The sequence below is a fragment of the Aricia agestis genome, chromosome 2 (genome assembly GCF_905147365.1).
Source record: "Aricia agestis chromosome 2, ilAriAges1.1, whole genome shotgun sequence".
NCBI lineage: Eukaryota > Metazoa > Arthropoda > Insecta > Lepidoptera > Lycaenidae > Aricia > Aricia agestis.
Genome location: NC_056407.1, coordinates 10,141,075 through 10,213,163, shown reverse-complemented (window position 1 = coordinate 10,213,163; position 72,089 = coordinate 10,141,075). Strand labels below are relative to the sequence as shown.

Genomic DNA, 72,089 nt, shown 5'->3' with positions numbered 1-72,089 from the left:
TGATGCAACTTGCACTATTCCCTAAGTTGAACAATATCTAGTAGAAATCGCAATGGTATTTCCAGAGATATGCGAACACAAACATAAAAACATACATACATACTTACATACATAAATACCTACACTTTTGAAATATTTTGGCACATTTGTTCAGACGCTGATATACGAAAATTAGGCAGTTCTGGAATATTACATACATACGCGTCGAATTGATAACCTCCTTTTTTTGAAGTCGGTTAAGTAAAATCAACGCCGTTTTCAATGCCGTTGGGCATTAAACGTTGACCGTTCAAGTGTAGCCACCCACTTTAACGGGTTAAAATTATCGCGATAATTGTCGCGTTGTTGGGCATTGACGTTAAACGTTAGTGTGGCCCGAACAATAGAAAGAATACATCTCTGAAGGCACTTACGCAAGATGACGAGATCAGGGTCAATATTAGCATGTGAAAACGAACCCAGAGCTTCTACCATGAGTTGTGAATTAAAACTGCCCCGATTATGTTCCCTGACCATTGCGCAACGGGGGTATCGAGGAACATTTTCGTAAATATTACAACAAGCAATAAGTTTGCAAAATTAAACTGCACTCTAATTGTGCATATTCATTTTATACCAGCTCCAATATATAATACTGGGGATTTTTTTTTCAACTAACACCACAGAATAGATAATAGTACAAGTACTAACACGAGACTTCTAAAGTGCAGACACGAGAAATTGCCATCGGCAGACGTTAAGAAAACCTATCTTAGAAAATTGGATGGCTGGGAACGACGTAGGAAGTTAATACAAAGAGCACTACCTGGATTAAGTTGATTTAGGAATTAAATTACTTAGGATATTAAATGTTTAACACCATCCGCCTTCTCTACTGCCAATGTCTATTTCTTGATAATGGGAAAGCTTGATTTTGTAGAGGTGGTACTGAAAAGTATTTTAGAATCTTAAGAGACCCTAGCTTTTGTTTAGTTTTTGTAGAATCAAGAATAAAATATGTTCATTGCCCAACATAAAAGATCCTATTTTAATTAAAAATATGAGTAACGAGCTTTTGCCCGCGGCTTCGCTCGCGTTAAGAAGTAATATTATAATATACAAACTTTCATCCCCTATTTTAACCCCTTGGAGGTAGAATTGATCAAAATCCTTTCTTAGCGGATGCCTACGTCATATCATCTACCTGCATGCCAAATTTCAGCTCGATCGGTCCAGTGGTTTGGGCTGTGCGTTGATAGATCACCATGTCAGTCAGTCACCTTTGAGTTTTATATATATAGATAACATTATAAACTATCTGTCCCAGCAAACGTTGTTTTGCCATAAAATGATTTTCCCTGTTTTCCTGCTTTTCTCTTGAAGTTTTTCTGTTTTTTTTTTTCTATAGAACTCACAGAGCCCGAGACCTTTCCAACGAATGCAAAACCGTGGAAATCAGTTCGTGCGTTCTGGAGTTATACCGTCAGGGAGGAAAACCCATGACTGAATTTAGAGCTTATAAGTATATTATGTATTTATTGCTTACATGTCTTTGAAATTGACTTCATTGCGTACCAAGCATCATTTTAAAGAGACATTTAAAGATATCTATGCAGAGTAGATAATATATTAGCGATTGTAAATTTTGCCAGTTAGTACAATTTATGCAAAGCTACAGAAATATATAGCGGGCTGTAATCATCTCTATATTTAGTGTTAAGCCCGCAGCTTTGTCGAACGCTTATCTGAAATCTACGACGCCGTTCAGACAACCTTTAATCTAAATGATTGCTTGTGCTAGCTACACTGTGACTAAAATAGTGTTCTAGCGACATTAATCTTTGGCTGGTATTTGGTGATACCATCTGAATGGTCTAACAGTTGTTCGCACGTTATATTGAAATCTATGTTCACAAATGTGTCTTAATTTTGGAATTAGGTAAATTGTAAGAAAAATTACATTAGAAGATAGAATTAAATTCTCCAGAAAATAAAATTGATTAAAGCAAAAGTAAAATTTGATTTTGAAACTTGACTCCATAGGCAATTTCTAACACACCTATTCAACATAATGCGGTCTTTCCTCGTTGACTAATGATAGAGAAACATAATGTAGTCTATGACAAACCTGAGGGCTGAGGGTACTGGGCAATGGCTATATTACTCGTATCGTATTTGTTATATTATTGCAATTGGTTGTGTACTAGAACAGAATACATATTAGTTTGACAAGTACTAGCCGGGCAATCATGGCTGCAATCAAGTTTATTTATCACAGCCCAACGTGAACGAGCCTTTACATAAAAAAAACAATGCCGAATTAAAAAAATTCCAAGTTTATAATGATGGAAAACGCCCGATGACAAACCTGAACTGAGCTAGAAACTCAAACCTACATGGAGAGACAGGTATGACGAATAAGGTACGTCTGGAATCTTAATGTAATTTTGCAAATAATGTATGTTACGTGATAAAATACGTGCTTTCGCTTGCGGTTTTTATGTTTATTGAAAAACATACGAGTAAATGTTAATGATAAATACAAAGATATTTGTGATTTCACAACGGAGGCCGTGGATTGTTGTTCCTCGATATCGCGTGACCGAAATTGAAATCAAAGGATTTTATCTCATAACACAAAATCACGATTTCAAGCTTAGATTTCGCTTTGATTTGAACAAGGATATAATTTTAGTTAATACTGGCTAAAACGCCTTAACACCTAATATAAAGCTTATCCTAAAAAAAAAAGGTTTCGTTAAACATGAATACTTACTCAGTATCCAGTAATAATTACTGACTATTGAAATATATTAATATTCAATGTTTAATGCAACCATTTCTAAACAGTAGAGCATGAAAAATCTCAAAATATTTCAGGCTCTACCAACAACTGCAAGAAATGAAAACTCTATTCATTGATTTATCTACGATAATTTTGTTCAGAAAATGTAAATAATACGGCACTGCTTACATGTATACTAAATACTAATGTAAACAAACATTCATTTTGAAATAGCAATTCAAAGTTTCAAACAAAAAATGGTGAGTGCTTGAATTCCGCTAACTATTATTACTTTAGTTAGGGACGATATTACGCAATACAAATATAGGTTTCAACATAGATGTGACCTGTTAACTCAGTTTAATATGGGGTAGGGGCTAGTAGGGGTGAGTAAGAGGCTGACGTCATCTCAGAACCCCTGCAAGATGACATCATCCCTCTAAGCGCGTATTGCTATTAGTTTTATATTAGGCGCTACAGTAAATATATTTTATTACTAGATCACCTTGGGTAAACCGTAAAACATTGCGTAATTTTTCACAGTGTTTTGTTTATTTATTTTCCCGTAAACTCCTGTTTGTTAGTTTAGAAATTACGGAACCATTTGTTCCTATATGGAAAATCAGCGGCTTTACTGATTTTTTTATGAGTAAAGTTTTATGAGATAGTTTTAATTTTACACAGTTAACGTGGATCATGCTAAGGTATACAATTATATACATTATTATAACACAATTCATTTAAAAAAGTTTTTATTATTTCATTACAGTATTAACTATTACTAGTATGACTATTGCCACAGAATAGATAATGGTACAAACTGTAAGTACTATAATAGTACTATTTTGTACTTATTTTCCTACTTTAATGTTTTTTAGGGAAAACTATCACGGATAAGAAGACTTCTTAAGTTATTGAGTAATAGTCGAACAAATGTCAAATGTGTGTTTTGTATACAAAAACACATTTGACAACTTGACGCTCCGCTACACAGACGCCTGTTCGCATAGGTTTGGCCTAGGAGCTTTTCGTTCAAATTCTGATGATGAAATGATTTTGTTAGTAGTGTAAACACGTTATAAATGAACCATCGAGGAAGTTGATTCCTATGCAATTGACACACCAACGTTATTTGGTCGAATATGTCAATTCAATGTTAATTATTGTGATCTATCAGCTGGGTTTGACGTAACGCAACCAAACTACTTAGGTCCCCGATTTGCATATGAATCAACTTCTCTGATAGTACATTCATTGACCATACAAAAATTAAAAAAAAAACTAGCGGTACTACGGAACCCTATATTGCGCGTGGCCCGACATGCACTTGGCCGGTTTTTTATTTAGCTATTAAATAACGCCCGCAACTCCGTTGCACTGAAATTAGCTTGTCGAACCGTACATTTTTTCACATCAAAAACTATTCTATCTCCTTTCTCGTGACTCAATGTATCCCCATTACAAATTTCATCAAAATCAGTTCAGCGATTTAAGCGTAAAGGCTCACACACTTTCGCATTTATAATATACGACGACCTCGGCGGCTCAGTGGTGACTGGTGAGCGCGTTGGTAGCTCAAGCCGGGGTTCGCGGGTTCGAATCCCGCCGACGGAACAAAAAGTTTTCAAAGTTCCTGGGTCATGGATGTGTATTAAATATGTGTATAATATAATAAAAGTCTTAAATATATGTATAGTACTAGCGACCCGCCCCGGCTTCGCACGGGTATAAAATATATTATAGCCTATGTCACTGAAATAATAACAGCCCTCTTTTTTGTCGGGGGTTAAAAATCAGCCAAGTGCGAGTCGGACTCGCGTACGAATTAATATTATTTTGTTTTTAGTATTTGTTATCTAAGCGGCAACAGATATACACAATAATAATATGTGAAAATTTCTGAAGTCTGGCTATAGCGGTTCTTGAGATAAAGCCTGGCGACAGACAGACAGACGGATAGATGGACAGACAACGAAGTCTTAGTAATAGGGTCCCGTTTTTACACTTTGGGTACGGAACCCTAAAAATGATTAAAATCGATTCAGTAGTACTACTACCCGTGGCCAACCCATGTTTGTTAAAATGGTATGTATCGAGGAAATAAAAGGCTTTATTATTATTATTTATTATTATTACTACCCGTGGCCCGCATTGGTCGGTACTGCTGCAAAAGCTACGTCCCGCAATTTTTAAATCTGTAATATCTTCGAAAATATTAATTTAAAATTTAAATCATAATATTATGTTGTAGAGGGCCATAATCAATAATTTATTTAAAGTAAATAAGGATTATTGCCGTATTGGTTAAAATCGCTTCGAAAATTAGCCATTATTTGAAGTTAAAATTAAATGACAAAAAATGTTATTGTGGGACATTCATAAGAGATATATTTACTTATACCATCGCGGAGTTTTCTGTAGACCTTTTCAATGTGTACAATAGGTATTAGTGATACCTCTCCCGCGAGCGCACCCCAGCATTGGTAGCGCCAGCGCCCACTTCGAAACGGGCGTAAATAGCAATATTTTAATTTCGCCATAACTTCTAAGCTAAACGTCCAATTTTAATCATTCAAAGACCAAATATAATCTACATAAACTGTACTTAGTGATGAAATGATTTATTTTGATAAGGATTATTAGTATAAGTAAAATAAATGCGTTTAAATGTAGTCTAAAAAAAAATCAAAATTTTTAAATAAAAAAATGGTTGTTGTGCCTCACTTGACATAGACAGGTATAGTGTGTCGCGGACATTTTTGTAGATATTTACGTGGATATTTATAAGATCTACATTTACTTAGAACATTGTATAGTTCTATCTTTTATAGTTTAGGCAGCGTACGCAAAATAAGTAAATTTTCTGGTTGTTTCCGAAAAACTGAAATATCTTACGGAACCCTATATTTTCCAACATAAAAAGTAGCCTATGTTACGCGTAGATAATGTAGCTTTCGAATGGTGAAAGAATTATTAAAATCGGTCCAGTAGTTTTTGAGCCTATTCATTACAATTAAACAAACAAACAAACAAAGTTTACCTCTTTATAACATTAGTATAAATAATAGTATTAAATATATTTCCGTTGTCTGGTACCCGTAACACAAGTCCTTCAGGTACTTACCACGGGGCCTGACTGACGTGGTGTGAAGCGTCCATAGATATTATTATTATATTATTATTAATATTAACTATGGATCAAAATTTGTAACAAACATGTTGCCTATTTATGCGTACATTGTTTTTTACTACCAGGTTTCAAGGAAAACTTAAGATTATTCGGCCTTCAGACTAGTTATTGGCTCCGAAGTTCGCATATATTTGTATCTAGTCAATAGTCATACCAATAACACGTCTAAAAAATCTCATATTATTGCAAAATATTATGTTGCATGCAGCATAGCTAGCACAAGCACATAGACAAACGAAAGAAACTAAATTTTGACAGTTTTACCGGAAAAACATTGGAGTAAAAGTTTCTTTCGTATCTCGATATCTTTTGCTTTTGAAAATCTATATGTCAAGCATGACGATCCGCTTTTGACATTTAGTTTCTTGGTTCTGTTTTTATTTTTATTATGGCACTTGGCTATAAAACCGTGGCCTGTGTCGAGTAAATGGCGGCAAATTCAAAAAATCGATGTATAGCAACCCTGTCTATAGCCGGAATTATAGTTTTGATCTACAAACTACGAATAATAAAGTTCCTTAGTTTTTATTATTCGTATTTCGTAGGTCAAAACTATAATTCCGGCTATAGACAAGGTTGCTACACGTCTTTTTTTTTTAATTTGCCGCCATTTACTCGACACTGGCCATCGTTTTATAGCTGAGTTGCCATAATAAAAAAAAAAGAACCAAGAAACTAAATGTCAAAAAAAAAATTGCCGTTGCTTTAATGGTTGCTATGGAAAGAGTTTCTTGTCTTTGTCCACTGAAACTCAAGTCGATGGGTGGTGCCATGCTCGGGAATAAGATATGTAGACATGGGAAAGAAACTGCCATTACTTTCTTCCGAAGAATCGACTGGGAAACCCCGTGCTAGCTACGCAGCTGTGCTAAATATTTTGTGCAGGATAACAAAATATAAGTATATTCATAATATTAACACATAGTTTCACCTTATTTAATATTTATATATTATACTAAGGGCCTGTTTCACCATTTTTTGATAAAGTGCCTAATAGGCTATTCATAACTTTTTTGACAGATTCTCCATACTTGATCTGTCAAGTTAATTGGTGGATAGCCTTAGCAGGAAGTGGTGAAACAGGCCCTAAGTAGTTTAATTTAATAAGTATATAAAAATAGGGAGGGTGGGCACTCTAACTACTAAATTATCTTATAAACAATTAAGTGGAGTAAAGGGCCTAATTTGATTCCAAAAGAATCTAATATTTTCTTACTTTCAGTAGCGTACCTATAACATACGCTAATACGCCGTATATCACTAATCATAATAATATTAAGTAAGTACGAATAGTTTACTTGACAAGTTCCAACGCTTCGACGACCCCATAACCATTATTTTGAAAACTGGGATTTATAAAACACCGCTCAGTAACAGCCAGATACAAACAATATTGTACACTTGTACTTTAAAATCACATAACAATAAAATAAACCGCTTTTATGCAAACGAGTAAACAGTGATATCGTGTTGTGATCCCCTTCTCGTATTCTAACCAGAATTAAATTATTATATTGAGATTGTAAATTGTTACGACTAGCGATTAATATTTGCCACAAAGCGTTTGATGCTGTTTGTGGCAATAACACATAACTAATATCAACTTGGATGGGATGGTGTTTCTATTGTTATTGCTAAAGAAAATTCCTTTAATCTCTTTAGTTTCGCGTGCTAGGACTAGATTTAGTTTAGGTTCAAGATTATTAGGGTATTGTATGTGTTTATATTGGGTTTTTAGCCATTTTGCCTAATTTTTAATTGCAATATTATTTTGTATAGTACCTTGTATCACAACTTACACATTTAGCAAAAAAGGCAAAACTGACAACGACTTTTGTGCTAAATTCCTTTCACATAATTGTAAAGTTCATTTCTAAAGTGACGAAGAAAAATTACTTATTAAGTATTTTAATAAAAAAAACTTTCGGATCTTCTAAAACACTCGTTTTGTTTTGAAACGAAAGCACTTACCATATAAAGGGCTGCCACTTATTTATTTATGCTACGATATATCACATAACTCTACGCTCCAGACATTTTCATACCATAATCGTAACAGCTTTTAGAATGGGTATTGTAATATAATCTATACTTAAAGTCGTAATTCTTTCCTTAGGTTTTAACGGCGATAAAAGGTAGCTCGGGAAGGGAAAAATAAACATCACCCTTTAAATGGGCAGTTCTCCCATGGATGTAGGGTATTTAAATGGATTATTGAGTACTACAGCTTACCTTAGCGACACACGGCAACGATATAAATGCACAGTAAATACACAGTAGATATTTCTACAGTATTATATCTTCGTCCTTTATGGCAGATCAAAGCTATTCGCCTTTAGCAAAGATAAAATTCGCCCTGATGTATAAGATGGACTTACCGTACAGTGTAAACTGTAAACCAACGTTTAGAAGCATTTTTTTTAGTGTAAGTTTAAGAAAAAGCTATTTTTACGGAGAAATATTTATTAAACACACATGATAATATTAGACGACGTGATATGACCTACGTCATTTGGTCGGATTATGTCAATTCAATATTAGTCGTGATCTGATAGCTGGGATTGAAGTAACACGACCAAATAAGGTAGGTCCGATTTTTTGCCATTTGTTTGCAATACAATATTTTTACAACAAAAATTTTTTTTTTTTATTCTTTATAAACACCTAGCTTATGAAAAACTGATTTGCCCCCCCCTGGCCCAGAACCTGGGTAATTTGCCCTCCCCCCCTCCCCTGGCACGAGAACCTGGATAATTAGCTCCCCCCCCCCCCCCCCCCCCTTGGCCCAGAACCTGGGTACGCCCATGTATAGTACATCACATCGTCTAATCCCATGGTAAGTTCAACGTATTGTGTTATTATGCTAATAATATGTATTCTGTGGTTGTGGTTATGGCAATCAGACAACGGATGCACACCGAACAATTATTATTCTCGAAAATAAACATTTCTTTCGCGCGTGTATTTATACTATTGTACTTTATTATTTCACTGTATCGAAGAAATACTTACAGAGTGCTTACGATCAAATTTACAGTTACTTTGAACGTAGGGTAGCTTTACACTCTTTTTATTTTTACTGCCGATAAAACGACACATTTGAATTTTCTGTTAAGGTCTTTTTAACGTCTTAAAATATAAAACGCCTTGTTATTTTCTTACGGCAATGATTCTATCGCGAAAGTGTTATTTACTTTTCCGTTTAAGAAGCTCTAACATAAAACCTGTTACTACTTTATAAGTCTCAAGTTTTTCATATTTACAGATATAATCGATGTGTAGGTATTCTAAACGTTACAGATATATTTTTTTAAATATATACGAGTGGAAGTGTTACTAAAAAGTATACATGCCTTGGGTTGGTTTTGTCAAGGTAGTCTGCAAGTCTTAAATATTTTGATATCATATAGGTATATCAAGATATTTCAGAATTGCAGAATTATAATAAAAACATAATTTAATTTTCAATAGCCGTGTACTGACCAAGCGAGCAGCCTCGGAATTCGTGAGGCTAGGGCCGCGACACGCGCGGCCGTGGCAGCGTGTACGTTGGCCTCGGGCGAGGAACGTCTTGACTGACCAAGGATTTGCCCACACGAGACAGCCTCGCGAGGCTACTCACTTGGTCAGTACACCGCTAATCGTGTATAGTCAATGTGTCCTTTTCAGATGCAGTTTTTTTGGATGCCAATATTATGTCTTTCATAATGTAAAAGGTAGGAAAAGCCGATACTAATAGAGCCCCAGCCAAACGCCATTGGTTTAGCCGTACCGAATTTCTCAAATTAATTCTCCTTTATATGCAGTAGGTCGTATATACGATTTACGTGGAGTTTACAGCGTAACTTTCTTTATGCTGCAATAAAGTGAGGAGGAGATGAGGGAAGCTTACAAAAGTAATATCCCATTTTAATTGTTGTCAACCTCACACCTGATGCTCACACGAAACTAAAATATTGCTGTGTGCTGAAGATGTGTGAGTAAACAGGCCCGGATTCTACCTAAATGTGGCCGAAAAATCGTAATACAGCCTCGTTAGTGAAGATCAAAATTGGTCTTGGTCTCAGTCTTGCAAAAAAATCAAGACCAAGACCAATTTTGCTCACCATTACTTCGCACTTGTAAAGATCATAATTATATAAAAGTCTATTATTGCAGATAATCGTCTGTTCTGTCTTTCCTAGTTATGATTATTATAGTATGCCCCAAAGTGTCGAGTGAAGTAGGACCAATAGAGCTAAGTTCAGGAGCTCTTAAAATATCACTGTCAATATATTATCATGTGTGTCTGTTTGTCAGTTACCTCTTCACGCCCAAACCGCTTAACCGATTTTGGTACAGGTAGCTTTTATCCCGGAAAAATGTACGGTTCCCGCACGATAAACGATGATGTCATCTAGTTTTTTTATATATTTTGACCTGAAAACCTTATATTTAAAAAGGTACAGTTCAAGACAAGAGTGGATGAAGTGGTAACAATTTGAAAACTGTCGTTCTTGAATAAATGGTGGTTAGGACCGGGATTTGGAAAAAAAAATGTAGATTCTATACAAACATCTAACATGTAACAAAAGTGTTCCTTGTAGAGAGTTCATTGTGAAAGTAGCAGCGCTGAAAGAGCAAATTTTTATTTCACTTTTGTATGTGCGTCACGAGTTTCCCGACGAGTTAAGAACCACTGAGCTAGACGATGAGATGGGTAAGTTATATTAAGGTTTGTTCAATTATAAGGGAAAAATGAGTAAATGCTCTTATGTTATACGTGGGAGAGCCACGCTTCGCATACGTGGGAGAGCCATGCTTCGGCACGAATGGGCCGGCTCAACCGGAGAAATACCACGTTCTCACAGAAAACCGGCGTGAAACAGTGCTTGCGCTGTGTTTCGCTGAGTGAGTGAGTTTACCGGAGACCTAATCCCCTACCCTATTCCCTTCCCTACCCACCCCTATTCCCTTCCCTTCCCATCCCTACCCTCCCCTATTACCCAATTCTCTCTTAAAAGGCCTCTTCTGATGCTGCGTGTGTCCATGGGCGACGGAACACAACCAGACGCAAGACAATCGAACTTTCCACAAAAATATTTTACGTAGAATGTAGTAGAATCTAAGTGATTTAAACAAATTCCACGGCGTTTCCATTATAAAGTTTGCAGTGCAATTTCTTTTCGATTTAAGTTCTACTGAAAGTCATATAACATAAATGATAAATAAAAATCTTTAGGGTGTGTTCACACGAGGTGGCGAAACTGTTGAGTAACGCGTTGTTATTATTTCTGAAGACGTTATCCACCACTATGTTTTCTATTAAAACAATTTCAATACGAAAAAAATCACGGTGTATTGTCCGATTCCTTAACGTGAGTTCAAAAATTTACCATTAACGTTTTGAAATGATCAATGAATTGTTATTACGCTCCTATAAAAGCTCACAAGCTGAACACAATATTCTGTCGCGTTCTTTCTACGTCGCGTAGTACGTACGGCCCTTATAAACAGCTTCTCGGCGACTCGAGTCGCGAACAGTCATCAAACTTCAATATCCTCCAAGATGCGCCTTTTGATGTCCTCTAGTCGCATGATATTAAATAAACTCCTTTATATGGTGCTTTTATCTTTATTTTGGAACCCTTGTGCGGATTGAGCCGTCATCGTGACCAAACCATCTCATTAGTAAAAGGTTTTTCGACATTACATTTGGATTTTATAAAAGGTTAATAAAAATATTGATGGAAAAATGGTGTACGTGCTTTGATTTTTCTATAATATGGTTGTGAATGAAGTTTCTATTTTACATTAGAAGGGCCTATCAGCTATTATGAATGAATGAATATGCTTTATTGTGCTCAAAATGTACAAACATATTAAAGAAGTTACAAGAACTGAGCATGAGCACAAAGGCGGCTTTATCGCTATGGAGCGATTTCTTCCAAGCAACCTCTGGCGCATGGAGACAATTAATTACAAAACAGTGCAACAAGTTGGAATATTACTAAAGTTAAAATAGGCTTATCATAAATCTATTTTAAAATGTAATACATATTCTAAAGCATATTGGGTTAAATACTACTAATACTATAAATACTATTTTAAATAATATACTAATACACAAATACTAAATATAAACAAATATTTTAATATAATACATACTCATACCTACATACACAGGAATAAATAAATACAATACTTTTAATATAAGGTTTACAAGTCCTTGGTACGAAATCTTACGAAATACTGAGGTAATGAATCTTAAGCATTTTTTTGAAGGTTACAATAGCTTTAGCTTGCCTGATTTTGGCTGGTAAGGGGTTCCATAGCAGTATTGCCCTGACTGTAAATGATTTGTTGTAGAAATTGGTGTTATGTTTAGGAATATGGAGAAGGAGATTGGACACAGAGCGCAGTTGAAGTTCGGACGTTCGAAATTCAAACCTTGATTTGAGGTAAGAGGGTGCTTTTGGGTTGAATAGCAGGGTGTAAAGCAAGGTATATATATATACGCATGTTACGTCGTAGGCGAATGGGCAACCAAGAAAGCTTGAGGCGATATTCGGATATGTGGTCGTATTTACGCAAGTTAAATATAAAACGAATTGCCATGTTCTGAAGACGCTCGAGTTTGTCCATTTGCTCTTCAGTGATGTCAGTGAAACAAGCATCCGCGTAATCCAATATGGACAAAAACAAAGAATCAGCAAGTAGAACTTTAGTCTTTACTGGAAGAACATTTTTTAGCCTTCTCAGCGACCTCCATACTGCACACACCTTGCTGCTGATTAAGGAAATATGGTCTGACCAGGAAAGACGATCGTCCAAAAGCACACCCAAGTCTTTCACTTTCGTACTTAGGGGTATTGGAGTTCCATCTACGAGCACCGGAGGTAGATTCTCCCAGTCAATCTTGGATACTAATCCTTGACTTCCCACAATAATGACCTGTGATTTTATTGGATTGATGGAGAGGCCGTTATTCTTACTCCATTCACAGATTGCCTTACTCACTATTAAAGATATTAAAGATCACTAATAGTTGGGAAATGAAAAATAAAATTTAGAGAGTATGCTAAGTATAAGGATTTTATGGAATATACCTTTTTAGGGTTCCGTATCCAAAGGGTAAAAACGGGACCCTATTACTGAGACTTCGATGTCTGTCTCTCTGTCTCTCTCCAGGCTGTAACTCGATAACCGCTATAACTAGACTTCTGAAATTTTCACAGATTATGTATTTCTGTTGCTGCTATAACAATAAATATACTAAAAACAAAATAAAATTAATATTTAAGGGGAGCTCCCATACAACAAACGTTATTTTTTGGTCTTTTTTGCTCGTAATCAAAAATGGCAACAGCTAGGCACTTGAAATTTTCATTAAGGCCTTAGTTATTCTCTACTTTAATAATTAATAATAATATTTAAATAAAATAAATATATATAAGTGGGGCTCCCATACAAAAACACAATTTTTGGCCTATTTTTCGTCTGTAGCGGTACGGAATCCATCGTGCGCGAGTCCGACTCGCACTTGGCCAATTATTATTTGATACACAATGGTTATTTAACGTCTACTTCATAATAAACGCAAGAGTACCTGTTGGCGACACGACAAACTCGGCGGGGCCGTGGTCGCCGGGTGGCAGAGCAGTGGACTGTATCTTGAAGGGTGAAGGATGCCGGATGGAAGATTCCTGGAGAAGGAGGTGCAGGAGACGAGAAGGAAACACAGGAGTGAACTTGGTACTGCTTGGAGCGGAGTGTGGTGGTGGAGCAGGGCTTACGCATGCATCTGCTTGGCTTGTCGGAAGTGAATGTGTATGCACCGAGAAAGTGCGTGTTTATATATGAAATTTGTACCGTTAGAGCCCGTGGGGTTCTATCGGTTGTTGTCGAACGAATGCAGTCCGTTTATTGAAATATAACATTTTACACATAATATGACATCAATGGGATTCTTATAAGCTAATACAATGGTAAACAAACATTCTTATAAGATAAATAAACAATAAAATGTGTAAAACAAAGCCATGTAAAAAAGAGACAACAATAGTTCGAGTGCAACTATGCAAGAAAGAGACAGCAATAACAATTGTGTGAAACACACTACATTCCCGTGCGAAAGGGACAGCAATATTATAAAAATGAGACACAAGATAAACATTTTCCAATAGGAATTACTAATATGAAATCTTAAATCTAAGTGTAAACAAAAGAGGGAATAAAACTAAGCTATTATTTACAGTCTCCCCCTCGTGCGCAAGCACCGAAACGTTTTATTCCTGGCTGCTTACGAGAATCAGACGAGAGGCTGGGCGACGAATTAGTCCGGCGGCTGTACGGACTTCTGCTACTCTAACCCGCCCGTCTGGACCTGGGAAAGTCTTTATTATTTCACCTCTAGGCCATATTCCACGGGGCATCGTTCTATCACATATTATAACGATGTCTCCGGGGTTGAGGTTGCTGTGCTGCGGGTTGCCGAGCCGAGGCATCAATTGGGGTTTGTACTCTGCTACCCATCGAGCCCAGAACGCTTCGGCCAACTTTTGCGCAGCTTTCCACGAGCGACTGTCTGCTGTGTAGTCTTTATACGAGCCGAAAGGTATCATCCCGCTTGACCTCCCAATTAGGAAGTGATTTGGGGTCAGTGATTCCTCGTTTAGATCAGGATTTACTGGTGTTAACGGTCTCGTATTTATGACATGTTCTGCTTCCAGCAACAGCGTATGCAACACTTCATCTGGGGGCGTCTTTTCTGTTAAGGTGACTCGTAATGCCGCCTTCACAGATCTCACTAATCTCTCCCAGGCGCCGCCCATGTTCGGGGCCCCAGGGGGTATTCTTTTCCAAATTATCTGTTTTCCGGAGGCGAAGACCTTCATCGCGTCGTCATTTTGTTGAAGAGCTTCCGTCACTTCTTTCTCGGCGCCCACGAAGTTGGTTCCGTTGTCGCTATATATGACCGTCGGAGTGCCACGGCGGGACATCATTCGGCGCAAGCTCATAATCATGGAGGATGCAGATAGGGAAGGCACCAGCTCCAGATGCACGGCCCGAGTGGTGAGGCACGTGTAAAGTGCGCCCCACCGCTTCTCGTGTCTTCGCCCGATCGTGACTTGCATTGGGCCAAAATAGTCAACCGCCAAGGCTGTGAACGGCGGCTGATTATGGGCCAGTCTTTCAGGAGGTAAGTCACCCAGGGGAATTTTAGAAGGAGTTCCCCTGTAGGTTCTACACCATTGACACTTGTTGCATATATAGCGAAGGATGCTGCGTAGTCCAATTATGTGGTAGCGCTGTCGGAGCTCGTTCATCACGGTTTGGTGATTGCCGTGGTTAAATACTGCGTGCGTGTGATGCACTAACAGTCGGGTAAATTCTTCCTTCGCATGTAGGACAGGCAGATTATATTCTTCCTTAACTCTGCTATCGAGGTATAATATCCCGCTGCGGTCGAGTTTCACAGCAAGTTTGTGAAAGGGGGACCTCTTCGGAGGTCGTTGCCCAGCCTCTATCGTCTTTATATCGTCCGCGAACGAGATGTTCTGACTCCTCTTGATAAGCAGCAATTCTGCTAGTCTGATGTGATCAGGAGAGATTTCCGTATTTACTTTTCTCTTGAGCAATTTGGCTTTAAATGCCTCAGCCGAGAGCAAGACGGTGGCAGCAGCGCGTACCAGGCGCTTATACTTCGAAAACCTTTCAACTTTAGGCAAGTAATCGTTATTTACATGGTCTACACAGACGTGAACCTGCTTAATTATTCTCTCCTCCCCTGAAGGGGGTAAGGGAGCCGCGGTCCGCTTTTCGCACGGCCATGTCGCGGGGTCGTCTAAAATAAAGCTAGGTCCTGTAAACCATCTGTGTGTCGAACTAAAATTCACCGGAATGCCCTTGGTAGCGTCGTCCGCGACGTTGTCGGCGCTCGGCACCCATCGCCAGTCGGCCGGGGTCGTTGTACTTTCGATCTCGGCTAGCCGGTGCGCGACAAACGACTTGAAAGTACGCGGATCGGACCTAATCCAAGCTAATACCGTTTTTGAATCCGACCAGTAATATGACTTTGTAATTTTGTAGTCAGATTCCCGTTTTACTGACTCTGCTAAGCGGGAACCAAGAACCGCGGCTTGTAACTCTAATCGCGGTATCGAAATTGGTTTCAACGGCGCTACTTTCGCCTTTCCCGTAACTAATCTAGCCGTCTTTGTGTTATTATTCATGCTAACGAAATAAACTGCGGCCGAATAAACTTTTTCGCTAGCATCGCAAAATATGTGTAACTCCCCCTCGCCAGAGGGCGGGGCAGGTACGTATCTTTCTATTTCGAAAGTCCTCAGCAAGTTTAAATTATTAATAAACGACATCCACGTAATGTGGTGTTCCTTAGTTATAGGATCGTCCCAACCTACGCCACTACGCCATATTTCCTGAATGAGGCACTTACCTACCATAGTTACCGGCGAAACTAATCCTAACGGGTCGAAAACCGACATGACGGCGCTAGTGACTTGCCTCTTGGTGGGTAAAATTTCCCCTGAAATTACACTAGATGGCGTGTTTCTGAGGTTCACGTTAAATCCTAGAGTGTCGCGAGCGTGGTTCCAAATGAGACCTAAAGTCCTCTCTGTATCGCTTTTTCCTAAAGTCGTCGCGCCGCTAATTCGCTTATCTGAAACGTCTTTTATTACTTCGGGCACATTCGACGCCCAACCGCGTAACTCGAACGAAGCGCCTAAGTTAATCCTATACATGGCATTGACCGCTTGCCTGGCTTCGTCCGCGTCGTCGAATGAGTCTAAGTAATCGTCCATATAAAAGTTCCGTTCCGCAGCTTTAGCTACCTTCGGGTACTCTGAACTAAAGTTTTGTGCGTTTTTATTTTTAACATGAATGGCCACGCACGGCGATGAGGCCGCCCCAAAAATAAGCGAGGTCATACGGTATTCTCGCGGGGGGATGTTTCTATCGTCGCCTCGCCACAGAAAACGAAGGCTGTCGCGATCCGACTCAATCACTTTTATTTGTAAGAACATCTCTTTGATGTCCGCTACTACTGCTATTTTTCCTTCGCGGAACCTAACTAAAACGCCGAAAAGCGACTGCAATAAGTCGGGCCCGGTTAGTAGCGCATCATTCAAACATTTTCCCCCACATTTAGCCGCAGCGTCAAAAACCAGTCGCACCTTACCTTTTTGGGGATGAACCACTGAAAAATGAGGTAAGTACCAGGTGCGAGGTGATGTGGCTGGGGTGCTCACTAGTTCCGCGTAACCCGAACTTAGCAAGTTATTTACTTGTTTTGAATACTCTATTTTTAAGTTTAAGTTTTTATCTAATTTGTTCTCTAGATTGTACAGACGGCTTAGGGCTTGTTTCTTATTGTCCGGCATTACTTCATTGTCGGTTTTCCACAATAAGCCTGACTCATACCGATCGCAATCGTTCATTTTATTGCAAGTTCTATTTAAAACAGTTAACGCGCGCTCGTCCGGATCCGCTTTAGGTTTACGCGGCTCTATACCTAACGACTCTATGCTAAAATAATTCCTTATCAATTCTAACGCGGGATCCTCGGACTGCGACGTTCTTACGTGACTTATGAACTGAATATTATTTAAATTACGCGAGCTTGCGTCCTGCCCGTGCAGGACCCATCCTAATTTAGTTAACGACGCCACTGGCTGGCCCTTATTTCCGATACGTAATTGTCGAGACGTAATTAAGTGCCAGTTATCTTGGCCGATAAGTATCGTAGGTTTAGCCTGCTCGTAACACAGTTCGTCTTCTAATTCCGCTAGGTGGCTGCACTGTCTAACTAGGTCCTTGCTTACGGACTGCGGCGTAAGGTTCAAATTACTAATCGTGCTCGCGTTCATTTTTTCTAGATTTCGACTACACGCGCCGCGGATTGTTAGCGATATGTTGCACGATTCGGGGTCGTCAATTTGGTTACCGCCTACCCCTTCCAACTTAAGTAGCTGGCTGCGACCCCTGGGTGCTACACTGTCCGCTACCGTACGCTCAACTAGGGTCAATGTAGAGCCCTCGTCCAGCAAGGCGTATGTAGCGGTGGTGCCCACTGGGCCACTTATCTCAACCGGCACTACTTTGAGGTAGGTGTTTGACGCACGAACGTGATTTATTGAGCTAACATTGCCGCTTGCGGGCGGCGCTGCACTGCCGCTGCCGTGTAATAGCTTATTATGAGACGCTTCGCAACCGTTTATACCGCACGGAATATATTTACATCTGAAAGTTCGCCCGTGCGAGTTATTTAGACATCTAAAGCAAAGTTTACTATTTTTAGCTGCGTCCCATCTTTCCGATACGCTAAGTTTAATAAAATCTGCACAATTAATAGTCGTATGGGAGCCTGAACATACGGGACAATTATTTCTATTGGACGAGTTTGACGGCGCTTCCGTCGCGGAGCGTGGCGCCTCTGTCGCGGGGCGCGGCGTGCGATGCTTCGGCCTGAATGGTTCGGCCTTTTTAGCTGAGGGTTTGAACGCGGCTGCTACGGTATTACGCGGCTCGTACGTGACTTCGCAATCTGATCTATCACAGGAACTATCGCTATCATAACGCGTCGATCTACGAGTCCGTGTGCGAGTCGTGTTTACCGCGCGAGGTTTCATCTTGCCTCTCCTTTCCTCCCTAGCTGTTTCGTACGCGAACATCGCGCCGCACTGATCCGCCATAATATTTAAAAATCTAGCCATTAATTCGAGCTCCGGTGCTCCGGGTCGTTCAGATTTGAACTCGTACCACTTATATTTTAAAATAATATTTAACTTGTCGACTATTCGACCCACTAACTCGGGAGAATACAAATATTGTGGCTGGTTAAGTGACTTTATGGCCGCTACCGTGTTTGATATTTTACTCGCGAAACTACTAACATTGCGCCCGTCTTCCGTCATACGGGGTAAACGTTTTATGTTTTCGATTTCGGAGAGAATAAGTAGTTCTGGCCTGCCGTATCGCCGTTCTAGCGTATCTATTATTTCGTACGGGTCCGATACTGTGTATAGCAAAGCTCTAACTGTTTCGCGGGCCGCGCCTCTTAATGCTTTTCTTAACCTAGCTACATTTTGAATGTCCGAGAACATATCCGCGGTGTCATTAAAAACAGATTTAAACGCCATCCACTCCGTAATTGTTCCGTCGAAGTGGGGCAACTCATGAATGAATTTAGGCGTCGCTTCCGACCTACTCGAATTGACCGCTTGAACTATCGCGTTGGCTAGCAATGTCATGTCGCTAAGCGACGTGTTACCGGCGCGCGGTTCGATGTTTTCGGTCGGACGCGGGTCTCGTCCCGGGTTTTGAGCGCTTGTTGACGGCCTAACACATTGCTCCGAGATCCAGCCTTCAACTCGGGTTTTATTCGATCTGGGTGGCTGGTCCGCGTCGGTGGATTCTCCTAGCTCTATCCTAGCTATTTCCAGCCGACTCATGGCAGCTGCGGACGCCGCCCTAGCCCGTGCTAGTTCGGAGTTGTGATACTCTAATTCGGCCTGCAACGCGGATAATTTGCTGCTCGCTCTGTCCCCGGGGACGTTAACTATAGTGCCCGGCGCACTTCCTACATTTTCGACTACGTTGTCGATTTGTGCGGGTACTGAATTTAGTTTGGCCCTAGCGTCGGTACGCGTGCTGCTCTCCGTCGTGTCTTCAACGCCGGTGCTTCTGCTCCATGTGTTGGTCTCGTGGGACGTGGTCTGCCCTGACGATGGCGTCTCTTCCCGCGAGGGCGTGGACTTGCCCGAGCGCAACACACGCGCGTTCTCCATTGCGCACGAGGGGCCCTAACCTTAAAACTAACACTTTTCACTTTCACTTCACTTAATGTCTTTACCGCGACCTACCAAGCCTACTACTAACAGCCCGGTCAGCTTGCTACCGCGGTGACGCCGAACCGGGAATAGGAATGCAGGGAACAGGAAGGTAGGAACCTCCCGGTAGAGGGCGCGGGCGCTCACGGGTGCATCAGAGTGCGGGAGGAATGTCCGCACCCGTCGTTGCGTGCCAACTTGTGGCCCCAGAGCGTTACCGTACCGTGCCGGCGGGGTCTGACTGTTCACCTGGGTAGGTGTGTGGAGGCGTCAGGTCGTCCACAATGCTTCCGTGCGCTCTGCAGGGGCCGTTTAACACCGCTAGGTGGCCACGCACGATAATGAGGATTGCTTCCAAGTAATCGGTGGAGGTAAGCAAAGCCAACCACCAACACTCGCGCGTACTTGTTTCTTTCTTCTTTCTTCAGAAGGTAGACGCTGGCCTTGGCTGCAGGGGCTTCGTCTCTTCTCCTGTGTTTTCTCTCTTCAATCTTCTCTCTTCTCCGGGACTGGGCTGCCGTCTTCAGGGCGAGCTTCTCTCTTCTCCAGGGCTGGCTGCAATCTTCAGGGCGAGCTTCTTTCTTCACGAGCTGACGCAGTGATCCGGCTTCTGAAGGACCAGTTGTTGGCGACACGACAAACTCGGCGGGGCCGTGGTCGCCGGGTGGCAGAGCAGTGGACTGTATCTTGAAGGGTGAAGGATGCCGGATGGAAGATTCCTGGAGAAGGAGGTGCAGGAGACGAGAAGGAAACACAGGAGTGAACTTGGTACTGCTTGGAGCGGAGTGTGGTGGTGGAGCAGGGCTTACGCATGCATCTGCTTGGCTTGTCGGAAGTGAATGTGTATGCACCGAGAAAGTGCGTGTTTATATATGAAATTTGTACCGTTAGAGCCCGTGGGGTTCTATCGGTTGTTGTCGAACGAATGCAGTCCGTTTATTGAAATATAACATTTTACACATAATATGACATCAATGGGATTCTTATAAGCTAATACAATGGTAAACAAACATTCTTATAAGATAAATAAACAATAAAATGTGTAAAACAAAGCCATGTAAAAAAGAGACAACAATAGTTCGAGTGCAACTATGCAAGAAAGAGACAGCAATAACAATTGTGTGAAACACACTACATTCCCGTGCGAAAGGGACAGCAATATTATAAAAATGAGACACAAGATAAACATTTTCCAATAGGAATTACTAATATGAAATCTTAAATCTAAGTGTAAACAAAAGAGGGAATAAAACTAAGCTATTATTTACAGTACCTATAACAATCAAAATATAGTGTAATAAGGCATAGGAATAATATAATAATATGTAGCATTAACAAAGTAAAATGACATAGTATCTATAAATCTATTTTAGAAAATTCTGCTTTTCCAGCAAGACAGAGCGAGAGAAGCACAAAAATGTGAAAAGTAAGAACTAGACAGTGATTAATGATAGAGTTAAGTAGTTAGCGGACAATAAAACAGACATTCTTCCAATTTTATTATTGGATGTGGTTGATGATAATTAATAATCATAATATACTAAGCATAATAAGATTTTTTAGTTTCAATTCATATCGTGGATTTTTTCTTCGACTGTTTTGATTCGTCAGAAAATATAGCTTCTTAAAAAGTAGTTAGAAAGCAAAAGAGCGACATTTTTTGACACATAGAAACGAACGAAGTCTCCCGTAAGGTTCCAGTCATCAGCAAATTAATGACCTCAAAAGGTCAAAAACAACTTTTGCTTTAAAAACTTTCTGTTTAGCGAAAGTTGAGATAAATAGGCGCGTTGATAAAGCGCAGTTAATTTGCTGAGGGACGCTCAACTCAATCGGCGAACATTACCGGCCCATTTGGGGTGAACTCAGTTCAACATTGACGTTAAATAATGATTTCTATTTCCCTTTCAATGTAGATGTAAATATGTTAGGCCTTTAATTATTAGAACCAAGTTTAACCTTAAGAAAATGTTTTGACGTTGCCTAAATTAGGCCTGCAAGTAACAACATGCTGTCCTTTTCATTTTAAACCGACTTCCAAAAAACGAGGAGGTTATATTATTATGTTCGGCTGTGGATATATAATATTTTTTTATTATTTTTGTATGTTCAACGACCATGACGTGATTTGTAATTTCAAAAAATATATCTTTTACGTTTTACTAATAAAGCGGCGTTTAGCAATAGATAAATCGTCAAAAGCCGTACTATTTGTCAGATTAGCTCATCTTGAAAGATCCTTAAAAGTACCGTTTTGTTTTACCACATCTTAGCACGCTTATTTATAAACTGAAAATCTTCACACAAATTGAAATTCTCCCCAGCTATTTAATTAGCAATTTAAATATCTTAATAACAAAATAGCAATCTCTATCTTTAAATCTGTTTTCTTTAATTATGAGAAACTTCAGTATCAATAAACCAATTATGATGTAGCCATGTTGCTCGACGTAGACGTTGTAAAACCAACCCTATATTCGGTCTTTAGCAGCCAGTTTCGAATAACTTGCGAACAATTTCATTAGATCGCAAAACAAGTTGATGGAGAAAATGATCAGGCATTGTTTGTTACCGGCCAACGGGCAACACGGTCGAATCTCTACGACTCGGTCGAATCTCATTCGACTCTGGGCGTGATTTATCGCCGTGTTCGATCCCGCGACTACTGCCATTTGTATCAATGAAAGGACGGACAAAAAACATAATGGACCTTTCCAAGATGCTCGTTTAATTTGTTTAATGTTTGTATATGTGTTGTTTTGGCTGTGACTTGTGAACACGAGCATTATAACGTAACGTCACGTGAAGACTGTTTTATAAAATGACGAAAGCCTGGCCCGCTGGTTTTTACACTTTGAAAAACTAGCTTAAGGCGCTGTGGTTGTTGCAACTACGTAAAATGGGTTTTTTAAACACGTTTTTAGTAAAGGAAATGACATTATTTAAGTATAAAATAAGTACCGTTTTAAAATTGAGAAAATTTTCTATACGCAAAGATCCGCAGTTCACAATTTGGAAAATTCTGCTCGATAGAAAAAAATCTCAAAGATGACTGTTATAACGCTGTTTTTCATAATTAAATCATTTTATGGCTAAATTACACACTTTCTATAAAAAATATTTGTATATGTGTCGTAACCAAACGTAAACGATTTGATATATTTGATTTGTGTAATACTAAAAACAATAGGTTTTTACTCCTATTTTCTATTATCGAGGCACGCGGCGAGCGCGTAACAGCCACTGTACAAGGCGCGCTGATATGAATTTTATTTTAATGTCGTTAACGTCGATATTCGTACTGACAGACATCGACCTGCTTATTTTAGGGACTACTGGGCCTTAAGTTGCTCTTTGCCGAATTAACAATATTTCAGGTACTAGGTTCACATTATATTTCAGTGTTGTACAAAAACGTTTCACACGTATTTACTCTCGGGATTACGGTGCGGGACATTTTGACACATTAAGTAGCAATAACTCAGGGATCTGCAGTGTAAATAGCCGGCCACTTGGCACCGCCCATAAATAATATTTAAGAGCCATCGATAACATAACTCAAAAGCTGTAGAAACTTTCAGATATTTCAGTATCAGTGCCATTGGAAATTCGTCGACCAATATGGTATGTCTGGATTAACTCTAGTTAAGTCTGTTTACTGTTATAACGACTGCAACATTGGAGCTAAAGATTACGGAGGAAATAGCCTAAAGATAGGTAAAACTTAAAAGTGTAAAGTGTTTATTATATTATAGTATCACGAGTGACCTTTGATTTTTTGTATCAATTATTTTTATTACTCAGTATTGCAAACTTTGCTCCAAAGTCTAAAGTTTTGTCGTATGATTTACCTGGTTTTTAACTGCACGCCGTTCGGATTACATAGTAAGGGTTTCTTAAACTTCTTCGATCACTAATAAACTTATAAATATCATACAAAACACGTATCAAATTATCAATTTAATTATTTCATTAACTTTATAGATTTACATTTACCCAACAAATAGAAGAGTTTTCGTAAACATTCCGTATACAAGCTACAGGTTGTGAAGGACGTAGGTTTGTTACCGATGTTGCCCTTTGAACTCGAGATTCGTTAAGTACGGACCCCTTCTTCTCGAAGGAATTATTTAAGTAACCTTTTGAGACAGAATCTTAACATTTCTAGTGCCTCAAATCGACAACTTTTCTTGAAGCCTGTGTATGAAAATAAATACTGAGGTTTAAGACTTTTTTCTGCTGTGGCTTAAAGTTTTTTGTAAAATTAATATTATTTAAAATTATTACAGTAAAATAATTAAAATACGGATAGGATTTAGAAGTTTTAGGATCTATCCATACTTTCTTCTACTAATATAAATGCGAAAGTGTGCATAGATTATGTGTGTCTGTCTGTCTGTTACCTCTTTACATCCAAACCGGTGAACCGATTATGCTGAAATTTGGTATGGAGATACTAAATTGTGTCCCGGGAAAGGACATAGAATACTTTTGGTCCCGGAAAATGTACAGTTCCCGTGCGATGAACGAATATTGGCGCAACGGAGTTGCGGGCGTCATTTAGTTAGTGTATAATGTATATTAAGGAAGTGCTGATTGAATTAAGGATTTTTAAGTAATGCGTGAGATGACAGAAATTCACACGTCGCATATAATATTTTTTTTATCTTTTTTTTTTTTATGAGATAAGGGGGCAAACGAGCATACGGGTCACCTGATGGTAAGCAAATTCCGTCGCCCATGGACACTCGCAGCATCAGAAGAGCTACAGGTGCGTTGCCGGCCTTTTAAGAGGGAATAGGGTTTATAGGGGAGGGTAGGGATGGGAAGGGAATAGGGGAGGGTAGGGAAGGGAATAGGGTAGGGGATTGGGCCTCCGGTAAACTCACTCACTCGGCGAAACACAGCGCAAGCGCTCTTTCACACCGGTTTTCTGTGAGAACGTGGTATTTCTCCGGTCGAGCCGGCCCATTCGTGCCGAAGCATGGCTGTACCACGTAATTTTTTTTAATGAAATAAGGAGCAAACGAGCAAACGTGTCACCTGATGGAAAGCAACTTCCGTCGCCCATGGACACTCGCAGCATCAGAAGAGCTGCAGGTGCGTTGCCGGCCTTTTAAGAGGGAATAGAGTAATAGGGGAGGGTAGGGACGGGAAGGGAAGGAAATAAGGGAGGGTAGGGAAGGGAATAGGGTAGGGGATTGGGCCTCCGGTAAACTCACTCACTCGGCGAAACACAGCGCAAGCACTGTTTCACGCCGGTTTTCTGTGAGGACGTGGTATTTCTCCGGTCGAGCCGGCCCATTCGTGCAGAAGCATGGCTCTCCCACGTCAGAATACGTTATCGTAGTGTTATAATTATAGCTATGTTAACATCGGCTTTTTCGTGATTAACCCAAAAGTGGGTTTAAAGCGCAAAATTAATAAATTGAAACCTAAATCCCGTGCGTAGTTATCTCATAATGAGGTTCCCATTTAATTTGTCATTAAGAGTTTTCAAATTAACGCGATATTTAACTATTTTCTCTCAAATCGAGTGTATAATCAAATGACGAGCAGGGGCGAGAGAACGCAATTAGCAGACGGGACATGAAAGTTAATGAGGTTAATCCTGCGAATTGCTGAGGAAATTGTGCCCCAGTTTTTGCCGATTTGGATGATTTGGCACTGGGGCCACTGGGGCCACTGGGGCCACTGGGTCGGTGAGGTGGTAATGTGTTTATACCCTGAACATCACCTTAAGGACGCGATAATAAGGGTATAAGGAATTCCGGAGAAAATTTAGAGATGATTTTTTTTTACATAAAACCTACTTTTCAGCTACACTCTGTTTCAATTCATTTTGATGTAAACAAACTTTTAGAGTCGACCTAATTTGCGTGTGTTTTATATTTATATTACGGTACAATTTTTTTTTTACGGTACTATCAAGCAAATTTTTTGTGAGTAGCTTCATTTTGATAAGACGAACGACAATTTTATCTGCGAAAAATCTTGAAAGTAGTAGCTAACAGAGATAGAAAGGATATAATACTTTGATTTGATGGTCCTAAAATATGGATTGTTCTATTTGTAGGACAATGTTAGTCTAATTATAGTTGACTAACATTGTCCTACCTATCCTACCTATCAATGTACAAAAAATCGGGTGATTAGGGTTCCATTTTAGGGTTCCGTAGTCAACCAAGTTTCGTTGATTACAGAACCCTAAAACGAAACCCTAAGCTTTGTTCTTCGACCATTATTAGTTATAATTTATTGTCGATTATAATTGAGCTTAGTTAATTTTTTGGATAGTAATGAATTGAGTCCCTAGTCTTATATAGAGCATCAAGATGCGTGAGAAAATAAGATTGTAACTTTCTTAGTTATGGTTTAAGCCTTAAAAATATTTATACGTGGGAGAGCCATGCTTCGGCACGAATGGGCCGGCTCGACCGGAGAAATACCACGTTCTCGCAGAAAACCGGCGTGAAACTGCACTTGCGCTGTGTTTCGCCGAGTGAGTGAGTTTACCGGAGGCCCAATCCCCTACCCTATTCCCTTCCCTACCCTCCCCTATTCCCTTCCCTTCCCATCCCTACCCTCCCCTATTACCTTTTAAAAGGCAAGCAACGCACCTGCAGCTCTTCTGATACTGCGAGTGTCCATGGGCGACGGAAGTTGCTTTCCATCAGGTGACCCGTTTGCTCGTTTGCCTCCTTATTTCATAAAAAAATGATATTTTGTCTGGCTATTATAAATTATACAGTTACAGATGACATAAAACTGTTATAGATATGGCTGTGGATGTCTGGGCAAGCCCAGAACTCACTGGGCGGGTCACTGTATTACAAATAACCCAGGAAATCAAATTCCAGAAATCGATGGTATTTCCAAGATATTGATATTGGCAATCAGAAGGTCAGCAGCTGCTACGTTTTGTAATAATTTTTTGAAAACAAAATAAAAACTAACGGTTATGCTTAAAATCGTATAATATTATGTTATTTTGCACACAAATTTAATGCTCACTTATAATATTTTAGTCTAATGATGGAACCTTTGCGTGTAGTTTGTTAGTAGTTTCAGATCAACTTTTGCACTCGTCACCAACACATTTCATCAGTCGTTATTATAACATATTTTAGTTATATGCAAATGCCGCATTTCGACTTTAATGCTCCCATTCGTGCCGAAGCATGGGAGAGCCATGCTTCGGCACGAATGGGCGGCTCGACCGGAGAAATACCACGTTCTCACAGAAAACCGGCGTGAAACAGCGCTTGCGCTGTGTTTCGCCGAGTGAGTGAGTTTACCGGAGGCCCAATCCCCTATTCCCTACCCTACCCTATTCCCTTCCCTTCCCTTCCCATCCCTACCCTTCCCTATTCCCTCTTAAAAGCCGGCAACGCACATGCAGCTCTTCTGATGCTGCGAGTGTCCATGGGCGACGGAAGTTGCTTTCCATCAGGTGACCCGTTTGCTCGTTTGCCCCCTTATCTCATAAAAAAAAAAAAAAATTAATACTCACTTTTAATTAAATGAAGAGTAATTAGATCACTCCGTTATATATTTTTTCAATCTCTTCATGAAAAAGTTAGTTTATATCATAAAACTTTTTTTTTTAAATTAAATTAGAAGGCAAACGAGCAAACGGGTCACCTGATGGTAAGCAACTACCGTCGCCCATGGACACTCGCAACATCAGAAGAGCTGCAGGTGCGTTGCCGACCTTTAAACTTGATGACATATAACTCCTTTGAGCCAAAATTCTTATATTGCGCTGGAATCGTAAAATTTTTCGGGAAAAAAGTATCCTTTATCCTTTCACAGGACTCAATGTGTCTAAAAAACAAATATCAAAATCGGGTTCAGTCGCTTAAAAGCGTGAAGAGCTAACAGACAGACATAATATACAGTTTCGCATAGACCCACATTTCCTCTAGAATAGCCAGGACTATCACCAGAAACTGTATGAGTAGATAGAGATTACAATATTGTGCCAATGGACAAGTATTTCAGGTTGGTTGAGCACGCTATAGCGTATTCTCATAGACTTAAGGCGCTGTGGTTGTTGCAACTACGTAAAATGGGTTTTTTAAAACACGTTTTTAGTAAAGGAAATGTCATTATCTAAGTATAAAATAAGTACCGTTTTAAAATTGAGAAAATTTCCTATACACAAAGGTATATATCAGTACACAATTTGAAAAATTCTGCTCGATAGAAAAAAATCTCAAAGATGACTGTTATAACGCTGTTTTTCATAATCATTTCATCATAATCATTTTCATTATAATCATTTTTTAGAAAAAAACAAAAAATGTAGTATATGTATATGTGTCGTAACCTAACGTAAACGATTTGATATAAGTATTTGATTTGTGTAATACTAAAAACAAAAGGTTTTTACTTTTTACCCCTATTTTCTATTATCAAGGCACGCGGCGAGCGCGTAACAGCCACTGTACAAGGCGCGCTGATATGAATGTTACTTTAATGTCCTTAAGAGGATACAACAGGGGCTAGAGAAATGAAAAAAAAGTACGTGTAATATCTATAGCTGTCTCCCTTACCTCAAGCCTATATACCGCAGAACGCGATAGAGACAACTGCAGAAAATCCAGAAAATCAACGATTCGTTGTCCCCTGATTCCTTCTCCAAAACTTAACCGATTTAAGTACTTTTTTCATTAAAGATTAAAAAAAGGCTTGAGCTGTGTTCCTATGTTTTGCTTTTTTTGTATAATCTAGCCAAATCTGTTTTCTGGACGTTTGAAGACAGTGGAAAATCTGGCCATTTTTTTGGGTTTTTGAACGTTCATATCTTATTTAATAATTAAATTATGAAAAAAAAGAAAACATAGGGACATTGTATTAGTGACCGTAGATATTCAGGAAAAAAATTATAACTCTACTAGGAGGAAACAGGGGACAACGTTTGTATGGAAAAAAGGGCGGTGTGGAATCCTCTTAATGTCGATATTCGTACTGACAGACATCGACCTGCTTATTTTAGGGACTACTGGGCCTTAAGGTATTCCTTTTTTTGCAGCTAAAATAGTTGTGTTGTTTGCATTATTTCAAACTTTTATAGAGAGAACACGACTATTATTGCTACTTTTTTACTTATAAATTAAATTTATTTGACGCATAAATAAAATACTAGTTATATGACATAATTTTTAGATCTTTGTAGAGGGGGCGGTACTTATTACCTTTAAGTAAAAAAATATCTCTAATTTATTATTGTAGTCAAGTTATTAATTTATATTAATTGCTTTTATTTATATTATTGCCATGTAGCACCAACATAAACATGCATAAAGTTGGGCAAATGAAGGAAAATACACATAATTATTATTTTGTCCATAACAGAAACTGGTAAATCCATTGATGACGCATTGACTCGTCGTCTTGGGTAGCGTCCGCAAAAAATTATTATAATTTCCAGCTCAACAAGTCGACGTCAGCAATTTGATTTCAATGCACTTTGAAATTATGCACGTTAATGAAATGGATAAAAAATGTTAAGCTCATATCAGGACTCGTGACCTGAACGAAAATTCGTAAGACGGAGGGAGAGGAGACCGCTGGTGCGGCGTAGAAAAGGAAATAATAACCTCTTCTCTTTCTACCATGCTGCTGAAATGTATGCTTGGTCTCTTTTTACCGGCACTGTGGTCACTTCTTCCGGCACGGCTGGTGTGCAACTTGTGGTTTTTTCTTCTGTCGGTACTTGTGTGTCTGGTATTATCTATGTTTATATATAATTGAGGTTGACCTCTAAGATCCAGTGTAGCAGAGCTGACGGACTGGTGTTCTTGTCAGTAATTTGTTACCTAAAAATAGTGATTTAAGTTATGGTATATAGTTAAGTGAAAATGAAGTGTTTTATTGTTTTATTTGGTGTGACGTTATTGTGGAGAAGTGCAGGTTGGTTGTTTAAATAGGGAAACTTGTTTTTTGTTTGTAGTCCGGTAATTTTTGTTTGTATTATCAACTTTTTCGCTCTCTCTGCTTCTTAAGTACATGGTATAACTTAAGTGGTTTCGTACTGACTTAGAGTTATGTGTTGTAAGTTAAGTTTAATTATCCAAATAATGGCGTTGGAAAACATACTAGTATGGGCATAAAGTTAAAATAATATCACTTAATTGAGTAAAAGGTACTCTACAATGGAATGACGAAATCTGTACTTAAAAATAAAATCGGCCAAGTGCGAGTCGTACTCGCGCTTGAAGGGTTCCGTACCATTATACAGCAAAATTAGGCCAAAATTGTGTTTTTTGTATGGGAGCCCCCCTTATTTATTTAAATATTATTATTAAATATTAAAGAATACATATAACTAAGGACTTTGAGAAAAAATCAAGTACCTACCTATTGCCATTATTGATAAAGAGAAAAAAAGGGCAAAAAAATCACGTTTGTTGTATGGGAGCCCCCCAATATTAATATTATTTTGTTTTTAGTATAAGTTGTTATAGCGGCAACAGATATACACAATCTGTGCAAATTTCAGATGTTTAGCTATAGCGGTTCTTGAGTTACAGCCTGGAGACAGGCGGACAGACGGACAGACATCGAAGTCTCAGGAATAGGGTCCCGTTTTTACCCTTTGGGTACGGAACCCAAAAAAAACGCGTTCTATCAGACCTATTTCACGGGTTATCAACTTGTCAAATAGGTACCTTACTTTACGTAGAGAAAATTAGAAAGAAGTGCTCTAGGTACATAATTAGCAATATGTACCTATATTAGGTTCAAAATAGATGACCTTGTGAGTATGTAGTTTGTTTTACCACATGTTGTTCTTGTAAACCAAAACTGTAGGACACAAACAAAACTGTACACAGATTAGATTGAGTTTTATTTCTTCTAAAATTTATACTCTGTTCAGCTATATTTATAAAACGAACATTCCAACTTTAAATTCGTGCATAGCATTACACCTGTCAAACCTTTTTCAACGCCACCTAAATTATTTCCATGCCTGTCTCCGATTTTTGCACAAGGACATTAATCCTCCATATTTTTGTTAATCTTCGCATAACGAGTATAATAAATAATAACAGATATAAAATATCGTGGATTCTTGTTTATTTCGACACACGTTTGTTGAGGATAAAAAGTTAATTATATCTTGCAGAAACGGGTTTTACGTGTACGTTAAAACTAGTTGTAAGTAATGATCATCAAGTTGCTCAGCTAATTGTTTATGGCCAGACGGAAAATACTGATAGTGTACCATGAATCGGTACATGTTTCTGAATCTTTGGATAGAACTATCGAAAAAATTGATTTAGAGGCAGCTGACAGACCTACGTCATTTGGTCGGGTTATGTCAATTCAATTCTAGTCGACCAAATTACTAAGGTCCGCCATCTGTCTATGAATCAACTTCTCTGATAGTACCTAGTTCATATTCTGTATTAGTGATTCGGTAAAATATGGTGTTCTTTCTTAGTGTATCTTTCTTATTACTAACAGTGCATATTGTAGTCTAGCTTAATTTTTCTTTGCCAAAAAGGGATCTTGTTCCAAAAATGAAGGAATGTGCTTCAAAACTATACTTAATTTCGTCGTATTGGATTCAGTTGTTTTAGAACATATTTCTTACTATTAGATATAATATTAATATGTGCTAGGACCTAGGTCATACAATCATTAAGCCTCAAATCAAATTTTTTCCCAACAATGGGCCTAAGGTGCCTATCACCGGTTCGGGAACCATTTTAGCTTCAAAAAATTAGCATGTTCATTCGCGTAACTAACCTTCTGACTCTCCAGTTTCACAGCAATGTCAAACCCCGCTGGGGAGGACTAGCAACTGCATATCACTGTATCAGTGCCCCAGTCTAGTCGCCGTGTTCGAGCAGAACCCACTCCCGTACGAGCTGGTTGCCTTCCTCAGGCAGTCGCAGTGTGGGTTCGCTGGCAATGTGCCCAAGGTGTGCTGCGGACCCCTCCCCAACCAGCAGACTGCTACTACCACGGTAAATATTAGCCAATAGCCACTAGATACTGCCTGCAACTCCATGGTACCAAAATTCATTTATCACGCGGGAACCGTACTATCTTCTGGGTTACTCTGGTACTGGGACCCAAAGAATCTCTATACCATATTTCAGCAAAATCAGTACAGTCAGTCAGGGCATGAAGGTAACAGACACATAGACAGACAGACAGACACACTTTCGCATTTATAATGTTAGTAAGTAAGTATGGATAACATCCATCTATCATCTATTTCATCCTTCATCTAACAAGTAGTTATAGCTCCGTTCACCAATCTTGTCGTGTCTCTTTTATCGACAAAATATGTCTCGCTCTTATAACATCACAATTTGTAGAATGGGGAATTCCCTGCAGATGATTATAATTATTATGTATGAAGAAACGGGTCATAACAGATTTTAATATTTAAGTACTTAACAGTATTGTATGATGTATCGATGGTGTGTGTCTACGTTTGATATCTACAAACGCGTATTTAAAAAAATCTCTTAGGCTGGTATAAATAGTCAGTACTCAAGATGCATCTCGGGCTCAAGACACGGTTCAGGCTCTGTGATTGGTTGGCTGTCAAAATTTGGACCAATCACAGAGCTGAACTGCGTCTTGAGACCGGGTCGCTGCTTAAGTACCTGACTATTCATACCAGCCTTAGTTCTTATGTTTTTGTGAGCCTTTAGACTAATTCTGATTCGTCTAATGGAGTTATGAACTCTCTAGAGACTCTATTTTATCCGATAGCTACCTAGTCGAACGTAAACATGTAAATTGTTGTATGTTCTCATTTATCACCGTTACAACGGCCATCAGTACTGACCTCAGAGTTCAAAGTAATAGTTGATAATATACTAATTAAACACAACTTTTCATTGTTTACAAAATTCGCTTATGCAACAACTGGGAAAAATAGGAAAAAATGCGCCAATATTATTCAACAATCGTACAGTTCATAAGGCTGGAGTTTTTTTAGTAGAAACATAATCAATAGAGGTCATAACTAACATCTTTCAGTGCTACCTTCACAGTGAACAAGGAATACATACATACCCTAAAGTATATTCAGTTCGAGCTATGCGAATACGGGGTGTAACAAAATGTTGTTACACCCCGTATTCGCATAGCTCGACAAGATTGTCATTATATTTACTACATAACTATTAAAAACAAACATAATATCTACCTATTCTATAGAATATAACCTTCTGATTCTAGCAAAGGTCACAAGTGACCCCACGTCCGCAATTCAACGGTCAGGCAGACCCGGTATCCTCCGAAGACTCCGCGCCGTACCCCCGAAAACAGTGCGGTATCGACACCAATGGTGACAGGATCTACGGTGGAGTGGACACGGAGCTGGACGAGTTCCCGTGGATGGCTCTCCTGGGATACCAGCCTCGTAAGTTAACGCATGGATTATTTTTCTTGTAAACAATTAGGTGATAAGCCTATATTGTCCTAACCAAACTGGGAAGTAATATTTTTTCTTACGCGGGAGTTTAACCCTTATAGGATTTAGATGTTACCCTCTAATTCAAGAGCCACGCTTGAAATTACTACACCACGGAGACGTCACTGTTTATTAACCTAGATGTCTCTTTAATTTGATAAAACGCGAGTCTAGGAGAATGATCACTTTTTTGTGACCCAAACTAAAAGTTCCTTCAATTCACAGGTGACTCTAGCAAGCCGCTGACTTATCAATGCGGAGGGGTGCTGATCAACCGTCGCTACGTCATGTCGGCTGCTCACTGCGTCGTCGGCGAAATCGAAAATGTCGTTGGCAAACTGTAAGTTCTTATTATAATAATTAGTTATTGGCCACAATATTACCTACAGAGTCCGCAACTCAAAAAAACTAAAGTTCTTTGAAATTGCTCTGAAACTCTTTGCGGCGTTCCAGATACAACGTTGTCCTACTATTAAATGATATTATCTTTATGCTGGCAACTTACAATATAACTTGAAAATGGAAACACAAACATTTTTTACAATCTTTTGATATTATGACGACATGATAACAGGGTTCTCTCAGAACCCCAGTCATGGGTCCAGAAACTGGTTCATTGACAAGAGTTCCTCGACAGAGTTTACAAGAAAGGGTCGTTTTCAGGACAAGTGCGCGTCTCGGCGAGTACGATATCAAGAACAACCAGGACTGCCTGAACGGCGTGTGCGCGGAGCCGGTCCAGGAGATAGCGGTGATGTCGGCGCACCCACACCCCGGCTACTCCGACAAGAACACCAATAGGCGCGACGATATCTCCCTCATCAGGCTGGCGAGACGAGCCACACTTACTTGTAAGTGGACGGATTACGTGTTGTCATTGATTTTTTTATGAAATAAGGGAGCAAATAATCAAACGGGTCATCTGATGGAAAGCAACTTCTGTCGCCCATGGACACTCGCAACATCAGAAGAGCTGCAGGTGCGTTGCCGGACTTTTAAGAAAGAATAGGGGAGGGTAAGGAAGAGAATAGGGAAGGGTAGGTAAAGGAATAGGGTAGGGGATTGGGCCTCCGGTAAACTCACTCACTCGGCGAAACACAGCTCAAGCGCTGTTTCGCGCCGGTTATCTGTGAGCCCGTGGTATTTCTCCGGTGGAGCCGGCCAATTCGTGCCAAAGCATGGCTCTACCTCGTATACAAAAACCGGTGCAGGATATATTTTAGGAGTTGTTTGTTGTGTCACCACTTCTGTGGCTCACTTTCAGAATATTCCCATTTTACACTGGTTCTGCTATTCAGCACCGTGTGATATATTTTGGAGTTCAAAATCTGTACGTTCGAAATGTTGGGCTTTTGTTTACCGATCGTCTCATCCACGGCATCCACCTTTATCTTATGCTACATATCAAGAAGGAATACGGGAACAAGAAGAAGACGGAAGAAAGAAGTGGCGCCCATGTCTATTCAAAATAAACTTTATTCACTCATAAAGAAATACACGTTACATTGTGAGAGTCCCGTTTTCGAGAACCTCCAGAAGCATCGAAAGTACCAACAGACTATTTAGCCGTTCCTTTTACGTTACCATGTATCTATGAAATTTTTGGAACGAAGTTCCTTATCGCGCATTGCAAAAGGGGGCTAGAGGAAAAAATTAAGACCAAAAAGTTGTAACGACACTTTTTGCCACAGACATAGATCAAGATAGATACCGCATGTGTATGTACGTCGCGGGACAGTTGTTTTTGCTACAGTTGTCAGCCATGCGGTAGCGAGTGTTTCTTTTTCTGTCTCTCTCTCTTTTTTGTTTTTGTTTTTGTTGAGTGTATACAGGTTTTTTGTATATAAGAAAGAACTTCGTTCCATCCGGGTGTCCCTTGATACCTCTCAAGTTTTTTTTAAATTTATAATTTCAGACTACATCCAACCTATCTGCCTAGTGGACACCAGCTTGCGAATCGAGCCGGGTACCGACGTGTTCGTGGCCGGCTGGGGAAAAACCTTAAGCGGTAATATTGATCCCTTAAGTGGTTTCTCAGTAATTCCTACACGGTTTCTCCGGCTATTAATAATTTAGAGGAAAATATGAAATGGCGTGGGACTGGTTATTTTGGGGAGAATTTAAACAAATATCATTCCTTAAAATATTCTTGTTTTATAAGCTTTATTTCATTTCAATGAAACTTATACAATAATGTAAGTATCATTAGATTGAAATTGAATATTGTCTACATACAATATTATTATTATATAATCTACATGTCTGTCTAAGCATCAAAATATTTCTCATAAATTGTGATATTACTATATTCTATTCTCTAGATTCTATTTATTTTTATTCGTACTTTTGTTCATTAAGATTTAATTGCCAAATATACTTACTCTATAACGCGTATAATATAATTTGTTTCGATAACATACACAATAGACTAAGCAAAAAAATATTTTTTTGCTCAGTCTATTACTAGAAAAAGTAGAGTTTTTTTGTCCCGCTTAATGGTTTCATAAATATTAAGTAATTGCTGTTTATTTCGCTTTTAAAGCAGAGACAAATGCTACAAAATATGGAAAAAGAGTTTTTGTTTTTTAAATCTTACGGCGTATTCAAAGACGTGTGATAACTTTACTTTAATTAAATGGCGAGTTTGACAGAAAATGTATAATAGATCTAATGTCAAAATGTTCATTATAAAGACATACATAAATCATTATTAAAGTAATCATTAAATCTCTTAAACCTTGGTCCATACTTTCTTTTCATAGACCATAATATAGACAAAAAAATTTTTTAACTGTATACAAACTAAAGCGTTTTGTTTACAGGAAAGAGCAGCCAAGTGAAGCAGAAACTCAACCTGCCGGTGTTCAGCAAGCACGAGTGCGTGGCGAAATACCGCGACCTCGGCGCAGACATCACGGACAAGCAGCTCTGTGCCGGCGGTAACTTCGCCGAAGACGCCTGCCGAGGGGACTCCGGTGGACCCCTCATGAGGAGAACCCCGTCCGGACAATGGGAGGCCGTCGCCGTGGTCTCCTTCGGCTACGGCTGCGGACGCGACGGCTGGCCGGGCATCTACACCGCCGTCCAGGGCTACATAGACTGGATACAGAACACGCTGCGCTCCACTAACGTCTAAAAGTTGCCATAATCGACTCAATAATGAGTCTTTCAGATACTCGAGGTTTTCTCATTTTCGCATAGAAACCAACTAGAACAAATAAATGTGTTTTATAAAACATGGCTGTTTCATTAAAATTCTTAGTTGGAATCGAAATCAATAACAAAGTCGCGTCTAGATTGTCCTCTACAGTCACATACGTCACTTTACACTCTCTGTTTTACTTAAGCCTCTATTCCCACCGGCCCAACTTAGTATTCACACATTTCGGCAGCGTAGTCGTCATGATAGGGCCTCATAATCATCAAGGCTCCCCATCAACGAACAAAGATATTCAATTAGTCGTAACGCACATTTGCATAGGTGTCACTGGCAATCGAGTTAAGTGTCACGCTGACAATTCTATGCGCATAATTAAATCATTTACCCTTCCAAAGTTATGTGCGACTGTTGACCTGAAATTTTATAAGGCCTTTTCTAATTTGGCCCGGGTAATGGCGTTCTTGTGTTCGTTTGAAGTTTACGGTCGAATGCATACCAATATTGTTTATGTTGCTGATTCTAATGAAATAAAATCTCATAATTGAAGTGAAAAATTTTATTGTCTTCAGTTTTATTGTCTATGTTCTATTCAGGTTCGGCTCAGCAAAATAACGCTGTAGTCAGCGTTTTGCGATGGAGTATTAAATGAGGTCCGGCAAGAATTCATTTTACGATGTAAATAATAATTGCAAAAATAATTGCTTTTCCGGGAAAAAAACATTATGCACCAATAAAAAGTTATTCAATATACCAGGAAAACGCTACAAAAACAATCACGGTAAAGAGTGATAAAATATTTAACGTGCAAAAGTTAGGAGCGGCATTAAATCATAAACGCGCATACATTCGTTCATTTCGGGGAGATAACAAATACGAGGAGGGGAAACTCCAATCGGAATCTAAAAATTACGGCAGTTTAAAAGTAGGCACCATTTACATGAAACTACTATATCGGAAGTGATATAGTCGCTGTATGCGCCCCATTTGTCTGTGTACACGAGGATATTGGGTACAATCCCAATGTATTTTTCATCTGCTCCTGTTTTTATTCCATTTGCATTATCAATACCGATAATGAATTGAGGAAAACGCCATTTTACGATTGTTCTGACGAACACTTATTATTCGTCGTAAAATTCTTTCTGTATTTATTTCGCTTTCCTCATTTCAGTCGCAGGTTAATTTAGGAATTTGATACATCGTACTTTTACGTTTTAACGACTTCCTTCCTATGCTTTTACGTCCTGTGCTTTTACTTTACAGGATAAGCTATCGAGGCATTCGTAAAATTACCAACTGTTTCATAAGACAGATTACTCTATCGATCGTAATAATCTGCCTTCAATAAAAATACAGAATAGGTTTCAGCCACAAAATATTCAAATTAGCAGACAATCTAAGGACGTATGATGTAAATGATAGTGTTAATGAAACTGATATTAAATAACACGTTAATGACCTTGATGGACCTATTAAAGTGATTCAAAACACCGTGGCATGTCGGCCAGCCGTTTCAGTATCAATAGAGTAATACAGCACACGCGATGTCGAACATGAATAATAATCCAACAAACTATTGTTACCACCACTGATCCCTATCTGGCGATGTATAAAACATTATTTTCTACGTATCTACATTTACTCTTTTTTTCTGTCTGGGTCCGCTAATAAACATGAATTATGCTATATTATTTGTTACGGTACTTTTTGCTATCGTCCAAAATACAGTGGCGGACGACGATGAAGATGTAAGTAATTCATCAAGCCCCATACAGTCACCGTTGACCGAGACTCAATAGAAATTCTATTGTGTCTCGTTTTCCCACGATCGACGGGTTAAAAAATAATAATATTGATAAAATTAAGAATTACCTACTTGTTTGACAATAAGTAAAAAATAGTAACTACGTAACCCAATTTTTTACTGGTGGTCAACAACCAATAAATAACTATTTATAATTAGCTATTTACTGGTAATGATTCCCATGTTCAGAATATTATATCTACTGTCTACTTTATAGTATGATTATGTCTATGGTTTCAAGGTAAATTATTTTAGCCTCATTTTGCAAACCAAAAGTACACTGTATTTTTGTAGGTTTGTTGTGCACCGCGGTTTGTAGATGGTGTCAAAAGCTGTCCTGACTTCGAGAATCAGGGATTAAATGAGAAGGCCCTGGTGATGGGATTTCAAGGGGAAGACTCAGATGGCCTGGTCATGGGCGGCGCCTTTGATGTTCTGATGAGCATTGACGATGAATACGAGGTGAGTTTGAGACTTATGAATTTAGATGTAGGTGAAAACAAATATAAGGTTTTTGAAGCAAATGCACCCACATTTTTTCATCTGATACTACTGCGTATAAAATAATACTAATGTTATACAGCACGTGATAGATTCAAATTCAAATTCTTTATTAAGCATACTGTACGGGTCAACGCCCGTACAGCGTGTGTTGACTTATTACCTACTATGCAACTTAGATAATAATGCAACTCTGCATCTTTGATTAATTATTACTTTTGAATAATGTAATAAAGTTTAGTTCACGTCGCGACATCTCACCGAGCGCGTGACTCGATCTCATATCCCATTTTAGTTATAGTAATAGATCTATGCAATACAGGAATATCCTTTCTTGATCTCTTGTTTATCTATCCCAACCCCGAACATTGGTCCTTCGAGCGAAAAAGCGGGACCCTACGCGAGTGTATCCAGTTGACTATCCTGTGAGTGCACTTCGTGGTTTCGCGTACGAACTCAGTATCTTAGGAGAACAGTTTATCTCGTGATCTCGTGCAATCCCGGTACCTGGAAGGGTGCCACTGAACTCTGATCCCGTGTGACTCCGGTGTTCTGACGGTGCCATCATCTCGCGGTCCGGTGCTCCCGGATCCTCAGCGCGCTACCAGCTCACCGTGTATCCTGTAACCTCTGTGCCGCGGAAGGGCAATCGACGAGCTAGCGGTTTGCTGAACTCACAAGTAAGATCTTTCCTTTTTTATTATCCTGGCGAAGATGGAAGACATCTTAGCGACACAGCAGCAAATCATCGATGCAGTGGATTCACTGTACTCCAACTTTAAAAAGGATGGAGCAGATAGGAAAACCCCCGACTATCTTCGTCGGCGGTTAGATAACTTAGAGCAATACTTTACAGAGTTTCATAATAATCATATGAATTTGCTGTCTTTCGGTGATCAATCTCATGCGTATTTTACGTCTAATCAGTACGAACAATTAAAAATTAAATATAATAAAATAAAAGCGGCTATTCAAAACTACAATCCTAAAATTGATAGGCCGCAAACCCCGGTTTTAAAACCACCTGCGTTTCATACCACGCCTTCAACTGCTCCTGCAGGCTTTTCATCCTCAAATCCACCTCAGAAGGTCAGCTCCGACGCGAGCAATGTAGAAGACTTGCTGAGGAAGCAAGCTACTAATTTTAGAGCCTTTTCACGAGAAGCGCAAGCTATCGATCTCAATCTTATCACGGAAAAATGGGAGTTTGAGGATATCCTAGTAAACCTCAAAAACCGTTGGTCTGCCATTGATTCCTTGCACTGGGAGCTGGACAATGAGCTCAACGGCTCAAACACCCAATATGAAGAACAGTTTACATCCTACGAAAAATATTATAAAAATCTCAAAAGAGATATTAATCAAAAAATGTGGTCCGTGGCGCATATAGAAAAATCTACTCCGAAGATGGAAATCCCAACTTTTGCAGGAAACTACACTGAATGGGTCGCCTTTAAGGATCTCTTCACGGAGACTATTCACAACAATCCTTCGCTTTCCTGCGCCCAGAAGATGCAGTTCCTGAAGAGCAAGGTGAAAGGCGAGCCTGAAAAGCTGATTCAGCATCTCCAAATCAGTTCCAGTAATTATCCCGTGTGCTGGAACATCCTCACGCATCGCTACGACAATAAGCGACGTATCTTTACATCTCATCTCAAGAACATCCTAAATATCCCTGTGAGCCAGCATAGGTCTATCTATCATCTCAAGCGCATCCACGATACGACTAACGAGAGCGTGAATGCCATAAAAAATCTCGGGATCGACGTCTCTACGTGGGATCCTTTCCTAGTGTGTATTTTAGCGGAAAAATTAGATCCTGAAACCAATGAAGATTATATCGATTCCCTAAAATCGCCTAGAGAATTGCCTGTACTGGAACAATTCCTACAATTTATAGAAAATAAATTCATGTCCTTAGACACCTCAAGGAAGAAACAAGAAAGTTCCAGTCAAGGACCCTCATCTCGATCTTATCCTTTTACTCAACAATTTCCAACGTCATCTAAAGGTCATATAAATGACCAAAAATCTTATAATAAATACTTTAACCCTAACTTAAAACTTAATTATAGTAATAATTATTCTACAAATAAAATTAATCTTATGCAATCGTCGAATTCTGGAAATCATAGCCGCAAGACGTGTAATTTTTGCTTTTCGTCAAGTCATCGCATTCATAATTGTTCGGAGTTATTAAAAATTCAACCTTCGGAACGCAAAAATGCTATTAATAATTTGAACCCACCTTTGTGTCAATTGTTTACATAATCATGGAACTAGAAAATGCCTTTCCGAGTTAAAATGTAGAGAATGCAATAAGGCGCATAATACCATACTTCACGAATCATACAACTCAGCGAATACTACGCCGGACGTCGGATCGGGGCCAAAGTATACAGCCACGATTACGAAATTGCCTGATCAAGACTTGAAGTCATCGGACAATAACCCTGCAGAAATATTACTTGCCACAGCAATTATTAAAGTACAAGCAGCTGATGGATCTTATCATAAAATGAGAGTCCTTTTGGATCAAGGATCCCAAACCTCAATCATTACCGAAAGGGCTGCTCAGATCTTAAAATTACCCCGTAAAAAATGCAGCGGCTATATTTCAGGAGTCGGGAACATTGAGAATATATGTAAAGGCATGATCTCTATTAAGTGCATGTCACTTATAAATGATTTTACCTTTGAAACCGACGTGTTTATTATGAAGCGCTTGGTAACCAACTTGCCGAGTTCTACTTTTACTAAGCCCTGAATTTTATAAAAGTCGGCCGGTCGATATCCTATTTGGCGCTGATGTCTACTCTCTTATCCTATTAGATGGCATCTGCCGACCCCAAGGTAACCTACCTATGGCTCAGCAAACTCAGCTGGGCTGGATCTTAAGCGGTAGCTGCAAAAGTTCCAAAACCTTTCAATGCAACCTCATCCTAAATAATATCTCCGAGATCCAGCAGTTTTGGGAAATCGAGGATATTCAAGACCCTTCATCGATATCTGAAGAAGACCAAAAATGCATCGACCTTTTCAAATCTACAACCTCAAGGCGCGAGGATGGCAGCTACGTAGTAAAATTGCCCTTAAAAGATAATTTCCAGGAAAACTTAGGTGAATCGAAAACAAAGGCTATAGCGCAATTCTTTCAAATTGAAAATAAATTAATTGGAAAACCTGACCTAGCACATGATTACAAATTGTTTATGTCTGAGTATATTGAACTCGGACATATGACCCCCGTCGCGGCTAACGCTGACATAACTCCAGGTTGTTACCTATCACACCATTGTGTACTTCGTGATGAATCACTAAGCACAAAACTTAGAGTAGTTTTTAATGCATCAGCAGCTACAACATCTGGACTAAGCCTCAATGATCTCATGCACAGAGGGCCGAATCTCCAACAAGATCTCCTTAGCCTTATACTAAAATGGCGGCAATTTAAATATGCTTTAACCAGCGATGTTGAAAAAATGTTTCGTAATATATGGCTACATCCTGACCATCAGAACCTTCAGAAAATCATATGGAGAAGTCATCGATCTCAACCTCTACAGGAATACCAACTAGCGACTGTAACCTACGGGACTAAGGCGGCACCTTTTCTCGCTATGATGACCCTTAAGCAGCTCGCTTCGGATGAACGGCCTAATTACCTTAACAGCTGTGCCCCGGATATTTTAGAAAAATCGTTTTATATGGATGACCTTATGTATGGGGCACATTCTGCTGAGTCTGCAAGAAAAATTAAAGAAGAAATGACCACTCTTCTCAAGGCTGGTGGTTTTAACTTAAGAAAATGGCGTTCAAACTTACTTGAACTGTCCGATATCCCTATTGATCTGCAAAAAGAAGAATTTTATTTCAAGCAGCCTGAATCTACGAAAGCTTTGGGCCTTCGGTGGAATCCCAAAAGTGATATTTTTATTTTTCATCCAATAGAGATAAGAACCGACGACGCCCCAACCAAACGACAACTGCTTTCGGAAATCTCAAAAATCTTCGATCCCTTAGGCTGGCTATCTCCGGTCACTATAAAGCTCAAAATCCTATTCCAAGAAACATGGAAAACCGAGCTGACTTGGGACCAAACCGTTCCACGGGATATTGCCCTAGAATGGAACAACATCAAGGCGGATTTACCCCATATATCTCAATTTAAGATACCCCGCTGGATTCGAACTCAAGAGTCGGATGTCATCGAACTTCACGGTTTTTGCGACGCCAGCACAAAAGCCTACGCATGCGTTGTATATTGCAGGATCCTAAGAAACGATATAGCGCAAATATCCTTAGTTGCGGGAAAATCAAGAGTTGTACCTCTGAAAAAATCTCAATCAATCCCACGATTAGAACTCTGCGGAGCTCTCTTACTGACTAAGCTTATGGAAAAAATTATATCTTCATTATCAAGCTATCAGGTTCAAGTTTATGGCTGGGTAGATTCTATGGCAGTGCTTGGATGGCTAAAAGGCGATCCCGAAAAATGGAAACCCTTTGTAGCGACAAGGGTGAGAAAAATATGTGACGTAATCCCTAGAGATAACTGGCGATACGTCAAATCTAAAGAAAATTCTGCTGACTGCGCAAGCCGCAGTTTATCAGCAGCCCAATTAGCTGAACATTCTCTTTGGTGGAAAGGACCCAGCTGGCTACCTTCCTTCGATCCCGAAAATTATCCTGTCGATGTATCCTATGACACGACGGAAGATCTCAGGAAAAAGAAGTTAGTAAACATCGCCACTACAAACTTCAATACCTCTATAATTAAACAATTATTAAATAAAATTAGTAAACTGAGAACTGTAATACGAGTTATAGCCTACGTTAACAAATTCATTGACATATATTTACACCGAAATAATAACGTGACTTACCTTACATTGCAAGATCTCAAACGCGCAACAAATATGTTAATAAAACAAGTGCAACAGGAGTACTTTTTTAAAGAAATCTCACATCTCCAGAACGGCGAATCTCTAAATAATAAAAGCCAGATCTTAAATCTTAATCCTATTTTAGACGCCGACGGAATATTACGTGTCGGTGGACGGCTGAAACATTCGCATTTGAGTCCCGATATTAAACATCCCATCATCATCCCAAATCAGTCAAAACTGGCAGATCTCATTATAGACGAATCTCACAAGCTTGTCTTCCACGGCGGAGTTAAGATGACGGCGGGATTTATTAGGCAAAAATATTGGATACTCGGCGGCAACAGATCTACCAAGAAGCGGCTAAGAATGTGCGTCAAGTGTCGTAAAAACGAACCCATACTGAAAAATCAGCTGATGGGAGACTTACCCCCATCCCGAATAATTCCCAGTCGACCTTTCTACCATACAGGATTAGACTATACTGGACATATTTTAGTAAAAGCTAATAAGGGTCGTGGCATAAAAACAACCAAAGGATATGTCGCAGTATTTGTCTGTATGGTAACTAAGGCCATACACCTGGAGTTAGTGTCCGACCTTACTGCGTCAGCGTTTATTGCAGCGCTCAGACGTATGTCGGCAAGAAAGGGTCTTCCTGGTCACCTCTACAGTGATCAAGGAACGAACTTTATAGGAGCTAATAAAATCCTTAGACAAGAGTACTCCGAAATCTCCAGAATCTTATCAAGCCAGGACAACCTCGCCGCTATCTCTGAGATGAACATCGAGTGGCATTTCAACGCCCCATCCTGGCCATCTGCAGGCGGGCTGTGGGAAGCCGCTGTAAAGAGCTTAAAACATCATTTAAAGAGGGTCGTCGGAGAGCAGAAATTGACATACGAAGAGTACAGTACACTATTATCCCAACTTGAAGCCTGTTTAAACTCGCGACCACTCTGCCCCTTATCAGAAGATCCTGAGGACATAAATTTTCTAACCCCGGCTCACTTTTTGGCAAGCGGGCCCAATTTGACCTTATATGATACGGAAAGTGATCTCAGAACTCGTTGGTACTTAGTACAAAAAATCTACAATGATATTTGGACTCAGTGGAAAAATGAATATCTCACACAGCTATCGACTAGAGCAAAATGGAGAAAATCTCAAAAGAATCTTAACCTCAATGATATCGTCATCATAAAAGATGAAAATCTCCCTCCCGGAAAATGGGCTCTAGGTCGAGTAGTAGAAATTCATCCCGGAACAGACGGCCTAGTCAGAGTCGTCACCCTAAAAACTAAGAACGGTTTATTAAAACGACCCATTGTCAAGCTCGCGTTATTGCCAGTGAATGAAACCTCCAATCCTTCCCCGGATAAGGAACAAGAGAAAAACTCAAATTAAACGAAGTCCAATCGTATCTCATATTCTAAAATCTCAGAATTGGCACTTAAAAAATATATTAATATTAATTACCTCGAAACAATAATTTGTTTAGAAATAAAACATATAAGACACCGTGCGAAGATATCACATTGCAACTCGGGCACGAGTTCGAAGAATTAAAACATTATAATAATATTATTACGATGAATGAATCATTTGTAATTGGAAACGCACAGAAGCGCCGGCGCCGAGGCTTAATAGATGAAGTTATAGGCTAAGTTGTATATATTATATTTCTTTTAGATACTGATTTACCCGCTGAGATTGATCCCAATAATAACTCAAAATCTTAAGACAGTTCGACTCTGTTGAGAAAAGTGTTGATGCTCTAAAGACGAATGATCCGTATTTGCTGCTGTAGTGCTGTACTGAAGACGGCGGCAGAGGCTTCAGCGTCGGGAGTCTTCGAGACCTCTAGAGGCGCAGCCGGCTAGAGCGTCTTCCTCCACGCCCCCCGAAGGAACTGAGTTAAGTGAGTGTTGTGTAGTTAGGGAAAATGGGCAATCTTTAGCTAAAATGAAAAGTGTAAGTGTGAGTGATCTTAGCGTTAAAGGCAAATCTGTGACAAATGATCTTAAAGTTAAATCTAGTGAGTGCTTGTATAAACAGGACAGGGCTTCGTCCCCGATCTTTCGTGTTTTCTCACTTAAAGACCTTAATTCTACTAGTTATGTTTAATTTTAAATCCTACTACTTTGTACAACTTCTTATACTAACCCTAGTTTATTATTAGTTATAAGCAAAATTGTTTATCATCTTGTAACCTCATCTTTCATTATCTTAGACCTCTACTAACCCCTTTTTTCTCCCCCGGGAGCATGTACGGGTCAACGCCCGTACAGCGTGTGTTGACTTATTACCTACTATGCAACTTAGATAATAATGCAACTCTGCATCTTTGATTAATTATTACTTTTGAATAATGTAATAAAGTTTAGTTCACGTCGCGACATCTCACCGAGCGCGTGACTCGATCTCATATCCCATTTTAGTTATAGTAATAGATCTATGCAATACAGGAATATCCTTTCTTGATCTCTTGTTTATCTATCCCAACCCCGAACACATACAATAATATACAATAGTATAAAAGCTAGGTAGCGTACATCACGTCGTCTAATCTCATGCTAAGTAAAAACTTGTGTTATGGCAATCAGACAACGGATGCACGCCGAAGAAGAAAAAGATGGAAGAAGAAAGAATATAATAAATAATGTTTACATTTCAGCTCGAAATATCGGTCCAAAAGTTGACAGAGGTGGGTAAGGAGTACATGTACGGAGCCGCCGCCAACATCTGCGGGAGTATGAAGGAGGAGGACGCACCCTGGTCGCCGGTCGTCAAGAGTGTCAATATCACAGGATGCCCCATAAAGGAGGTAAGTTTTTGGTTAAAGTTGCTTTTTCTCCTTGACCAGTTTAAAAGCTTTGCAAATGCAAATATTTTCCTAGCGTATATACACTAGGAAAATGTTCACAACAAAGTTTACGCATAATATGTAATGGAAAAAAACTTTGTACGATTATTGCATGATTGTGATATAACGGCGCTGCTAAGACATTTTCATCGAATGAGCGGCTATTTTGTCGACGATCTATATACTAATAATATAAAGCGGAAGAGTTTGTTTGTTTGAACGCGCTAAATCTCAGGAACTAGTGGTCTGATTTAAAAAATATTTCAGTGTTAGATAGCCCATTTATCAAGGAAGGCTGATATATTATATATATCTCGCTAAGACTAATTAATAGGAGCGAAGAAATAGAGGAAAATGTGGAAAAAACGGGGAGACATTATTTGAAAAGGCTTTGAACGCACTAATCTCAGGATCTACTGCTCCTATTTGAAAAAATCTTTCAGTATTAGATAGTATACAATATTATTTTTAAGCACCAATGTGTTTTTTAGGATTAAATTGCTATTATACTCGTAATATAAGTGATGAGTATATAATAATTATGTCTCTTGCAAGTGATATCTTTTTTTTTACAGGGTGTGTACCCAATGAGCGAAGTCGTTCTAAACTTAGATTTCGCATCATCTTTAATGAAACATGAGTTCTGTGGCGAATACGAGATAGAAGTGGCCGTTTTAAAGGCTCTAGACAAGGTGGCTTGCTTCATTTTGTCCATAGAAGTTTATGAGAAATAATGACAGAAATGAGAGCTTAAAAAGTTAATTATAATTCATACTTCCACTTTTGTTTCATTCATAGTAGATGTTTGTCTACTTCTTCCTCGCTATAATGTATGAATTATCACACGTAAAAGTGTTTCCAGGACGAACACTATTATGTTTAACTAGGTATGTTTTCACGAAGCTCATCGTATCATTCTGCCAAATTGCAGAAAAATTGGTTTGTCTTTTAAGGTTGTCTTCTAATAAATAAAAATAAGTCGGGTTTTCCTTCCTGACGCTATAACTCCAGAACGCACGAACCGATTTCCACGGTTTTGCATTCGTTGGAAAGGTCTCGGGCTCCGTGAGGTCTATAGAAAAAAATTAGAAAAAACTTCAAGAGAAAAGCAGGAAAACTGAGAAAATCATTTTATGGCAAAACAACGTTTGCCGGGACAGCTAGTTTTAGTTCTAAAAAGTAATAGAAATAGAAAAATTTCACGTCCTGTGTTAGCAATTTTAAATTATGAGCTACTTTAAACATTAATTACGATATTAGTGACAATGAATTTAAATGATATCGTAAAATATTAAAGTTTTCACAATAAATTCAGAGTCCAGCTTTACAAAGTTACGAAAACATACGTGAAAATTCCATTATAGTGGTCCCAGGGTCACTATCAGAGCTATGCAAATGTAAATCCGTTTTGCCCGACGATTTCAAATTGTTAAATTATTCAAATACCACATTTAAATTTCAAAAAGATTTATGTCTCGCTGATATTAAGAATAGTTAACGAACACTAAACTTGTGATACTCTGTTTTTCAGAATTTTTAATATAATTACTTTCAGGAGCTTTAAAATACTAATTGACTACAACTTAATTAAAAATTGTGTACGAACATTATTATTCTGTGCGATTATAAGTAACGAAGCAATTTAAAATTTCAGTGTTTACAATATTATAATTAATAAACTGATATACATTTAATAAAAATATAAAAACTATTTCAACCACCATTGTTAAACTCCCCCGCACTTGTTTGCACGTCGTTTTGGTTTTCAATTTTTCTATTTGAATTTTCAAACATTTTATTTTAACTTATTTTGAAATGAATATTTTAGGGTTGTTATGAGGAGGCAGAACAATGCTTCTGACGTCTATCGAGTGCTTAACATAAAGGAAGAGCTTTAATTTGAGAAGAAGGGTTATTCCAGCCGTGAAAATTATTTCAGCTTTACATCGCCTTTGTTTGTTCCAATCTAGCGTATGTCTTTGATGAATTTTAATGTTATTCCAATGTGGTCACTTTATTACATAATTTTTAGAGGTTGTCTGTTACTTTGTTCGAGGTGAAATTCGTATATTGCCGGAAAAGTTGGCGCAATAAAAACTGTGGCACCTACTTTCCCTAGTAGAGAGAGAGAGAGTAGTAGAGACTCAAAGTAACTCCAAACTAGACAATAGACATCCAAATCGGTTTAGTGACTTGAGAATACAGAGATAACAGGTACCGTACCTATATATTTTATGTATCTATTTATTTATTTATTCATACAATGTTTAAGGCTTGTCTCTTTACATTTTCAAGAAAAAACTGTTCTCAAAATAATCAAAGGAACATCCCTCAAGTCTTGTTCTTATACACATGCCAGCCAAAATACGAGTGGACCCAAAAAAGCCGCACGCATCAAAAATGTTATAACTAGCGTAAGGGAGGTGACGAGTGCCCTCCACATTTCTCAATAACGCCAACGAGTTCGCAATAAAATTGTCAAGGAGAGATCTGCTAACGACGCACTTTGAAATCCGAGGTAGAGTTCTGAACATGAAGATTAAACGACCGCCTGCAGAATTGAAATTTATCACTTGTCAAGTGTTGCGATGAAAGAATCTACATCGCGCTTTGAAATCGTTACATTATGGCATTTGCTTGTTATTTAAATTGCGATCCGTGACAACTGCTACACATTGTTAATGTTATTATATATATATTTTTTATGAAATAAGGGGGCAAACGAGCAAACGGGTCAGCTGATGGAAAGCAACTTCCGTCGCCCATGGACACTCGCAGCATCAGAAGAGCTGCAGGCTTTTTAAGAGGGGATAGGGTAATTGGGGAGGGTAGGGATGGGAAGGGAAGGGTAGGGAACAGGGTAGGGGATTGGGCCTCCGGTAAACTCACTCACTCGGCGAAACAAAGCGCAAGCGCTGTTTCACGCCGGTTTTCTGTAAGAACGTGGTATTTTTTCGGTCGTGCCGGCCCATTCGTGCCGAGGCATGGCTCTCCCACGTTAAATAATGTGACCATTAATTGCTATAAATTCACTTAAAAAGCTCATAGCAAAACGATGCCATTTTCACTTATACCACACATAACTATTATTAATTATTATAGTAATGTGTGGTGTTAGTGCTACTAGTATCTTTTACTACGTAATTTATATAAAATGAATGTTCACAACCAGGTTTTCCTTAGCGTAATAATGTTAGCGGTAGCGCAGGGAAAAGCTATTTGCTGCGGGTCTTATTCTATAATTCGCTTTAATTTTGTTTTTCGTTTTAGAAATAGAATAACATAAAATTTGATAGCGGAAGGCAGAAGGTAATTTGGTTACGGCTAATACTTTCAGTACAGAATGCACACAAGCTCACATTTGGGAAGTTAATGACGCCTACAGCGCGGATGCTCTGTAATTACGAATTAAAAAGTTAGCCCGCCGGACCACGGCTTTTTTCTCATTTATTCGAATGAGATAATATTGCACCCCAAATCAAAATGTGTGCGGAAATAGGAACTTTGTTTTTGAGGGATAAAGATTTTTTTACGTTGTGTCATACGGCTCATACCTCAATTCACATTAAACGTTATCTTCCCGTGTTTATGTGTCACATGTTTATAACTAAAATGTATAGGCAGTTTCTGTTTTTAATATTGTAATTTAACAAATCGAAAAAGTAAAAGATACACCCTGGAAAATAATTATAAAATGAAATGAAACTGAATAAATTAGTTTGAAGTTGGAATTACTGCTAATTCCAACTTCAAACTAATAACTAACAAATAATGGCACTTTTTTCGATAATATTTGGACATCCCTCAAACAGGACCCATGGTACTTTTTATACGATGCGCTTTTATGTTGGATAAAATACATTTTATGATTTTCTCGAACGTAAAACATAGAAAATAATATTCTCAGGAGTCTTATTATATGAAAATAAACTATGATATAGAAGTAAAAGCTGCAATTTGGTCTATTTGATAAAAACATGGAGGGAAATCCCTAAGGAATGATGAATAAAACGAAGTAAATATGTACCTAGCTGCTGGATGAAAATTATGTCTAAGATTGTGGGTAGATACGTTAGAACTTAGAAGCTCTACCTTTATATTGTAGAGAGAAAATGACCTCGGCTTTTCTGAATATGAGCACAAATGTTTTTTGAAAATATCGCCTAATCGAGACACAATTCGGTTATTAGATTTTTTCAATTTTGGCTTTAGGATCTTTACTCAAGTTCATTATCGTTTCTTATTGAAATTCAAACAATATTTATTTTACTTAAACGCTCTACTATTTAGGTATCCAAAGTAAAATCAAAAAGTATTTTTGGAAAACACAGAAAATTATTATTGTGTCACCTATAATAAACAATTGCTTATTATATTATGTCAAGCAAGGATCTCTGACTTCGGTGTCTACGCATAGAATTGAAGACGTAGTCTGCCGTGGAATTTATCACTTTTTAACTTCCCGGATCAGTCGAGTATGTTTTGGCGTTCCATGTGTAACCGCATGTGGGTATAAAAAGCTGAATTACAATGCGTCGTAAAATGTGTTATTGTGAGAATCCTTCGCATCCAGATCAGAGGGAGTTCCATGATTGTTACAATATTATTTTGTTGTTTTATGACGGGAAAATAATAAGCGCCCTGACGTTTATGACCGAACAATAAAACTAGTATTAAGAAGGGATGCAATTGTTTGTTGCTCCCTTCGCGATGAAAGGATATTAATGTTTGTGAATGTAATATTCCTTTAATACACGTTTTAATATTACTCGCTTGGGCGTTTCTGTCGTCCATTGTAATCAATCCGGTCGTATTTGTACTCTTTGTTTGTTATTTCTGTACTTGTAATACATTAATATATTATATATATTAATATTATATATTATTTAAAAAATGCATAGGTAGGTAAATAATTGCATGCATATGATTAATTTCTTGATTGTTATTACTTTTGTTACAAAGAACTTGGAAACTGAATATTTGACTTGACATATTATTCTGGTTAATTAAGTTTGAATTATTGTGATTATATAGATATGTAACTAATAATAAAATAAATTTAGTACTAATTTTACAGTCAAACTTCTTAGATTTTTATTCCTCAACTAAACATTAAGGGCCTGTTTCCCCACTTCCTGATATGTGCTGGATAGGCTATTAACCACTTAACTCGACAGATGGAAAATATGTCAAAAAAGTTGTGGAAGCCTATCCGGCACTTTATCAGGAAGTGTTGAAACAGGCCCATAGTATATTTTCATGACAAAAATTTGTTTAATAAAATTGTTCTAGCTGTTAATTTCAGAGAGACATATTCAAATCACAACCCATTTCTACACTGTGTAACAAAAATAAGTGATAATACTTTAGGGTGTGTACGTGTTCCTTATAGAGAGTTCAATGTGAAAGTAGCAGCTCTGAAAGACGATTTTTTTTTCAATTCTGTATGGGCAAGGGCCCGAGCGTCACGAGTTTCCCCATACAAAAGTGAAAAAAATCTTTGTCTTTCAGCGCTGCTACTTTCACAGTGAACTCTCTACAAGGAACACGTACACACCCTTAAAGTATTATCACTTATTTTTGTTACACCCTGTATATAGCACATTGATAATAGCCGTATATTATAAGGCGATCAAATGAAGCTGCTAAAATTTTCGTTATTAGCTGCTGACTACCGAACTAGGATATGAAGAAGGCAGTAGATGAAGACAATGATAATAGTGCGTAGGCACATAAGAAACTATAGCGAGAACGTATATTAAGCTTATTCCATAAACAAAAACAATTACATTATAAGAAGACGAACCGTCAGTGATTTCACGAAATAAAATGCCTTGAATTCGAATGTAAGCGAATGAATCCGCTTTCGCCCACAGGCAACCGCAAATAAGGTAATAAGGCAATACGTTTTAAGTCAACTGCAGTCTGCAGCGGTTTACCTTAGTTTTCTAGCTTTAATACCATTAAAACTTGAGAGTTTTTTTTTAAAGTCTACTCAATTTTTGGTAAAATTGTATTTTTCATTTATGTTTTGGAAAGATATGTAAGTCATAATTTTACACGTGCTAAATTATGATGTCGTGAAATAAATTATGACTCTATCGTTTTTAAACGGATTATTGTAACTTCACTGTTCAATAGTTAAATCCTTTTAATATAATATCATAGTTTATCATCATTCCGGTATGTAATGTTGAAACAAAGGGGGCAGGGCGGTGGCGGCACAGTGGGGTATTGATGTCCAGTGCACTGTAAAACTGTGATATCGCTCATACACTGAGTAAATTCAGACCGAATGAAAAAAATGCCAAAAAAAGTTTATGATTTTTTGCAAAACTAGGCGCTTAGTCGCAACTTGTAAGTCAGTCGAAGACAGATTTAGGCATAATTTATTATGTTGGTTATTTTGGCGCTTAGTTGTGAGTCGGAATGCAATATTATAATAGGACCCCCAAATAAGTAGCAGCAAATAGCATAAGTCAGGAAATAATACTCGTTGCACCAGTAAACAATATAGGTAATTTATATTCAGAAAAGTGAGAATTTTGAGAATCAAGAGATTTCTGTGTGGTCCAGCTTGCGACTATTACAGGCAACAATGCCTAGCAGACCTAAAATTAATCAAGGCTAAGGCTAACAAAGACTCCTACGGAGACAAGCTAAAATTCTTTTCAAGGTATTAAAACTAACGAAAATAGTCTCCATTCTTTGTTCGGCGCTGCATCAGAAAAATACAAGACAATTGGTAATTAAAATTTTAATTTATTCTCAGATTTTTAAAGAGGTGCAGTTAATTATTCTCAAAAAGAGCATCAAAGTGAGAGGTTCAAAGGAATATTAAAATAAACCTTGAAATTGAAACTAAGAGTTACTAAGGTTTTTACTTTCAAATACTTTATAAAAGCACCAGAGATGTTATATAGGAGCTGTTAGAATCGCAGTTACGTCTTGCTAATTGTAAGATAGGGAGTTTTCACATTGAAAGGAAATGGAAATTGAAATTTTTGCAATAACACAAACTTTTTTAGTAACTTAACTTTATTTATCTAAGACTTTACAAACGATAAGGAGGTACAGGGTTTCTAAAGGTTATTATGACTACTGGCCACATGGAATCGAACTGAACCCGTCACTTCTCAGTCGAGATCCATAACCCTTGAAAACCGATTCGATTAATAATTATTCGGATACTTTTAGGGGGAAAACTTCACTAACAATCTATTTTATTGTAACGCTATTGCGTAAGTACATAATGTTATCCCCCTTAAACGTATAAGTGACCCCTGTAGGCTGTTAAGTAGCAAAAACGAGGATACAAAAATTATGAACACAAACGGTAAATGTGAAAAGCCTTCTTACCGCGAGATCTTAAAACTTTCTCATTGTTAAACAAATTAATTTAATTGCGAGGAAATATTTAAATTGGGAAGGAATTGTGAGACCGAGTGCGCAATTGGTTGCAAACCATGCAACTCCTTTGTCTAGACTCAAACTAGTCGAGACAATCGTTTTAAGTACTCTGTAGTTTAGAACGTAATTATATCTATATCATCTTAATCAATAGTTCTCTACCTCTATGTCTTTTGTATATCCTAAACTGATATCCCTTTGTGCTCAAAGCGATTTGTAATGCGCCACTTTATATTGTAACTGGCTATAATGTTTCAAATAAGGTAGTACAGAAGTTAGGGTTGATTCAGACCACAATGCGACGCGTAGATGCATTTCTAAATTTGTATGGATTTGACAGATTTCAATTGCGTCAGACGTCTTGCGAATCTGTCAAATCCATACTAATTTAGAAATGCATCTACGCGTTGCGTTGCGGTCTGAATCGACCCTTATAGTTTATTGTGTGTACTTATTGGGAAGAAGTAATGTAGAAGTCGGGCATTATGCATACCATTTTCCAAATTATTATAAACCGTAGAGTACACGTTAAAAAAGTTACGTTACGGTTCAGAAAAATAAAAAACAAAGCTTAAAATAAAATATATTGTGTACTATAAAAATTCTAAAAGCTACATTTTCTTGAGCAAAAGCAGTAAACGTAGCATTGTTTTGACGTCAAAGGTGTCTCTTTGATATGAAACAATAAAAACACTAAAAGAACACGTAGTATGTGACAAGAAATAGTCTGTACAGCTAAAGTTTTCACAAACAATAAATCTTGAAGATAGGACACTTAAAAACTAAACATACTCGAAGGAAAAGTTTAAATTTTGCGAGACAGTTTTTGTACAGAGATATGTTGCTTTTTAAATGCAGACTTTTGTATCACATGTTTGATATGTTAAATGTTACATATTAATATAATATTTTTAAAGCTCTCATTATGGTAAAAATACAGATAAGTCTGTATATTAAGGGCCTGTTTCACCATTTCCTGATAAGGCTATATACCAATTAACTTTATTTTTATTTTTTATTTATTTATTTTATTTTAGGCACTTTATCAGAAAGTGGTGAAACAGGCCCTTAGTGTCTGTAAGGGCACAAGTACTAATATAAGGCCTAAAACCAAGATCAACACCTTTCAGAATACCGTAGTATATCGTAGACACCCAATTACCTGCAACTAAAGAAAAATATCGTTAATTTTCGCAATGAAGTAGAAAAATAAATAAAGTATAAAATAATTCTCGACTATAAGAAATAAGACGTCATGACTACAAAGTACAAACCCTAAAACAGTACAGACAAATACTCGGAGCAACGTAAGGCTTCATTTGTCCTTTTATCTGATTGTACACCTGGACAAATTCTGTCTGTCTCAATCCCGTTACATCCCAGTTTTATAGTGAGCAGCGCAGGAGAATACAAATGTTCTAAACCCCTAAATGCAAACGGTACATTTATATCGTAAATATTACTCCAGACGTCCGAATAGAAATATTGCATGTTACTTTGACGTTTATTGGTTGTGGTTTTTAGCTGATCGTAATGTATCAAACTGTATCTAGCGAGCATAATTTATGACGAGTAAAATCAACTTTTTCGCTCATAAATAAGCTTAGTTTTTCAGTTGGGACATATATAACTACAAAGTATGTACATAACATAATTTATATGTACATAACAATCCATACTCCATACTAAGGGAGCATACCCATGCTACGTGACCTATTTTTTAAGATTTTTTGACCCCGTAGTACTAGACCCCCTCCCCCCATTCAAGTTTTCATGTGGTATTGACAATAATGATTTTTAATCAAATTTAAATAAGACAGACAATATAAATAACCAAATACTCCATGTTCATGTCAGTATAATATTACTAGAGATCGCCCAATGGTCGAAATTCGACCTTACTTGCAACGACAGTAGGACTACTACCTATATTTTGTAAAAAATATTGACTTTATCATAGTTTTTTTCAATTCTTGTCTCTGGGACTCAGCTGGTCTCAGACTGGCCGTTTAAACATTGTCTAATAGTATCTAAAATTAAATTAAAAAAAAATCCATTTTCAATTTGTCTACTTGTTGTCAACAAACTTCAACCATAAATAAAAGAGTATAGGTAATTCGTATGTATAGGCTTGTCACTCACACAAATTGTACTTAGTGATGAAATAATTTATTTTGATAAGGATTATTAGCATGAGTAAAATAAATCCGTTTAAATGTAGTCGAATAAAAATCAAGATTTTTAAATAAAAAAATGGTTGTTGTGCCTCACTTGACATAGATAGGTATAGAGTGTCGCGGACATTTTTGTAGATATTTATAAGATCTACACACGGACGTAAAAAAACATTTACTTAGAACATTGTATAGTTCTATCTTTTATAGTTTAGGCACGCAAAATAAGTAAATTTTCTGGTGGTTTCCGAAAAACTGAAATATCTTATTCCGGAACCCTAAATTTACAAATAAAAAGTAACCTATGTTACTCGTAAATGGTGAAGTCACTCGAATGGTGAAAGAATTTTTAAAATCGGTCCAGTAGTTTTTGAGCCTATCCATTACAATTAAACAAACAAACAAACAAAGTTTACCTCTTTATAATATTAGTATAGATAAAAGCATAATTTTAAAATAATATTAGCTCGATGCACTCCTTCACCATATAAACTATAACTGTGCGAAATTTCATGCACCTACGTTTCCCCATTTTTCGTAAAAAGGGTTACAAAGTTTTTCTCTCACATATTAATATATAGATAACTAGCTGTTGCCCGCGACTTCGTCCGCGTGGACTTCAGTTTATAGCGCGCGGTGTCAACAAAATTGTTGTTAAATTTAAAAGCTTTCTAAAACCCTGGTACCCCTTAAATCAAAATACCCAAAAACAGCACATAATGTTTAATTATTTTAAATTAAACTTTATTTATGACAAATTTTAAAGCTTATTTAGCCCCCCATTACACAACTTTACCCATAAACAGCTATAATTTATCATTCATAGGTTTAAGGTTACGTCACTGCATACTGCATAGATAAGTACTGAGTATAGAATATCGTATAAAACAATCTAAAGAATCGAAAAATACAATTTGGGATGGTACCACATCTTATAGAAACTTTTAAAAGCAAGCGATAGCGCGATGTAAATGACTCTTAGCGCCATCTGTTTTGAATTTTTGGAACTAACTTAATTTGAAAAAATTTACGCATTTTCACCCCCTTACAACCCTTTTTTCCAGTTAAAAAGTAGCCTATGTCCTTTCCCAGGCTTCAGACTATATGTGTACAAAATTTCATTACAATCGGTTCATTAGTTTTGGCGTGAAACCGAGACAGACATTCACAGACGTCCAAACATCGGAACCGATTTTGCTGAAATTTTATTTAATAATTCGATTATGGAGATGCATTGAGTCCTGGGAAAGGACATAATATGATACTTTTTTCGCGCAGTAAACGAATAGCGGGCGTCATCTAGTAATAATAAAAGGAGTAGGTGCCATTTTATTACTTGGAGATTTATTTATATCGTATATTACATACCAGGCTTAGAAGTGATATAAAGAATCCAATTCGACATGTAAGGAGATCGGACCTCACATCCTCTAAAGTTCGTGAAAGGTTTCTGATTGGTGAATGCCTCACATACAAACTTAATCCGCTAGCGACTGGATCGGGCAAAAAATCTCCTTTGAAAGCGTTCCGGTGTATTTTGCGTTGAGCTGAAAACTTTTGCAATACCCGGCTCAAGTTTAAACTACCGAGGAAGGGATATCTGACTGCGTCTAATAAAAGGCCCTTTGTAGGATATGTTGTCACACGGCTTTATGACTTTAGCTTCGTGTATTATCATCGCTATAGTCTATACGTGGGAGAGCCATGCTTCGGCGCGAATGGGCCGGCTCGACCGGATAAATACCACGTTCTCACAGAAAACCGGCGTGAAACAGCGCTTGCGCTGTGTTTCGCCGAGTGAGTGAGTTTACCGGAGGCCCAATCCCCTAACCCCTACCCTATTCCCTTCCCTATCCTCAACTACTCCCTTCCCTACCCCCCCCCCCCCCCTATTACTCTATTCCCTCTTAAAAGGCTGGCAACGCACTTGCAGCTCTTCTGATGCTGCGAGTGTCCATGGGCGACGGAAGTTGCTTTCCATCAGGTGACCCGTTTGCTCGTTTGCCCCCTCATTTCATAAAAAAAAGCACAAAATTTTATAAAATTTTAATTATTTTATATGAAATCACGTGCCCTGGCCGGCCGTTTAATTCCCTTGAAAAATGAATTGTCCTTTTAGTACACCTATTACTATTTTTAGAAGGTGAGAATCATTAAAGACTAATGTTGTGATGAATACTTATTAGTTGTGTTCTGATCATTTATATTATGTCTAACTGCCGTACTCAGAGTGGAACATTAATTACTTAATTGTAATTAATTTAAAATTTTGACATGAGCCCCATACATTATCTGTCAAACTCTTCATTAAATTGAAGGTTAATCGTAATTAAATGTGTCTGAGTACGGCGGTTAACTTACTAATAAAGCAACATTGTGAATGAATGTGACCCAATTTTCGTCTCTAATTTTTATTAATAAAAACCAATATTTCTGTCTACAGTACCAACGGAGCTCATTACCATACGTCAGTGTGTCTCATAAAAATAATAAATAGACGTGCAGAGTCGTACAGAAGCGATACAAAAAAATAATGAAGCCGATACTCGAGAATATTTAACAGAACGTCACATTAAACAAGCAATTACGAAAAATTTATTTCGAATTGGATAGCGTTACGCAAATTTTATCGAAACCAATTTCGATAGTGGCCCATAATGACACTTAGCGAGATAAAATACATACGAGGGGTTCAGTTTTTGATTTTTACTCTGTCGCGTAGATTTTATTTTTTATTGATGATCGGAATCGAATGCGAATGAATTAGTGTTAGGATTGGTGTTCCATTTGGTGATCACTTGTAAGAGTTATGGCATAACGAAAGAGCAATGCTATTTAGAACCTTTACTTGATTAAATCGATGTGTCATCACTCATCACTTTTAAACCGTACCAGGAATATATTTTAAATCTAGAAAGGTTTTTTTGGAAAGTCTGTGAAAGTGGACTTTTAGACAGGAGGAAGGCTGATAGACGAAAAACTACAGGCTCAACTTTACTATACAGGCTTTTGTATAATACAGCGGTTTTTTAAGTAGAAAATACCACTATATAGAATACTAATGAGTGTATCTTTTTCCACAAATTCGCGAAACGAAATAAATATAAGTAAACTAATATAATATCTCTCTGCTTCACCAAATGACAGACAATTTAAAATCGCACACGAAAATAAAAATTCGCGTTATTATATCGATGATTAAGTTTGTCGAATCGTGCCCGGCAAACAATTTTCGGGGCACGTCACTCCTCCCCAGCGCGGTAATTTGAAATTTCGCATCAATAGCGGTGATTTAAGTATTTCCCGTATCATTTGTTTCTTCCTCTCGATTCCGATGTAGCATTTTTTATTTTGTTAAATTGCTTTCCTTTGTACCTTATCCCCCTTCATAAAAACATGCGTGTCCCGGCCTCGAACGCTGATTTGTTTTTAAAGATTGACGTTTATTTGTTCTTAGCTCACGGCGAAATTGCGTCTTAGTTCACAATTCGCTTCATATGAGCTCCATATTTTTTTAGGATAAAGGAGTTATTACCGAAGTTTTATACGCTTTGTTTGGAATATTAATATTTTTATCTATTTCACGTTTAAATATATCATAATTTAAAGGAAGATTGAGGTATATATTCAATCAATTTTATGGAAAGCCATAAATTATATTTCAAATGTTGTTTTTTATAACATTGCCTTTTATTTAAAATTCTTTACAATCCTTAATAAAAATATATACATTTTTACAATTTATCTAAAACATTCAAACATTATGCCTAGTTGAAACAGTTACTTTCTTGGTATAACTACCTACAGTAGCTCCTACAACAAAGGTAATTAATTGGAGACAACGTCGGAGCTAAATGGATTGTGAACGGCCGATGGGACAAGATTTCGGTTCCGCTGAGTACACTCCGTGATAGATATCCACGAGTAGAGATTGATGTACTATCAGAGAAGTCGATTCATAGGCAAGTAATTTGGTTACGTTAAGTCCATAAAGTTAATATACCTAGTAGAATAGAGCAACAATCTCGAGCTGTCAAACGAAACCGAAATTAGTTTCATCTGTGTGTAAAAATATGTGTACGTATACTATACTTACACAAGCATGATTAAACATGATTTCTATGAGATTCAATTGTCAACGTGCGGCACGTGCCGACTGGACGTCAAAAAAAGAGTGCTGCTGTCATGTATCACACCTCTCTTTTTACCACGGAGTGTTATTGATAGTGACATCTCTCTTGCTCAGGCCTTTGTTTCTCTATTCCGCTAGGTATATTAACTTAATGGTTAAGTCAAACCCAGCCGACAGGTCACGACTAATTATATTGAATTAACATAACTCGATCAAATGACGTAGGTCTATCAACAGCCTATTAATTTTCAAAGCCAATTTCTTTGATTGTACTTTATAATAACTATTTTTTTGACGACCTCTGTGGCTCAGTGGTGAGCGCGTCGGTAGCTCAAGCCGGGGGTCGCGGGTTCGCGGGTTTTGAATGAAAGGAATTACATTGGGGGTAACTCAAACAATTAATCGAATATTTATTAATGATCATATTATATCCCACAAGCATCTTTATGTGTTTACAATTTAAATTATTGATAAAAATACTTTATCTTTGTACACCGATAAATATGATTGCTTTGAAAACATTTGTACGACGAAAAGCATTGATTAAGCGCCCGCTGACAATAAATAGATTAAACGTCAGGTAAAAGTGCACAGTACACGCGTATTTCCCCCTCTCCTTAATATAATAATCAAAGGAATATGAGGGAGGGAATCAAACATATGCGTTAAGCGATAAAGAAATCAACCTCTCGAGAAATCGAGGTCAAACTCAAGGCGTGTTATAAGGACGTGTTTTTGGCTTCTTAATAATATACGGTATAAGAAGTTACGGGACTACGAGTTACGGGACTACGGGCTACGGGACTACGTGCTACTGAGCTACGGAATAGTTATGGCTAAGCTACGTAGCTACGGCATACTACGAACTACGTGGCTACTGGATACTACGAGCTACGGGATACTGCGATCTACGTGGCTACGGGCTACGGGCTACGTAGCTACGGCACACTAGCTACGTGGCTACGGAATACTTTAGCTACGTAGCTACGGCATAATACGAGCTACGAAGCTACGGGATAGCTATTATGGCTACGTATCTACGGCACACTACGAGCTACGTGGCTATGGGATATTATGGGCTACGTAACTACGGAATACTACGAACTACATGGCTACGGGATCCTACAAGCTACGTAAAGTTCTTATTTACTGCAGCTATAATAGCTTTGAGTGTGGTAATATCTTTCTTCTATAATATTATGGTCTTCAAATTTTATTTCGGTAAAAAATATAACACAAACTATAAACCTGTGCAATCAGTTTGTTTGTTTCTACTTCCAATTATGTAAAAGCACATCGTCATAACTAATAAATCATGAAAGTCCCGCGCGGCTTCGCCCGCGTAAATTATGAATTTTACGGAAACCGTACATTTTCCCATAAAAAATAGCTTATATCCCTACTCACTTCAATTGGTCTACTCTATATCTGTGCCAAATATTGCCATAAAAATTACTCTAGTAGTTCGTAATTTCTAATATTTCCCCCGTTTTTCCCACATTTTCCTGAGTTTATTCGGTCGTATTAGTCTTAGCGTGATAATATATAGCCTATAGTCTTACTCGATAAATGAGCTATCTAACACTGAAATAAATTTTTAAATCGGACCTGTAGTTCCTGAGATTAATGCGTTTAAGCAAACATACTGTTCAGGTTTATAATATTAGGTAGTTATAGATTTTTTTAATTATCGCTTGATAACCATGGGACAATGCATGGTATAATATGGTGGTGATGATGATGATGATGATCCGTTCCTACAACAACGCCGAAACTCCCAAACTTGTATCTATAAAGAATCAGGAGTTCTCTCAGCACCCTCCGAACCACGGTATACCAGGTATACCTACCTCGGTGAAAAATCTTACTTGTTGGTAGCATATGCTTAGAATACTTCACACAAAACCAAAGTCACTACATGTTTCCCTATAAATTTTGAGGAGTTCCCTCGATTACTTATGTATCTTTCATCAGATCACCACTTTTGTGAATATAATACCAAATTGGGATGATACCAAAAGCAAAAGATATAGCAAAAGAAAAATTTTGAAAATCGGTTAACAAACGGCGGAGTAATCGTTGAACATAAGAAAACGAACATAACACCTCCCTTTTACTAGTATTTTTGAAAGTCGGTTAAAATGGTAGCCTCTGTGTTATTCTGATGTATTAGCTATGTTATTGTAAAGTTTCATTTAAATCTGTTCAGTAGTTTTTGCGTGAAAGAGTAACAAACATCCATACATCCACACATCCATACATCCATACATCCAAACAAACTTTCGCCTTTATAATATTAGTAGGATTTGTAATTTGTACTTAAGAGGTCTGTCTAATCGTAAAGCATCATCTCTTAAGTATATTTTTTCAGGTATGTTGTTCCTCGCTTATGTCACGCCACAAAGCGTGACAGTCTTCTCAAGTCTCAACTGACACGCATGAGATAATCTTTAGAAAGTGGAAAGCGCCCTCAGAGTGGGACTTACCCGGTCCCCCAGCGGTGCCAGGCTCACACGATAATATGAAATGTAATTTTTTATATTAAATCTTTGTAGCTAAACATAAAAGAGGTTTTCGTGCGCGTCTCACATTGAATGCGCTGCACAAATTAGTTTTTTCCGGAGATTGTTTGTTTAGTGGGCGCCTTTATTTATATTGCGTTAACATTTATGAGTTTTTTGTACTCATAAAACGGTTTTAGCGTTGGCTTAATATTTTATATCACATCGCTGTAACCTCTGAAAGGAATGCGCTACAAAAAATGTAATCAACTTTTAACTTTTATGAACATAATTTTAAACTTGCAAAACTGAAAGTATTTAAAGTTTTTTTCTAATCGACTCTTTTGTGTAAAACTTGCTTTACAAATCTTTTGTACGAACTTATAGAAAAATTGAAGTACTTAAAATTTTCAGTTATAAAAAGTGGTAAAAAAACTGTAATTTGCGACAAAACTCCTAGTTTTATAATAATTATATTATAAATGATGAACATTTTTAAGCAAAATTGCTGGAAGAATTAATTGCTGGATTTTTAAAAACCGCAATACTCCCACAAAATTAGAATTCTACATTATTTTCATCATATTTAAAAATATGTTAATGAATAAAAAGTATTTTATATTCAATTACGTATGGTCAACAAATTTATTTCAAGTGGGTCGCCTAAAAAATTTTAGTCCAGAATAAAAAATAAAAAAACATTTTTTTTTACATTTTTCTTGTTTGGTTAATAGACAAATTCTCGAACTCGACAATCGAAAGTATGAAGCCCGTAGAATATACATTAAGCATTAAGCAGACCGGTAACCCACTTGCAATAAATTTGTTGACATACGTAATTGAATATAAAATTCTTTTCATCCATTAACCAGCTCGGTGAAGCTCCTTCTATGAAGGGATCATAGGCCAGTAAGTTAATGTTAGATAACAATTAGTATACTATCAGAGAAGTTGATACATAGGCAGATGGCGGTCCTACGTAATTTGGCCACGTTATGTCAAACCCAGCCGACAGATCACGGTTAATATTGAATTAATATAACTCGACCAAATGGAGCAGGTCCGCCAACTGATGGGTACATTCCCATTGCGGAGATGAGAGAGACGGAGCGCTTACGTCACAACCATAAAAGGTTAGACCTATGATAGACTTATTAGTCATTCATTTGTATATCAACAATTAACGTATAATCTATAATAGCCATGTCGGCTAATAGAACCCTGTAGGCTCCCCCGCGCCGGTACTGAGCCCGCCCAGACTCTCATTTCCGTCCGCCATTGTCCGTTACTCACAATACAAAACATTTTTTTTACAAATTCCTACAAAAAGTGCTTTGAATTTTTTTCCAATCTTCGCTTCCATTCAAACTGTAAAACTTAACGTTCTGTCATCAAAAGCCTGGGCGGATTGATTCAATACGGTCATTATGCATCTATGGAGGGAAAATTAATTTCTTTCACCTTTATATAAAGTTTAAAATATAATTTTTGTACTGCAATGACCATGGGCGTACCGAGGGGGGGCAGGGGAGGGGGGTAGCTGCCCCCACCCCTGGATCATGTTGACGTCCCTACTAAGTATATTATCTAGTACTTTTATCTATAAAAATTAAAAACTAAGAACGATTTTTTGCCATTTGTTTGCAATACAATATTTTTACAACTAAAAATTATTCATTTTTTATTCTTTATAAACACCTAGCTTATGAAAAATCTGATTTGCCCCCCCCTGACACCAGAACCTGGGTAATTTGCCCCGCCCCTGGCCCAGAACCTGGGAACGCCCATGGCAATGACTTAATATGATATTAAAATTACGTACAACCTTTATTTACTAGTGTTTTTATGTGACAAGTTTCCCCCTTCAAATAAACTTTTATGTGCAATGCATAATAACATACCATTTATAATAATCTAGTACCTGGATGACCGAGCTTTGCTCGGTATAGCAAACACTCATTGACTTCGTGTTACTTAATAACGCCATCTGCTGGTCGTTAAAACAATTAGTTGCTTACAAAATAGTATTATTATTCGCCAATAGATGTCAGGAAGAGTCATATTTTTCTGTTTATCGACTATCGATAAAACACGCATAAAAAGACATTTTCTAAAAATGATTCCTAGCTAGATCGATTTATCGCCCACGAAACCCCCTATATACTAAATTTCATGAAAATCGTTGGAGCGATTCCGAGATTCCAATTATATATATATATATATGTTACGCTCAAAGACCGAAAACGCTCAGTGTGCGAAAAAATGGCTCACTACGCGTTGTGATCATAGTGAAACGGCCACGACGCGTTCTGGTAATCACAGAAATACCACAAAGCGAAATTCGTGTCGTGGCTGACGTGCTATTCGACCACAACGCGTTGTGGTAATCGAGAAAAGCCATGACGCGTTCTGAGCATTTAAAAACAGCCATGACGCGAATCCGTGTTGTGGCCCTAATGAAAACGGCCACGACGCGTTCTGGTAATCACAGAAATACCACATAGCGAAATTCGTGTTGTGGCTGACGTGCTATTCGACCACAACGCGTTGTGGTAATTGAGAAAAGCCATGACGCGTTCTGAGCATTTAAAAACAGCCACGACGCGAATCCGTGTTGTGGCCCTAATGAAAACGGCCACGACGCGTTCTGGTAATCACAGAAATACCACATAGCGAAATTCGTGTCGTGGCTGACGTGCTATTCGACCACAACGCGTTATGGTAATCGAGAAAAGCCATGACGCGTTCTGAGCATTTAAAAACAGCCACGACGCGAATCCGTGTTGTGGCCCTAATGAAAACGGCCACGACGCGTTCTGAAACCAGGTTAGTTACTCAGGAGTAATTTTATAGCGCCCAAGTATGTGCGCAATACACAAGAGCACTCTGGTTTCAATGAAATTAGGCCAGTTACGAAGGAGTAATTTTATAGTGCCCAAGTGTGTGCGCAATACACAAGAGCACTCTGGTTTCAATGAAACCAGACCAGTTGAGCAGAAGTCGTTTCATAGTGCCCAAGTGTGTGCGCAATACACAAGAGCACTCTGGTTTCAATGAAACCAGGCCAGGTACGCATGAGTTATTTTATAGTTCCCAAGTGTGTGCGCAATACACAAGAGCACGTTACGCAGGAGTAATTTTAAAGTGCCCAAGTGTGTGCGCAATACACAAGATCACTCTGGATCTAATGAAACCAGGCTAGATAAGCAGGAGTAATTTTATAGTGCCCAAGTGTGTGTGCAATACACAAGAGCACTATTCTTTACTTTCATAACCCAATGGAGCGCTGGCGAGAGATCAGGTGCAGGACCGACTTTTACACGCGCACACACCGTACGTATATCCGTACGTACTAGTAGAGATTCGTACTAGAGATCCGAAAGAGGTCGAAATTCGACCTTACTTGCAACGACATTTATAGGACTACTACATATATTTTGTAAAAAATATTGACTTCATCATAGTTTTTTCAATTCTTGTCTCTGGGACTCAGCTGATCTCAGACTGGCCGTTTAAGCATTGTCTAATAGTATCTAAAATGAAATAAAAAAAAAACAATAATCCATTTTCAATTTGTCAGCTTGTTGTCAACAGACTTCAACCATAAATAAAAGAGTATAATTCGTATGTATGGGCTTGTCACTCAAAAATCTGTCATTTTTCCTAGTAGTAGTGTCGTAGTGTGTGTAACGTTTTATTTGTTTAAAATATATATGATAAAAGCATTAAAATAATATTAGCTCGATGCACTCCTTCACCATATAAACTATAACTGTGCGAAATTTTATGCACCTACCGTTTCCCCATTTTTCGTAAAAAAGGTTACAAAGTTTTTCTCTCACGTATTAATATTATAAAGATGTTATTATTATATTATGACTTCTACAAACTTGAAAACAGTTTGTATTGCACCACTACAATTAAAAAAATAACAATATTCTGGTCGATAAAAAAATATTAAAAAAGAAAGCTTTTTACACTATAATAATAATATCAAATTATATTCATAGATCATTGAAATATTTCCGAAAATAAAGCGATAAACCCCAAAGAGCTAAGTTATAATTCGAGTTAAAAATTCATAAGTACAATTTAAAACTGTGACAACATAACGACCTTTCTTAATTTTATCTTCATGATAATAAGGTTGCTAACTCTTTAAGAACAAACATTACTCATTTAAGTTCACGAGATTTGCGTTTGAAATTGCAGTATTATACTAATTAATTGTCCCAAGTACGAAGTTAACGGTCGTTATATATTTAAATTGCTTATTAGCCTTTAGGTAAAATTAATGTTTCAGATACTAACTGTCTTTGTTAAAGTCTTACTCCCAATTGGTACTATAAATTATTGTTTGCTAAGTACTCAATTAATTCTTATTAGAATAATGAGAGAACTATTCTAGCTCATCATCATTAGTTCTTTAAGAAACTGTACTTTATTTAACGAGTATTATTTCTCTTCATTTCAAAGCTTGTAAAACAACTATCAAAGACGAATTTTGGCGTTCCTATCCTTTTTTGAAAAAAAAATCAATATGATAAAAAATTCTAGCACAGAAGAAGAACGAATAAAGACAAATATAACAAATACATAATTGTTATGTTAGTTGTGAAACCCACGACGTTGCGGAAACCCATTAGGGTGTTTGGTTCCTTCGAAACAAACTTTGACTGATTGAACCGATTTTTATGCGATTTTGTGTGCTTATCCGTAACTTTCTCATCTAAATTTACCGAATCAGATAGTTTTTCAATAAAAAATATAAATACCCGTTTTATTAGACGTAACCTATCACCTATGGAACGTTAACATATTATGTTACGAAGTCGTATTCGTAAAGTTAATACCGCGCCAACACACGAATTCCTGAGCTCATTTCGCTTGAAATATTTCATTTCTCGGGCGCATTTTGCATAGGAACGCAGTTATTAAACTCTTACAATGAACAAAGACGCTGACTCGGGTACTAATTTACTGCATTAAATATTATATAATTTATGATTCGACTACATTCGATAGCACAGACTTTGGCAAAGTTCGATAGTTAAAGTGAGTACAATCTTGGAGACGTTATTAGGGCTCGAAACGGGACGAGACGAGGCGCAACGCGGTAATGTATAGGCAATAGAGCATTGAAATGTCAAAAAGTTGATTCGCCGCGCCGTGCTGCTTAAAATTTTAATTTTTTCGCTATAACCTTATTCTATCCTATATGCCGATTATTTATGCCTTTAGTCTAAATCACAAAAAATTATATCAATATCAAAATATTATGTGGACTTTAGTTTATAGTTGTTCCCGTACATCGATTGAGTCGTTTACGCGCAAACCAGAAAAGTATATTGTGTGGAGACAGCACATTTTTCCGGGACAAAAAACATTCCTTGTCCCAGATTCAAATTAGTATCTCCAATCTCCATGCCATATTTCATCAAAATAGATGAAATAGTTTAGGCGAGAATCATCAAAAAGGAATCGTATATTATCCGGGATAAAAAGTATCCCTTGTCCTTTCCCGAGGCTGAAAGTATTGCCATACCAAATTTCTTCAAAATAGATTAAATAGTTTAGGCGATAATTATAAAAGTTTATTTTGCGGGAACCGTACATTCTTGGGGACAAAATTAGTATTCCTTGTCCTTTCCCGAGACTCAAAGTATCTCTATACCAAATTACATCAAAATAGATTGAATGATTTACGCGCAAACCATAAAAGTATATTGTGCAGTAACCGTACATTTTTCCGGGACAAAATGTATCCTATGTTCTGTTTCGGGACTCAAAGTATCTTTATACGAAATTTCACCAAATGGGTCCAGCCGTTTACGCGTGATGTCGTGACCACGCGAAATATAACGTTTCGCTCAGCTTCGCCCGCGTAAATTTGATATTTCAAAGACAAATTAGTCCACAAAAATAGCCTATGATCCTTCACGTGGTCTACTTCTTATCTGCGCCAAATAACAGAAAAATTGCTCCAGTAGTAATTCATAAGATAAGCCCTTTCAAATAATTTCCCCCCGCTTTTTTCCACATTTTCCTCAACTTCTTTGCTCCTATTAGTCTTAGCGTAATAAAATAAAGCCTATAAACTTCCTTGATAAATGAGCTATCTTACACTGAAATAATTTTTCAAATCGAACCAGTAGTTCTTGAGATTAGCGCGTTCAAATAAACCCTTTCAAATAATTTCCACCATTTTTTTCCCACATTTTCCTCTTTTTCTTCGCTCCCATTATTCTTAGCGTAATAGAATAAAGCTTATAGCCTTTCTCGATAAATGGTCTATCTAACACAGAAATATTTTTTTAAATCGGACCAGTAGTTCCTGAGATTAGCGCGTTCAAACAAACAAACAAACTTTTCCCAATTATAATATTAGTAGAGATTATATTATTATGATGTCTTTAGCCCTGGGATTTGGATCTTAGTATGAACGCACATTACAACTGGGAGGTCTCGAAATTGCAGTGACTATGTAGAGACTAGAGCCAGCTTCATAAAAATGAAAGCAGTCATTTTTGATACATGAGTGGTGGAGTCTGCATCGCTAGATTAATTGGCCCATCCATAGATGCCAGACTATTAATCAATGTCGGTGTATGTTGCGAGTGTTGTATTGTAAGCGTTGCAGTGTTTTCACATAGTTAATTTAACAGGTGTATATTTTAAATTAAGTAGCTGTGGGCTTAGTTTTAATCGTATTTCATAATATATTTTCATAGTATAATATCGTGTTGCTGCACTGCACTGCAACTATTTTTAAGTGAAGAATGGAATTATACGTGGGAGAGTCATGCTTCAGCACGAATGGACCGGCTCGACCGTAGAAATACCACGTTCTCACAGAAAACTGGCGTGAAACAGCGCTTGCGCTGAGTTTCGCCGAGTGAGTTAGTTTACCGGAGGCCCAATCCCCTACCCTATTCCCTTCCCTACCCTCCCCTATTCCCTTCCCTTCCCTACCCTCCCCTATTGCCCTATTCCCTCTTAAAAGGCCGGCAACGCACCTGCAGCTCTTCTGAGGCTGCGAGTGTCCATGGGCAACGGAAGTTGCTTTCCATGATCCGTTTGCTCGTTTGCCCCCTTCATAAAAAAAGAGGATAAGTTATTTTTATTATTGCCACGAAAACATCCTTTAAATTATTTTAAACTAGCTGTTGCCCGCGACTTCGTCCGCGTGGACTTCAGTTTATAGCGCGCGATGTCAACAAAATTGGTGTCAAAAGCTTTTATAAAAAAACCCTGGTACCCCTTAAATCAATACAGCTGTGCAGTGTGCAAACAATAAGTACTTCATTTTTGTATGTTAAACTTTATATATTATGCCAAATTTTAAAGCTTATTTAGCCCCCCAATTACACAACTTTACCCATAAACTATTTATCATTGATAGGTTTAGCCCCAATTTCACCAACGTCTGTTAGTGTTAACAGCTTGTTAAAATATCCTGTCTTCTCTTTTATTCATATGAAAAACGAAACAGCTAACGTGATACTAATTCGAGCATTAACTTTAACAGTCGTTGGTGAAATTTGGTCTTAAGGTTACGTCACTGCCTGCACAGATAAAGTACTGAGTTATTTAATACCGTAGAATAGATATAACAATCGAAAAAAATCGAGACTTAAATGTAAGATGATACCACCTCTTATAGAAAGACTTCTGAGCAAGCGTCAGCGCGATGTAGAAGACGCACGGCGCCATCTATTATGAATTTTTTGAACAAATTTACGACCCTTACAACCCTTTTTTCCAGTAAAAAAGTAGCCTATGTCCTTTCTCAGGCTTTAGACTATCAGTATACAAAATTTCATTACAATCGGTTCGGTAGTTTTGGCGTTTGGCGTGAAAGCGAGACTGACAGACAGACAGACAGACAGAGATACTTTCGCATTCATAATATTAGTACAGATTATGTGCACACTGCACAGCTGTTTTTGGGTATTTTGATTAATTAAGGGCCGCGCTACACCGGAATGGCAGCGGCGAGGCGAGCACTTTCAGCGCTGCCATTCCGGTGTAGCGCGCTGCGCGGCCCTAAGAAACTTTTTAAAAACTTTTTAAAACCCTGGTAAGTGGTACCCCACTTACCAGGGTTTTAAAAAGTTTTTAAATTTGACACAAATTTTGTTGACACCGCGCGCTATAAACTAAAGTCCACGCGGACGAAGTCGCGGGCAACAGCTAGTTATGAATAAAAACAATAATATATAATAAAGTAGGTATGATTAGTTCTGTTATAATAATGAAGTAAAAAATAAAGCGCCATCTGTTTTCATATATTAGAATTAAAATGTAAAAATATTTTCTGGATGGAATATAGGCCAACACAACACACTCGAACTCCTTAGAAATGCAGTAGGAGTTCTATAAGATAAGATAGATTGATTATTATTATAGCAAGTGATAATATTATTAAACATAATATTCTAACGTATTAAAAACTATAAACAAAAACATAATAACTAATAAGTATGATTAGTTCTATGTTACAACGAAGTAAAAAAAAAGCGCCATCTGTTGAATCGTATTAGAACTAAAATGTTCATTGCATCGCGTCGATATATTTCTGGATTTTTTATAATATTATACATAAAATATATTTAAGATTTTTGAAATATTATTTTAATACACATCCAAGACCCAGGAACATTGAAAACTTTTTGTTCCGCCTGCTTGACTCGAACCCAGGACCCCCGGGATGAGCGCTGGCCACGCGCAATGCGAAGTAATTTTCATCGATATTTTCATGGAAATAAGATATTTTCCCACATCAAAATGTAGCCTATGTCCTTTCTCAGACTCTAGAATAACTGTGTACAAAATTTCATTGCAATCGGTTCAGTAGTTTTGGCGTGAAAGCGAGACAGACAGACAGACAGACAGACAGACAGACAGACAGAGATACTTTCGCATTTATAATATTAGTATAGATTACTGTTTTTGATGACCATGTCTTAACAGCTACAAAGCAATTGCGCGAGAAATAGTTAGTGATTTTAAATTAGATTTTAAATTTAATGTTTAAGTGAAATTGAAAAAGGAATTAAAGTTTAATTTTACGCATGTAAAATCACGAGTAACAAAAGTTTTCTCAGAGTTGTTGAGGAATAATTTCCATTAATTTTATTAAACTTAGAAAATGAAAACTTTTTCATTACACATTTTTAATTTTAAGTACTTTTATGAACACTAGAGACGTTAAATTTTTTATGATTTAGTGCTTAGAGAATGAAACCTCTTCTATATTTACACACGTTTAGTCATGTAACTCTTAACTTAGGCATTTTACATAGAAATCGTATTGACGCAATTACAGTTTAATATAGACCTGGATCCCAGAAGGATAAGACATAACTTACTCTCTGATGGATGAAACCATAGGTTATTAGTAGTGCCTCGTTTACTTAAAA

General features: G+C 37.8%; 3 protein-coding genes across 4 annotated transcripts; all 3 read left to right on the top strand.

The window, feature by feature from the left end:
• The first annotated feature begins 29,551 nt into the window (after window positions 1-29,551).
• Window positions 29,552-36,468, top strand: LOC121738561 (phenoloxidase-activating enzyme 1-like). Its single transcript, XM_042130714.1, has 7 exons — window positions 29,552-29,704; window positions 31,562-31,767; window positions 32,999-33,182; window positions 33,459-33,573; window positions 33,897-34,084; window positions 35,149-35,241; window positions 36,056-36,468. Exons 1-7 carry the CDS (start codon window positions 29,653-29,655, stop codon window positions 36,367-36,369), a joined length of 1,152 nt encoding a protein of 383 aa, XP_041986648.1. The 5' UTR covers window positions 29,552-29,652; the 3' UTR covers window positions 36,370-36,468.
• A 1,588-nt stretch (window positions 36,469-38,056) lies between these two features.
• LOC121738566 lies at window positions 38,057-47,194 on the top strand. Its single transcript, XM_042130727.1, has 4 exons — window positions 38,057-38,141; window positions 38,492-38,659; window positions 46,262-46,411; window positions 47,026-47,194. The coding sequence occupies exons 1-4, from the start codon at window positions 38,067-38,069 to the stop codon at window positions 47,182-47,184; spliced, it is 552 nt and encodes a 183-aa protein (XP_041986661.1). The 5' UTR covers window positions 38,057-38,066; the 3' UTR covers window positions 47,185-47,194.
• LOC121738548 lies at window positions 42,427-45,574 on the top strand. Of its 2 annotated transcripts, none has more exons than XM_042130693.1 (2): window positions 42,427-43,836; window positions 43,951-45,574. In XM_042130693.1, the coding sequence occupies exons 1-2, from the start codon at window positions 42,466-42,468 to the stop codon at window positions 44,989-44,991; spliced, it is 2,412 nt and encodes an 803-aa protein (XP_041986627.1). In that variant the 5' UTR covers window positions 42,427-42,465; the 3' UTR covers window positions 44,992-45,574. The 2 variants fall into 2 exon arrangements, with proteins under 2 accessions (XP_041986627.1, XP_041986635.1); XM_042130701.1 differs by having other exon boundaries at window positions 42,427-43,841; window positions 43,956-45,574.
• Window positions 47,195-72,089: the final 24,895 nt, after the last annotated feature.

Coding starts and splice junctions, on each gene's coding strand:
- LOC121738548 (XM_042130693.1), top strand. CDS start 42,466: ATGACCACTCTTCTCAAGGCTGGTGGTTTTAACTTAAGAAAATGGCGT. Junction 43,837..43,950: donor AGTCAAAACTGGCAGATCTC/ATTATAGACGAA, acceptor AAGAAGCGGCTA/AGAATGTGCGTCAAGTGTCG.
- LOC121738566 (XM_042130727.1), top strand. CDS start 38,067: ATGAATTATGCTATATTATTTGTTACGGTACTTTTTGCTATCGTCCAA. Junction 38,142..38,491: donor TGGCGGACGACGATGAAGAT/GTAAGTAATTCA, acceptor GTATTTTTGTAG/GTTTGTTGTGCACCGCGGTT. Junction 38,660..46,261: donor GCATTGACGATGAATACGAG/GTGAGTTTGAGA, acceptor TTTACATTTCAG/CTCGAAATATCGGTCCAAAA.
- LOC121738561 (XM_042130714.1), top strand. CDS start 29,653: ATGAAGTGTTTTATTGTTTTATTTGGTGTGACGTTATTGTGGAGAAGT. Junction 31,768..32,998: donor AGCAGACTGCTACTACCACG/GTAAATATTAGC, acceptor TTCTGATTCTAG/CAAAGGTCACAAGTGACCCC. Junction 35,242..36,055: donor CTGGGGAAAAACCTTAAGCG/GTAATATTGATC, acceptor TTTTGTTTACAG/GAAAGAGCAGCCAAGTGAAG.